Raw genomic sequence first — 72,089 nt, 5'->3', positions numbered from 1 at the left:
TTGTACTGACACATCTTCCTTGTATGGACTTGCCCCCATTATCTATCTTAGGGGTGTGTGGGTGCGTGTCGGGGGGGGGACAGAATAACCACACTGCGCCTGTCAAACAAGCGCACTGCCGCGTTAGCGCGAGGCCGAGCCAGGGGGAGGGGGTCGGGACACCCCCTCCCCCATCCCAGCGAGGCCGGGCCAGGAACGAGCCGTAGCAGGCGACGACGCGGCGCGCCGCGGCGTCGCATGCGGAGGCGAGTCTGTAACATGACTTGCCCCCGCACCGCCACGCACCGCACCACACCGAGGGGCATAGTTGTATTGACACATCTTCCATGTATGGACTTGCCCCTATTATCTATCTTAGGGGTGTGTGGGTGCGTGTGGGGGGGGGACAGAATAACCGCACTGCACCTGTCAAACGAGCGCACTGCCGCGTTAGCGCGAGGCCGACCGGGGGGGAGGGGTCGGGACCCCCCTCCCCCATCCCGGTGAGGCCGAGCCAGGAACGAGCCGTAGCAGGCGACGACGCGACGCGCCACGGCGTTGCATGCGGAGGCGAGTCCGTCACATGACTTGCCCCGCATTGCACCGCACAGCACCGAGGGGCATAGTTGTACTGACACATCTTCCTTGTATGGACTTGCCCCCATTATCTATCTTAGGGGTGTGTGGGTGCGTGTGGGGGGAATAGAATAACCGCACTGTGCCTGTCAAACGAGCGCAATGCCGCGTTAGCGCGAGGCTGAGCCAGGGGGAAGGGGGGTCGGGACACCCCCTCCCCCATCCCGGCGAGGCCGGGCCAGGAACGAGCCATAGCAGGCGACAACGCGGCACGCCGCGGCGTCGCATGCGGAGGCGAGTCCGTAACATTACTTGCCCCCGCACCGCACCGAGGGGCATAATTGTACTGACACATCTTCCTTGTATGGACTTGCCCCCATTATCTATCTTAGGGGTGTGTGGGTGCGTGTGGGGGGGACAGAATAACCGCATTGCGCCTGTCAAACGAGCGCATTGCCGCGTTAGCGCGAGGCCGAGCCGGGGGGAGGGGGGTTGGGACCCCCCTCCCCCATCCCGGCGAGGCTGAGCAAGGAACGAGCCGTAGCAGGTGACGACGCAGCGTGCCGCGGTGTCGCATTCGGAGGCGAGTCCGTAACATGACTTGCCCCCGCACCGCACCGCACCGAGGGGCATAGTTGTACTGACACATCTTCCTTGTATGGACTTGCCCCCATTATCTATCTTAGGGGTGGGCGGGTGCGTGTGGGGGGGGGGACAGAATAACCGCACTGCGCCTGTCAAAAGACCGCACTGCCGCGTTAGCGCGAGGCCGAGCCGGGGGGAGAGGGGTCGGGACCCCCCTCCCCCATCCTGGCGAGAACGTGCCAGGAACGAGCCATAGCAGGCGACGACGCGGCGTGCCGCGGCATCGGATGCGGAGGCGAGTCCGTAACATGACTTGCCCCCGCACCGCACCGCACCGCACCGAAGGGCAAAGTTGTACTGACACATCTTCCTTGTATGGACTTGCCCGCATTATCTATCTTAGGGGTGTGTGGGTGCGTGTGTGGGGGGGGAACAGAATAACCGCATTGCGCCTGTCAAACGAGCACACTGCCGCGTTAGCGCGAGGCCGAGCGGGGGGGAGGGGGTTCGGGACCCCCCTCCCCCATCCCGGCGAGGCCGAGCCAGGAACGAGCCGTAGGAGGCGACAATGCGGCGTGCCGCGGCGTCGCATGCGGATGCGAGTCCGGAACATGACTTGCCCCCGCACCGCACCGCACCGCAGCGAGGGGCATAGTTGTACTCACACATCTTCCTTGTATGGACTTGCCCCCATTATCTATCTTAGCGGTGTGTGGGTGCGTGTGGAGGGAGGAACAGAATAACCGCACTGCACCTGTCAAACGAGCGCATTGCCGCGTTAGCGCGAGGCCGAGCCGGGGGGGGAGGGGGTCGGGACCGCCCCTCCCCCATCCCGGCGAGGCCGAGCCAGGAATGAGCCGTAGCAGGCGACGACACGGTGTGCCGCGGCGTCGCATGCGGAGGCGAGTCCATAACATGACTTGCCCCCGCACCGCACCAAAGGGCATAGTTGTACTGACACATCTTCCTTGTATGGACTTGCCCCCATTATCTATCTTACGGGTGTGTGGGTGCGTGTGGGGGGAACAGAATAACCGCACTGCGCCTGTCAAACGAGCGCACTGCCGCATTAGCGCGAGGCCGAGCCGGGTGAGGGGGGAGGGACCCCCTCCCCCATCCCGGCGAGGCCGAGCCAAGAACGAGCCGTAGCAGGCGACGACGCGGCGTGCCGCGGCGTCGCATGCGGAGGCGAGTCCGTAACATGACTTGCCCCCATTATCTTATCTTTTTGGGATAATTAGATTTATGCCCCTAGTTGTGTCCCACTCGTCTGTTTTACCCCTAATTCCCAGAAGTCACTGGTTCTGTCCAAGTCACTTTGCTCCTATTATGCTTTTGCCCTTTGACCGTTTGACCATCAGTTTGAAAACTTCATAACTAATTCATACTAAATCAGAAAAATGCAAATAAGATACCAAAATGTTTAGAAAAACATCACCTATATGTCAGTGTCATTTGCATTCATGAAAAAAGTGTTGGAAAGTGCCCATCCGAGTTTTAGCTCTTATGCTACCACCATGAATAGTAAAATCTTAAAAAGTTCAAAAAATTGAAAAAAAATTGGTGGCAAAGAATGACAAATGTTTTAAGTGCCTGCCAAGTTTCATCAGGGAATAACATTCGTGGGTGCCGTGGCAAAAAAACAATCAGCACTCCAAAATAGATTATTTTTTTGCCATGACTTCCACGAATGTCGTTCCCTGATGAAACTTGGCAAGCACTTAGAACATTTGTTGTTCTTCGCCCACCATATTTTTTTGAATTTTTTTTGAGTTCACTATTCATGGTGGTATCAAAAGGGCTAAAACTCGGATGTGCACTTTCCAACACTTTTTTCATGAATGCAAATGACACTGACATATAGGTGATGTTTTTCTGAACATTTTGGTATCTTATTTGCATTTTTCTGATTCAGTATGAATTAGTTATGAAGTTTTCAAACTGACGGTCAAACGGTCAAAGGGCAAAAGCATAAGAGCAGCAAAGTGACTCGGACAGAACCGGTGACTTTTGGGAATTAGGGGTAAAATAGACGAGTGGGACACAACTAGGGGCATAAATCTAATTATCCCTATCTTTTAGGGGAAAACTAGCACCGCTATGAATTATTATTCCATTTTTACTTTTTTGATAATTTTTACTGTACTGTTGTGAGTTATTATTTGTACTTTAGCCGTTTATTTTCTCCCTCTATATTAATTTTTTTATTGTATTTAATTTTTGCTATCATCTTTGGTAACTGCCCAGAGATAGTGGGCTTTGCCACGATTGTGGGCTTTAGCCGTCGGTTTTCTCCCACTCACCTTTTAACCTCCTCTCTCCTCCATTCCGCTCTGCTCCCCTCCCCAAATCGATTCCTTCTTCGTTCCCCTCTTCTTCTCTTCTTGCAGAGAAGTTGCTTCTCCTGTTTCGCCGCGGGAGCGTCGGCCGGCGGGTTGAACCCCAGGGGTGGAGGTCTGGGTGCTCTGTTTGCTCCTTTTGCTCTGCCATCGACTGCCCTTGCGTCCCCTTATGTACAGATTTTCCCTCTATTTCTAAGCTATTGCTCTCTTGTTGTCTCAGGCTGGATTCGCTAGGGTTCCTTTGCTCTTGAACGAGCGGTTCGCGACAGTGATACTGGTTTTCGTGGCGGATTTTGTGTTTTCTGGTAAGAGTTTTGCTTTGAATGGCGTGTTTCGTTTCTGAAATAGGTTAGAGCCCTAACTTTTGTTCATGTGTCTTGCAGATCTGGTTCGGCAGATTTTAGGTCTGTAGATCTCAATGGGTACATCGTCCAGTCCGAACAAGTTGAATGCAGGTGATTTTCCCTGTAATTTGGATGATGTTTTAACAGATCTGGTTTTTAGGTTGTATAGGTGTTGTCGTATTGTCTTTATAAGTTGTATGTATTTTGATAGCTGTTAATCTTGCCCTGGAATGTGTGGTGTGTATAGTTTTGGCGGTTGATGTGACCTGCAGACAGGTTGTAGTACTGATCACCATCTGTAGTTTGAACTGCTGTCCTGGCATTTGAATAGGTTGTAGTAGTCAGTGAAGAACTACTATGATGTTGAAAGAGTTGTCATTCTGAAGTTTGTTGTGCCAGTGGTGGGTTGATATTGTTTTATTAGGTGCACTTGTAGTGTTCATATAGTTGAACTGCTTGCTTGTTTATGTACTTTTTTGCTAATTATGATGTTATTGCAGATGTTGGAGTGCCGGTGCCTCCTGATTCTGAAAAATCAGAACGCTTCCAAGATCTTGTGAATGTTATTTTTGAGACACCAAATCCTCTAGAAGAACTTGCGAATGTTGCTGGTGTTTCCCTTATATTTGCTCTTTTTTATCAGCCTTGAATACATAAATATGCTTAGCTACATCAGTTGTTCCTTTTCTTTGTGTCTGATGCTATGCGCTTTATTTATCTTGTCTCTCCAATGTTAATTGTGTTTTAATTTTATATGTGCGTGCTTATGTTATTTGTTTATGTAGTTAATGACAGCCATGGTGCTCCTAAGGACATTTCTGATGTTGTCAAAGATATTAATGATGGAATGTATTCTCTTAACATTGATGATGGTGATGGCAGCTTGCAGTTGTCTATTACTCAGTCACAGAGTGTTGATGGCACTGAGCCTGTTACTCAGGCTGAGGATGTTCCTATGCAGTTACAGATCAAGGATGAAAGGATAAGAAAGATGAAGTGTGATTTCCAGAGGAGAAAGGAGTTGGAACGGCGTCAAAAGGTTGTCTGTGTGCAACGAAGTGATGGGGATGTTGCTCAAGCTCCTGAAGGTGTAGGTGCTGAAGGTGGTGACACCGCCTTTTCAACTGTTGATGGTGGATCTCATGGAAGTGACATGCCGGTGAAGACAAACCTGATGCAAATTCGTTTGATGCAAGCGTTTACTCGTGACGCAGTTAAGGAGAAGAAAGCTGTTTTGAAGAGGAAGATGCCAGATCGAAATGCTGATGGCACACAGAGGCGTAGCCCACGTGTGAAAGCTGGTTCCCAACCTGGTAATAGCAAAGCTGATGGGGATAGTGTTGCTGTGAAGATTGGTCCAAGCACACTTGGTGGCTCCCCTGTTCGTCGGAGTCCACGAGTTTGACAAATAAGAAGCCTTCCTCGTCTCCTCTTCCAAAGCGCTCTTTGTTGAAAGAAAATAAGAAGCGTAAAGTTGCTCCTGCGAAGGTGAACAAAGGTGTGAAGAAGCGTGCTCGTGTCAAAGCTGAAGATGATGTATCTGAAGAAGATGATATCGAAGTTGATTCAGAAGATGAATTTTTAGTGATACATGTTTTGTACTGTATGTGACTAACTAGTTGTACTTGGAATGATTTAATTGTGTCTGGGCTGGTATGCTGGCCAGGCGAGGCTGGTCATTGTCTGCATCAATTGAGGGTTGTACTGATGTTGTTTTAAGAGTTGAACTTGTGCAATCTTTTCTTTTTTCTCCTTGCCTTCATATGCTTGTTTTGTTTTCTATATTCATTTATTTAAGCTGTGGCTTCTTTATTTTCATTTACAGCCTGTTAGCGTTATGAGTCCGGTCAAGCCGGTGGGAGGCAATGCCGAAAAATTTGCTTTGGATGAAGGTGACAACGACAATTGAACTTAACTGTGCGATGTTCGTTGGGAGAGGTTGAAGCTTGTGCTAAATTGCTTGAGAGTCGCCATGTGGCTAGGGTTCATGCAGCTGGTTTTGGTTCTATCTTCAAGTGGAAGGTGAAGTCTAACATTTCCCGCCCTTTGATGGGAGCTTTGTACCTGAGGATAGATCCTGATATGATGACTCTTGACATGGGTGAGGCTAATAAGAAGCTTCGCATCACTAGCGATGGTATACAGCAATTATTTGGGTTCCCTCGTGATGGTCGTTCTGCACCAAGGCCGTCAGAGGATGGATATGACAACGCTCTGATGAAGTTAAGATCGGGGCTTGACATTAGCAGGAACAAAGATATCAAGACAAAGGATTTGAGGGATAGGCTCAAGGTGCTTGTCAAGGATCCTAGCAAAGATGACCTTGCTCTGAAAGTGTTCTTCATTATTGTGTTTATGAAGGTTGTGTTGCCTGGTGCCGCCCCGCGTGTTTCCAGAGAGGCAGCAATGTTTGAGAATATTGTCATTGAGGACATGGCTAATATGGATTATTGCCAGCTGATGGTTGATGAGCTTAGAAGGGCTGTTGTCAGGTACCAAGATGGTGTTACCCTTGGGAAGGCAATCACAGGCTGTGCTATAGGGCCTGTACTAATGTACCTTGACGACCTTATCCGTGGCAAGACTGCGGAGCCTGACATGTGAGTCCCCTGCATATGTTTCATGGATCCTGTCAAGCTTTCCGATCTGGTTGATGCAGATTTGATAAAAAAGGCAACGCAGATCCAAAGACTTGGGTGTTTGGGAAGCTTCCGGTGATTTTTATTTCTTTCGTGTCTTGCAGACCTTTATTTATTTAGGTATAGCTATTTTTGCTAGAGTCAACATGTGTCCCGCAGAGTTACCTATTTAGATTTTGTCATTTCTTAAGCTTTGTGAGGTTTAGTACGATTTTTAGTACTGTTGTTTCATGTGTGGTTGAACTGAATATCTTTGTTCAACTGGCCTGTTGGTAAATACTAAAAAATTGGCACGAAAGTTAAAGATTGATAGTGCTGTTGATTTAAATCTGTTAATATCATGTTTTATTTTTCCCTATGTGTTGCATTGATTAATTAACTCTTTTTCCCCTTGTTTGTAGTGGAAAACTCAAGAGGAGGTTGTTTTTTCGAGTGAATAAACGGCCAGTCCTGGAGATGCCGTCGTCTCAGGTTCCCAAGATTTCATCTCTGCACGATGAGTTGAGAGATGGCCGTGGTGTTGAGGGTGCTGGTTATGTTCCCCCTGGCCCTAGTAATGCTAGTACTTCACAGAGGCAGGGGTTTGGTATTGATGTTGTTGTTTCTGCGTTGGAGCACGCTGAGCATATTTTTAGTAATGTGTGTTCTGAGCTGCAAAAGATCCCAACGACAGTTGAGCGTCTGAGCTGTATCAATGGTATCCTTCCTGAAGGTCATCAATTTAACGCTGAGGAAGCAGCAGACTATATTGAGATGGAGATAATTTTAATTGGTGATATGCGTGACGGTGCTGCTGATCTAGTTCAGAGCTCGGTTCGTCTGTTGACCAACATGAAGCGTTTCAAAACTATGCAAGACTCTCGCTGCAAGCCATATGAAGAAAGTGCAAATGTTGTTATCAGGCCGATTGAGCAGGATGAGGCTGTTGCCACCGACAACAGGGCTGGTGATGGTACCGAGGCTAATGTTTCTGATCACAATACGAATGATGTTGGCTGGGAGTGCCATGTTGGTGATGTGAGTCAGTCCTCGGTGTTTGCAATTTTTACTATGTTGTTCTGCTATCAGTATTGTAGTTGAACTTCCTCATCTTCATCTGTTTATTAATTTTTCTTTCATGCAGATTGAGCAGGATGAGGCTGCTGCCACCAACAGCAGGGCTGATGATGGTACTGAGGCTAATGTTTATGATCACCATACGAATGATGTTGGCTTGGAGCGCCCTGTTGTTGATGTGAGTCAGTCCACGGTGTTTGTATGTTTTTACTATGTTGTTCTGCTGTCAGTATTGTAGTTGAACTTCCTCATCTTCATCTTTTTATTAATTTTTCTTTTCATGCAGGAGACCAGTCATAATGTTGAGGCTGCTGTTGACCGTGGAGTTAATGGTCCATCTACTGATAAGTGCAAGGTTACTTTTATTTTTATTGTGTTTATAGATATTTCTTGAATTTTCATGCGCACCAATGTGCCTTGCTTGTTCATTTTTCTGTCCCACACCGTTACGAATTTGCAGGTGATACCTACCTTTTTGTTACTGTGGTTTAATTCCTTGTGTTTATTGTTGCTAATAATAGCATTGTTTTTTTTTTTGCTTCATTACATATGAATCAGGGTCCTGTTGTTGGCGACGAGAATTGTTCGACCGTTGGTGATGTTCCTTTGAATGTTAGCATCAGCAAGATCGATGATGTTGTTGTGAATGCTGCTAAGGTTTTCTATGCACCTCTTGCTAGCTTATTTTGATTGTTAGTTTTGCTCATATTATTCACTTTTTCTGAATTCTTATTTCTTCAGATGACTGATGTTGAGCGTGAGGCTGTCGTTAGTGGTGGAGATGATGCTCGTGGTGTTCCATTGAGTAGTGGGCGCGATGTTGGTACCAAAGTTGCTGACGAGGATGTTGGTGCTGCGAGCATACTTGATGCCAAATCGTCTGGTGTTGGTATTGCTGGGAATGAAAGTGTTTCTGATTGTGAAGATTTGCCGCCGGAGAATTTCCCGCCTGGAGGTCTTGATTACGGTGATGCATTGGAAGATGCATCTAGCATGGAGGAGGTGCCATCCGAGGATGATGATTTACTTCTGTGAATTTCTTCTGGCCCCTTGACGCAGGAGGCGCTTGTGTCGTCCCAGGATTTTCTTTCTTCAGACCCTGAAAGTGCAGCGATATTGGTGTCCTCACAAGATCTCCCATCGTCAAACCCTGAAACTGGAGGCATATTGGTGTCATCATAGGAACTCCCGTCGTCAAACGCTGATAGTGTAGGTAAGGACTTGTAAATGAGGCGTACTTCTCATTTATGGCATTTTGGACATGTTCACTTGTAGTGCCTGAACTTATTATTTTTCTTCTTTTTCTGCAAGCAGAAGGTGCTAATGTTGTTAAGGTTGATTTGTTTTATTTCGCTGTTACGAGGTTGCGCACGAACCGTTCAAAATGGTTAGTTTGGGATTTTGCCCGTATCATTTTCATCTCTTTTTCTTTCTCTCATATGACTATTGTTGTTATTGCAGTAGTTTTAATTCATGTAATATTTTGTGTTTTCTTAGTGACAAGCCGATGTTTCAAAATAAAGAATGTGATGCCAGTGTTGGTTCTATTGCTAAAGCGTTTGTCCCGACTGGCATGCTCAACTCAGACAGTGCTGACGTTGTTTTATATTCTCTACGTCAGAAGTACCGAGACACTGACAAGTTGATAGTTCCCAGATGGGTGACGGTCAGTATTTTGCTTTGTAGATAGGATGATAAGTTATTTTTGCAATTTTCTAACTGTTGTTGTTCTTTTTGTACAACAAACCAAGATCCGTGATGAAAATATTGATTCCAATGTGCTAAATTGGTTCACGAGATCAGGGGCTGATGGTTTTGACCAAGTAGGTGAACTTGATCTTTTTGTACTCATGAACTAGAACTGTCATGTTTTCTTGCAAGTTTGAGAGGTGGGAGAATGAACTTGAGTAGCCTGCTTTTACCCCTGTACTTATGAATGATGTGTGCTTCATTTTTTAAAGCTGCACTTATTGTCGCAAGGAAATTGAACTGATATGTTTGTTGCAAGTTTGGGCAGTGGATATAAACTTGAGTAGCATTTATTTTTTGTAGTGGGTTGCTTACTCAATTAGAACTTATGATTATCTGATTTTTGTTTGTACTTCTGAATTTCAATTTCCCTCTTTTATTTAATTGTTTGGAGGCTGAATTTTTTGTTTCATTATGATTTGTTAAATTCATTTTTCCTTTGTGATTTTTTTGTCAGCTTCTTTTCCCTACTTTTGATCCGCCGTCATTTGTGGCTACCATGAAGCCTAGCGAAGAATCTGGGCATTGGTGCTTGATTGTTCTGAATTTGAGGTTCCATCGTTTCAAGTGTCATGATTCACTCCGTGATGAAACCTGGGGTGATGCAGTTAGATTCTGAAGGAATATGACAGATAACATAAAGAAGCTTTGGAGGGAGTCTAGCGTAGACAAGGCCAAACCGTTCTTTCCGGTGCATATTGATGGTTTCTCTTGCGAGTTTGTGCGGGTGCCGCAGCAGGAAAGCACGTGAGTATCCTTTTTTAATGATTTTTGTTAGTTGTTTTTGTTGCTGGGGGGGATGGTGTTCCTGTTTTTCTGGATTTGTGATGTGCCCTTTTGTATTTTCTTTTGTTAATAGGCATGATTGTGGCTTCTTTATGCTACAAAACTGCAAGACTTATCATTGTCGGGAGGATGGTGTGATTGAAATGTTGGATTACAGCCACGAAGACATTCTTGACATTAGGAAGACTTTGCTGTATACCTGCGCAACTAGCGATGTGTTTGATGTTGAATTCCGGGGTTTGTTTGGCATCGAACCCTGTACGTATGCATGGCCTTTTGTAATTTTTTGCAGCTTGTACTTCTTGATTAGTACTGTCATGAATTATGTATTTCAACTTACCCTTGGTGCGGTCTTTTCTTTTCTTTTTTGTTTTTGCAGGTGACTGGCTGGATCTTGGTGAGCACGACTACAGGATCTTTGGTAGCCAGTTCTCGGAGCTCAAGCGCGTAGCTATTGATCTTAGCCAGGGCCGTTCTCCCGAAAAGACAAGATCTGGTGTTATGAAGGGGTGGTTGGGAGCTCTGAAAGGTTCTACGGCTGCTTGTGCAGAGAGCCCCACTACACCCAAGAATCCCATTGTGGAATTGATAGACAGCGATCATGATGCGTTTGACAAGATTGCTGGCATGGGAAGAGTCACCAGGAGCGCTGCTGCCAAAGGTTTATCTCCCCTTGTTGGAATAGTGGCTCGTAGAGCTAGTGGTGCTAGGAAGGATCCTGCTTTGGATTCTGGCAATGTTGTAAGCAGGAAGCGTGCGCCCAGAGCTCCTATAAAGTTTTGCTCCCCTGTGCAGCAGCTTCAGCCTCATAATTTCCCTCATATGGACAAGGCTCGCAAGTTGTATAATATGTTGCTTAGTGATGAACCATGTGAGACGTATGCTGAGTGAGTATCTCTCATTATCTTTCCTCTTCTTTTCTTCTATTGTTTGTAACTGCTAGATAAATATGACCTGAACTGTTCCTTTTTGTACAACTTGAACTGCTATGAATGCCTTATCTTTCTTCCCCTGCTTTTTTGTTCTTGTGTGTGTTGCAGGAATACATTCTCAATGATACCTCAGCCTGATGATAGTGTAACTAGCTTCACTGGGAAACGCATCTAGGAAGTTTTTACACCTGGGCAAATGATGGAGGGTGATGTAGTGGACTTCCTCATTGATGATTGGAAGAAAGATCCCGAGAGAAATGCTGATTTTGCGTCTGGAAAAAGGGTAGTGCTGAGTCCATATTTCATCACGGTAATCAATCAGATCCTTTGTTTCTGTTAAACAAGACTACCTATTGTTTTACGAGTTTTAATAATACTTTGCTTGTTGATCCTTTTCCCCAGTCTATTTCTTTTTTGGCTTTTTTGCAGGTTGTGCTTGACTGCATGTTTTACGGTGATGAAAATAAAAAAGTTTAATGTGGAGAGTGCATCGAGAGATTTCAAGAGCTATGTTAAAGAAAAGGAAGACTTGCTCAGTGCTGACCTTGTGAGATCTACTAGCTGATTGTTGGTTTTATTTGTTTGTTGTCATGATGGTTTTTATTTTGAATATTTAACATCTCTTTTTTGGTCATTTGTTTTCAGATCATGATGCCTCTATTCAAGCCTATGGTTTTACCAAAGGATAAGAAAGTGAACCACTTTTCCTTATATGTCATGAATCGGTACCCAAGTAGCGTTGACATCCTTGACTCTTTACCTTATCCGAAGAACCATCGTCCTTGAAAGAACACCTATCATAAAGACTGCGAGAAGATTGTGAGTGACATTTATTATCTGTACTGGATTAATTTTGCCGCATCTTTGTTTCTGCTTTTCTAAGACCTAAAAATGTGTGATTTCTTTTCTTTTTTTACAGATCTCCAGGTTGGTCCAAGTAATGAAGGATGTGTATGGTGATGCTCAGTACAATGCGAGCAAGCAGCCCAAATGGGAGCTTTTTGCAAAGAAACCAATGTTTGTGAAGGTTCCACTTCAAGGGGCGAATGAATGTGGCCATTATACTCTGAAGTATGCGGGATCCTATGATGGTGAAAAGATCGTTGAGAACATTCGAGATAATGACGTGGGTTCTAGTTGAGCTTTTCACTTTTTTGTGTTTGGCTGATTGTGTATTCTTCTTTTTAATGTGTCATGATTTTTGATAATTTGTTTTATTGTTTTTGCAGCCTCGTATTGTTGATTGGAATGCTGAGGATCTGTATAGAGTTGTGTTCAACCGGAATAACCAGCTTCTGGTGACGGAGTTTCCCAAGGAGGTTCAGGCTTTGGCTCGTGGTGCATAGAAGAAATGGTCATCATTTGCGTAGTGAAATGGATAGTTGTGTGATATATCTCTTGAAAGCATTGTAGGCTTTGTTTGTAGTGTTTGGATGTCTTGTTAAGTACTATGTAATAACTGGTATATTTTGTGTTGTGTTTAAGTGTGGCACAATTTTTAACAATCTTTTTTCCATGATGATAGTGTGGTTGAATAGCTGTTTTCACTTGTGTATATTTCATTGGGAATTCGTTTTGGTTAAGTTCTATTTTTTGTACTGAAGTCTTGTAAACTAGTTGAACTGAAACACCTTCTTACATGTTCATTACGAGTTGTTGCTGGAAAGGTGAGATTTATTTTATTTTCATCTGTCCCAGCCTAGGTTGGACCTTTATAGTTTATGTACCCTCTTTTCTTGTACTTGTAGTATAGTTCTGTTAGTACTGAATTGTAATGTCATTCAGCGTAAGGCTTTTAAAATTTGGTGTTACGATAGCACTCGTGGATCTAGCGTGAGTGGAGTGACGCTTCTTTTGTTATGTAGAACTGATTTCATATAATGTATTAGAATTGAAGTTTTTTTGGTATTGAAATTATTTACGACCAAGTTGCTACATGATCTCTAGCCAGATTTTATTTAAGTATAAGAAATTTAGCAAAATTTTGAGGGCCAAATTTTGGTTTGAACTTCTTGAATTTTAGTAGTTGAACTTCATAGTAAAAGTTAAAGCACTGGTTTAAATTAGCTACATTTAACGAATAGGCGTATTAAGTTCATAATTAGTTCACTAGTCAATGTGGGCCGATGCTTCTGTTGTTTGTTTTTTGTTAACTTTTGTCCTTGGTTGAACTATAATCTATTTGGTTGAGTCTTGGCCTTCTTTCTCAAGGCATTAATTGGTATCATCATAGCACTTAGCGAATAAACTAAGTTGTACTGAGATTTCAATTGTGCTAGTACTTTTATCATTTTATTTTATTTTTGTTGTTTGAAACTAGTGCCTCACTGGACAATGTGGGCTGATGCTTCTGTTTTCTTTCTTGTGATTTTTCTCCTTGGTCGAACTGATATCTTTTTGATTCAGTTTTGGCCTTCTTTTTTCTAGGCTGTGGTTCTTCTCAAGGCAATGTTTGGTATGATCATGGTACTTGCCGTATAGACTAAGTTGTACTGAGATTTAAGTTGTACTATTACTGTTATTCTTAGTGTGTCACTGTTTTATGGAATGCGAACTGAAACTTCCCGTTCCTTTTTATATTTTTGTAGAATGAATGTACCGCTTGTTCAAGTGTACCAGAACTCTCAGTCCTAGCATGCTAGTGACTAGGAAATACATACTGATGGTTCTTTGCTTTTCCTGTTGTAGTACTTAGTAAATTTCTAACTACTATTAGCACAATGTTGTTAGTACTGAATGTTGTCCTCGGCTGCAACTTAGTCTTTTTAGTGTTCTTCTGAAACTAAAAACTGATTTTTCGTGTGATAGTACTACCATACATGTATAAGTTGTACTGAGCGTCCAAGTCTTCTATTTGTTGTTGTCCTTAGTTAGTCCGCCACTGTTTTTTTGTGAAAATATCCATGTGTGATTTTGTTGCTCCATGCCTAGTGCTGTGTGGCAGCCATCAAGTTTCAACTTCAACCTACTTCAACTTCAAATGATGGATCAACAACATGGGAAGCTAGCAAACTTGTTGAACGACATAAGCAAACGATGTACTTGATAGACATAGGCAAACTTGTTCAAACCCTAACACACATAACATAAGGTAGCTGGTTCAACATAACGAAAGCAAACTACAAATCTGAAACAACAAGATTAAGGACAAGCAGAAGCGCGAGCAACACGAAGGCAGACTTTCATGCATCTTCATCCCGCGAAGTTGCAGTGGTAGTAGGGGTCAGCCTCCTGCTCTTTTGAAATATCCCAACCTGTCACGATGTTGTCGATTGTCTTCCATGACTTGTACGTGGCGTACGCATCTATTCCTGCGTATGTGATGAGGTTGTCTGGCAGTGGGCTGGTCCCCCACAGTTTGTGGTCTGCCTTGTCCATCTTCTTCTTCATGTCTTTGTAGAATGGGTGGATGACGCTGCCTGCAAGAACGGCCAAGGAGTCGTAGTATTTGCTGGTGTTTGGATCTTTCCACTTGCGTTGCATGTCGATGAAGTTGTTGGGGTTGATCTCCAAACCAGACTTGTCCAGCATCTTCTTGTCACCTCCAATGTGAAACCGACAAATGTGTACAATTTCTCGCCCTGCAGGAACTGTTTGAGGCGCTTGGGCCTGCAAGGGGGGAGACACATATTGAAGATTAGTGTTCTTTTTTGCAGATTTAATTCTTTTGCTTTTTTGGTTTTACAAGTGATAATCCATGCGGTAGATGCTTATATAGTATAAGTCATGGATGAATGTAGTTCAGAAACTAGTACACTAAATCCTGAAATTAAATTCAACTACACCATGTTATTTTTCTTTTTTGCTATCTTCGGTGCTTGATACATCTTTGTGCATCAATTCTATATCAAGTTCAGAAATTAATTTGAGAAACATGTGCATCAAGATATGGACCTATAGCACTTCACCAAACATCTTTTAATACATCGATTCTATAAACTATACTAATGCATCAAGATCAGAATCTATGCTAGTACATCAAGTTCAGAAATTAATTGGGTGCATCAAGTTCAGAATTCTATAAACATTTTTCATATGCTAATCCAGTGCATCAGTTTCAGATGCTAATCTGGTGAAACAATCCACTTCACAGTTTCAGAAATGCATGTAACTTGAGAAACATGTACTCGTGCATCCACTTCACAAACTATAGTAGTTCATCTAGTTGGGAAACAAGTTTAATGAAGTTTTTAGGGAGTGGTACTAGTACAACAGATGAATGAATAGTAGTATGTGTTACCATTTTGTGGCCGCTGCGATACGGTACACCAAGCAGAGTTCCTCGATGCACAACTGCAGGACTGCTGCCGTCTGTGGAGGTTCGTCTTCGCTGGTGTACTCCACATCAACTCCGATGAAGCTCGGATACAAGCCTCCGCCCATCATCCTGAGCCTGCTCATCACCTCGTCGGCCTTGTCTGGTTCCCTGGTGCAGACGATCTCCAGCGTCTCTTTGCCGGGGAGCTCAACCCCTGTGAGGATTCTTATGTACTTGCGCTTCTCGCCGGGGACGTGAACGTCGACGAGGTTGCTGCTCTTGTCCGACGTATCGCCATGATGACGCTTGGCGGACGGTTCCTCCGCCATCGCCTTCCTCCGGCAACTGTGGGCTTGGGAGAGAGAAGTTTGTGGTTTGTGTGCAGTGGAGATGGAAGCGGCAATGGTGGTTCTGTGAATGAGGCAGAGATGGAAGACAATGGGGTATTTTTGCAGTCCGTCGACGGGGATGTGTGGGAGGCGGTTCGTCGGGGGCGTGGGTGTATTGGTCGTGGGGGTCCCCGTTTGCAGTCCCTTGTGGCAACCGCCCAGTGGGTGGCGCGGGTGGTGGCCTGGAAGAACTAACCGTCCAAGACAAAGGGTTTTTACTGTTGCACTGAGTAGTCTTGTCAAGTTGTACTTATGATCTGCTAAATCCCACTTGCACGTCTCAGGGGTGGTGATGATGTCATTTTGCACTGTTTAGGTGACGTATGCTTTGTGATGTTTTTCCGTGTGGATGTTAAGTATTCTTTTTCCACTAAAGTCTTATACACTAGTTTATCTCAAAACATTTTTCAGTGCCCTGGGAGTTGTTGCTCAAAACTGGTACTTATTTTATTTTCTTCTGTACCAACCTAAGTTAGGCCTTTATAGTTTTTGTATTCTCATTTTAGTGCACTTATGGTTTAATGTTGTGTGAACTGAATTATAATTTCATACAGCGTACGGATTTGAAATTTGGTGTCACAGTGGTGTGAGTGGCCTGACTGATCCTTCTTTTTTAGTACTGATGTCATATGTATGTTTGAACTGAGTTTATTTTAGGGGGGGGGGGAGGGGGGAATTGAGATGATTTACGACCAAATCGTTCATTGAGGTGTGGACAGATTTTATACAAATAATAAATTTAGCATAATTGACAAAGAAAATCTATTTGAACTTGTTGCATTTTAGTAGTTGAACTTGTCAAATTTTATATAAATAAGAAATTTAGCATAATTGACAAACATTGTCTATTTTGAACTTGCTGCCTTTTAGTAGTTGAACTTGTCAGATTTTATATAAATAAGAAACTTAGCATAATTGACAAACATTGTCTATTTGAACTTGTTGCATTTAGTAGTTGAACTTGTCAGATTTTATATAAATAAGAAATTTAGCATAATTTAGAAAGAAAATCTATTTGAACTTGTTGCATTTTAGTAGTTGAACTTGTCAGATTTTATATAAATAAGAAATTTAGCATAATTGAGAAACATTGTCTATTTGAACTTGTTGCATTTTAGTAGTTGAACTTGTCAGATTTTATATAAATAAGAAATTTAGCATAATTGACAAACATTGTCTATTTGAACTTGTTGCATTTTAGTAGTTGAACTTGAAAGTAATATTTAATTCGGTTTTTTTTCAATTATGCACATTTAACAGATAGGCTATTAAGGTCTCTTCTTTTTAGAGGTTCATTGTTTTTGTATCATATTTTTTCCTTTTTTTTATCATCCGTAGTGTAGAGCTAAAATTATTTTTATTTATATTTTTCGTATTTAAAATTGTTGCCTGCGAACTAGTATTTGAATATATATATTTTCAGTTTCGAATATTTTTCTTGTAGTTTATATTTCTTTGCCCCGCCCTCTAGTTTGTTTTACTGGGCTTATTGGTGGGGTGTTTGCAGACGATTTAGGCTATTGTGCCGTTTTCCGGCCCAAATGGCCCGCGCGGCTGTGCAGTGTGGCGTGCGCGTGCGCTCTGGGTTTAGTCCCACCTCGCTAGTCGAGGGGGCTCTATACCTGTTTATAAGCGCGACCGAGGCTCACCGGTCGAACTCCTCTGAATACTTACCTGAGCGCTTATACACGGCGCTCGCTCTCTATCATGACCTGTGGGCCCTAGTCGGTTTGCCCTGTGTTGTGCGGATTACTAGGGATACGCCCACAGGCTCGAGTTCAAGTATGTAGCAGCATCAGGGCCTGCGCCTATCCTTGGGCGGTCATTTTTTTCTTTTTTGTTTGTTTGAATCTAGTACTTGACTCCACCAGTAACTTGGACTGATCATTTTTGTTCTAGTTCTTGTGAGTTTTGTGTAAGTGTAATCTTTTTCATTTGAGTTTTTTACCTTCTTTTTTGTGTTTGTTTTTGTGATTGTTCGCAAGGGTCTTCTGGTGTCATTTTCAGTACTATGGTACTTTCGTGTAGACTAAGTTGTACCGATAGTCCATTCATAGTAGCACTTATGTTGTTAGTCTGACATTCTTTGGGGGGTGTTAAGGATTGATGCTTCTTTGTACTTTTTATTGTAGTAAGTATGTACTGTCCGATCAAGTGTACTAGTACTGTCATTCTTAATCTGCAAGTGACCAACAGAAGTGTGTGCTGATGCTTCTTAACTTTTTCTGTTTGTAGTACTTGTTAATTTTCTAGCAGCTACATATGAATGAGAACACTACATGGACTACTAAGAATTTCTGCATCAACTTCTGAAGCATTGTTAAGGAACTCAAATTGTGCTGATTGTTTTCAACGTTATGTTTTCTATACAATACTGAATCGAAACTACACATGGAACAACGTTGTGTGATTAGTTGCTTCATAACTAGTGCTATAGAGCAGCCACAAAGTTCCATTCAGAAGCTACTTTGTATTTGAAATGATGGATTAACAACATACGAAGCTACCAAACTTATATAATGAGATAAGCAAAACATTGTACTTGATGACATAAGTAAACTTGTTCAACCATGACAAGCACGACATAATCATACTGGTTCAACCCAACAAGAGCAAACTACTAATTTGAAACAACAAGATAAAAGGCAAGCACAAGCGGAAGGAAAACTGTTGGGGGTATAACTATTGAGTATAAACCGCCCAGGGGGGCAGGTTATGCTCATAGTGATTTACTCATATTGAAGCCCACGAAGACAAGGAGTATGGCGCTTTACGGAGGAGATTTAACAAGAAGGCCCAAAGGCGGATTAGGGCCCGTAGATGTAAACCGTCATAAGATGTATGACTTGTGTTGTAAGATAGGAAAGAGTAGAAACCGAGCCGGACACGTTTATGAGCCGGCCGGGATTCTGTGAACCGTCGGGTGTGAACCTGTGTATATAAAGGAACGACCCGGCGGCGGTTTAGGGACAAGAAACAGCAGATCGAGAGCCAGGCTTAGCGTATTCGCTCCCTGGTCATCGAAACCGTAGCAATACCACCTCAAACTGGATTAGGCCTTTACCTTCACCGCAAGGGGCCGAACCAGTATAAACTCCTCATGTCCTTTGTCCTGCCTAACCCCTTTAAGCTAACTTCGTTGCGATGGCTCCACGACTAAGTCCTCACACTAGGACATCTGACGTGACAATTCCATGACAGTTGGCGCCCACCGTGGGGCTATCGCACAATGGTTTCAAGTTCTTAGAGGGCAATTTCGAAGGGCTCAAGGGATACGCTGTGGGCCGGATGACCAAGAGTCGTCGCGGCAAGCTCTACATCGACGACGCAGGCTGGGGCCCCGAGGCCGGCTCGATCGAGTACGGGTACCGGGTCCCTTTCGACGGAATTCATGTTTTCATTGGCAAGATTGGCGAACCGGGCCCTGAGCCGGACATCTGCACCGACATCATCGAGACGGCTCAGCGTGCAAGACCCGCCCGAGTTCAGCCCACCATGAAGCGTGCCTTCGTGGGATTCATTAACGGTGCAGAATCGGAATCGTATCTAACGGTGAGACGGTTGTCTATTCAGATGGCGAGTCATCCACCGGTGAGACCGAGTCATTGTACCAGTTGCAAGATGGCCGGCTTGGGGGCTGTTCCGATGGCGACAATATTCCGGACCCCATTGAACCACCGAACCGGGTTGCAATCTTCATGGCCGGTACACAGCCCGCACAACACTCATCAACTGCAGCAGAATTGATTTCCGGGTCAGCAGCGGCGACGGCAATCGGGGCAGGAGGCCCTGTGCGCCCGCCGGCCCAGGTCTTAACTGACTTGGTGGACAAACTGATAGCATTGATAACAACAGTGGTTAATCTGGCGGATCAGGATTAGCATAATGCGGCGGTCGCAAAATTGCGTGACGAGATAGCATAGGCCAAGGAGGAGCTGAACGCGGAAAACACCAGGATGGCTGAAGAGCGGGCCGCTTTGGATGCTCAGGCACAGCGTATTCAGGCGGAGTCTTACCGGCTCATGCTAGACCAGAATGCTTCGAACAATGTGATGAGAAGGAGGCATCAGACTCGTCTTCCCCCGGTTTGTGAAGCAAGAAATCTCTTTAACACGCCAGGAGCAAGAACCAGTAACCCGGCAGTGCTAAACCGGGTCGAAGTGCCTGGGACGGGAACGTCGGTTCAGCCACGCACGGCGGACCTGCCTCGTCAGAACAATAACCCGCCTCAGCATGTGCCGACACCGCCGGGTCATTACTCTAACCCTTTGGATAACATGATCGCTGCGGCGTCGCGATTGGTGGCTCTTCCAATTGAAGGCGAGTCTCCGACGGCGGTCGAAACACGGAGGGCTAGAGAGTTTCTTCAGACGGCTTTGGTTCAGCAGCAGGCTTATTCTTACAGTCGTGGCATGATTCATTCCACCCTCGCCCGAGCCAGAGTTATAGCAGGCATATCGATGAACCGGCTGTGTCAAGCAGTGGGCGGAACCATAACCCACCCCGTGGCCATAACCCGGCGGGTGGGGGAGCTGATACTCAGAATGTAGTGGATCAAGGCAGAGCGCGTCGAGACGCCGAGTTAGCGGCACAATATGCGGCCCGTCAACCTACTCCGGTTCGTTCAACAACTTCGGTGGAGCCAGAGGTAACCTTTAAGAATCTGGGCGTGCCATGTTTAGTGCCAGCGTTGCGTAATGAACGTCTGCCCAAGGATTTCAAGGGTCCTCTCAAAGTGCCTAATTACACAGCCGACTTAGCTCCTGAGGCATGAATTGAGAGTTATGAGATGGCCATGGAATTACTGGATGTTAGCGAAGCTGCGTGTGCTAAGTATTTCCCCCTGATGCTGGAAGGGACGGCCCGTACTTGGTTAAAGGGGCTCCCTGCTAACTCCATTGGGTCGTGGGCCAAGTTAAAAGCCCGGTTTATCTAGAATTTTAAAGACACATGCAAGCAGCCCATGTCAATTGTGGATTTAGCCGCCTGTGTTCAAGAAGAAGGTGAATCGACAACTCATTGGGTGCGCCGGGTCTCAACAATTCTGCACTCGTCAGATCGCATCAATGCCGACTCAGCAGTCTTGATGTTGGAAGGCAATTGTCATTTCACACCCCTGAAGCAGAAATTGGGGCGGCTTAAACGCCATTGTAATGACATGGGGACACTCATGGCGGCTCTGGTTAAGTATGCTGACTCTGATAGTACCAAGGACCCCGAGTCTGATGATGATAAACCGGGAAAGGGAAAGAAGAGCAGCAACACCAAGGGGCAGCAGCATAACCAAGGGGCGAGCCAAGGAGGCAACGGTAAGCGCAAGGCTGATAATAGTTTTGACTTTGTGGCTAACACCAATGCACAGAACAATGGCCAGAATCGCAAGGGTAGACCGCCCCCGCAGACTGGAGGATCAGGCATTAATCTTGAGCAGCTGTTGAATTAGCCCTGTCCAAGGCATGGTACGCAACAAAGACCGTCCAGTCACCTCTGGAAGGATTGTTTTATCATGAAGGAGTTCAAAAACTCAAAACTTTTTCAAGACAACCATGGACCGGGTGGCGGTCCAGGATCCGGTTCACAGGGTCTGGGTTATGGTGGTGGCGGTTCAAGCTCCGGGTTCCAAGGTCATCAAGGTAATCAAGGCAATCCAGGCAATCAGGGTGGTTAACCATCAACAGTCAGGTCAGGGGAATCAGCAGCAGTAGTCTGGGTATCAGAGTAACCCGAAACAGTTGAATAGTGGGCAGTACCACGTCTTCACCACGAGTTTGTGCAAGCGGGATCAGAAGCTTCATAAAAGGGCAGTAAACTCCGTTGAACAGGTAGTACCCCGTTACTTGCGCTGGTTTGAGCAACCCATTGTGTGGAGTCGAGAGGATCATCCGCCCCGGGTTGATAATCAGGGTCATCTGGCATTGGTGGTTGCGCCTCAGATTGGAGGGTATAAGTTCACCAAGGTGCTCATGGACGGCGGGAGCAGCATCAATATCCTTTATTATGAAACCTTCCGTCACATGGGGTTGACAGATAAAAATCTTAAACTGTCGAACACTATTTTCCATGGTGTGGTGCTTGGTAAGTCGGCGTATCCAGTTGGTAAGATAGCTCTGGAAGTTGCTTTTGGAGATGATCATGACTCTAAATCAGAGACATTGACCTTTGAGGTGGTGAAAATCAAGAGCCCTTATCATGCCCTGTTTGGACGGCCGGCTTATGCTAAGTTCATGGCGAGGCCCTGTTATGTTTATCTGCAGCTCAAGATGCCGGGTCATAAGGGGACCATCATGGTACATGGGAGCCGGAAGATAGCTTTGGAATGTGAAGAGGGTGATGCGGCTTATGCTGAATCGGTTTGTGCAACAGAGGAGTTGAAGTTTTATAAGGACAATGTTGATCTAGCGGGTATGACTTCTTTGAAAAAGCCAACTACAGAGCATGATCTGGCCTTGAAGTTTAAATCGGCTGATGAGACTAAGCTGGTTGGTTTTGTTCCTGGCGATTCATCCAAGCAATTCAGCATCAGTGCTAATCTGGATCCGAAATAGGAAAGCGCGCTCATCGAGTTCATCCGTGAGAACCGGGACATCTTTGCATGGAAGCCTTCTGACATGCTAGGTGTACCGAGGGAACTCGCTGAGCACACTCTTAACATTGATCCTAAGTTTAAACCGGTCAAGCAGTTTCTTCGCCGCTTCAATGAAGAAAGGCGTAAAGCTATTGGTGAGGAGGTAGCCCGGATCTTGGCGGCTGGGTTTGTCGTGGAAGTGTTTCATCCTGAGTGGTTGGCTAACCCGGTGTTGGTACTTAAGAAGAATGGCACTTGGCGCATGTGTGTGGACTAAACGGACTTAAACAAGGCTTGTCCGGCTGATCCTTTCGCTCTCCCTCGTATTGATCAGATTATTGATGCTACGGCGGGTTGTGAGCGTTTGAGTTTTCTGGATGCTTATTATGCTTATCATCATATCAAGATGGTAGTTAAGGACCAGGAGAAGACAGCTTTCATAACTCCCTTTGGAGCCTTCTGCTATGTGTCTATGCCTTTTGGGCTTAAGAGTGGCCAGACGACTTATCAGCGATGTGTGCAGAATTTTCTTCATACTCAGATTGGGCGCAATGTTCATGCTTATGTGGATGATACTGTGGTGAAGTCCAGGGAGAAGGAGACGTTGATAGATGATTTGAAGGAAACATTTGATAATCTCAGGGTTTATAAGATGATGCTTAACCCGGCCAAGTGTGTCTTTGGTGTACCCACAGGTAAGCTCTTAGGTTTTCTGGTGTCTAACAGGGGCATTGAGGCTAACCCGGATAAGATCAAGGTCGTTACTTCTCTGGCTAAACCGGCGTGTATCAATGAAGTTCAACGTCTGGCGGGTCGTATTGCGGCGCTAAGCCAGTTCATAAGCATGTTGGGAGAGAAAGCTATCCCTCTATACCAGATGATGAGAAAGATAGATAATTTTGTCTGGAGTGATGCTGCTGATGCTGCGTTTGAGGATTTGAAGAAGCAGTTAGCCGAGCCACCTGTTCTTGCTGCCCCTGTTGATAAGGAGCCATTGCCGTTATATGTGGCTGCTAATGCCCGGGCTGCCAGCGTAGCTATTGTGGTGGAGCGAAAGGAGGCAGGCAAGGAATATCCGGTTCAACGGTCGGTTTATTATATCATTGAGGTGCTTATTGAGTCCAAGCAGAGATACCCACATTGGCAGAAGCTGGTGTACGGAGTTTTCATGGCAAGCCGGAAGCTTAAGCAGTATTTTCAGGGTCATGCCATCACTGTGGTCAGTTCTGCTCCTTTCGGAGATATAATCCAAAACAGGGAAGCAACTGAGTTGCCAAGTGGGCCATTGAGCTTGGGCCTCACGGGTTAAAGTATATGCCTCGTACGGCGATCAAGTCCCAAGTACTTGTGGATTCCATCAATGACTGGACAGAGTTGCAGGCGCCGGAGGAAAAGCCGGATAACACATATTGGACTATTCACTTTGATGGGTCCAGGCAATTGGAGGGCTCGGGGACTGGAGTTGTGCTTACTTCCCCTCGAGGTGATAAATTTTGTTATGTTCTTCGTTTAATGTTCCCTTGCGCTAACAATGCAGCTGAATATGAGGCCTTGCTCCACGGTCTTTGGATGGCTAAGGAGATGAACTTGAGCCGGGTAAGGTGCTTTGGGGACTCAGACTTGGTAGCTCAACAAGTCTCTGGTACTTGGGTTCCAAGGATCCATTCATAGCGGCTTATCGACGGGAGGTGGATGTTATTGTGGGTCACTTCAAAGGTTATCAGGTTGAGCATGTTGATCGGCGCAAAAATGAAGCGGCGGACGCTTTAAGCCGGTTGGGTTCTCAACATAAAACGGTGCCGCCCAATGTTTTTCTTGACGTTTTGCATAACCCGTCGGTCAAGTTACCTACAGAGGAGGATTTGGCTGTTCCTGACCCGGAGGCACAGTTGGTGGCGGCTCTTCATATTATCCCTGATTGGACGGTACCATATTTGGCATATATGACCCGAGGCGAGTTACTTGAGGACGAAACTTTGGCCAGGCAGATAACCCGGCGGTCCAAATCAATGACTATTGTCAATGGGGAGTTGCATCATTGCAGTGTCACAGGGGCGTTTCAGCGTTGCGTCTCTCCTGAAGAAGGCTGTGAGATTCTGCGTGAGATCCAAGAAGGAGATTGTGGTCATCATGCCGGTTCAAAATCTCTAGTAGCCAAAGCTTTTCGTCACGGTTTCTATTGGCTGACGGCTCATGCTGATGCTGAGGACTTGGTCAAAAAATGTGACGGTTGTCAGAAGTTTTCACGTCGAGCTCATATTCCGGCTCAGGAGTTGAGGATGATTCCAATCACTTGGCCATTTGCAACTTGGGAGCTTGATATGGTTGGACCTTTTAAGAGGTCCAAGGATAAGAAAACCCATCTTCTGGTGGCGGTTGATAAGTTCACTAAGTGGTTAGAGGCAGAGCCAGTCAGTAAGTGTGATGCAGCCACGGCGGTTCAATTCATGAAGAAGGTTATCTTCCGTTTTGGTTTTCCACACAGCATTATAACAGACAATGGCACTAACCTCTCCAAAGGTGCTATGAAATAATTTTGCCAACGTGAGCATATCCGGCTTGATGTGTCATCAGTGGCTCACCCCCAGTCTAATGGTCAAGCTGAGAGAGCCAACCAAGAGATCCTGAGAGGCATCAAGCCCCGGCTTATGGTTCCCTTGCAAAGGACGCCGGGTTGCTGGGTGGAGGAGTTACCTTCCGTGTTGTGGAGCATTAATACCACCCCCAACAGGTCTACGGGTTACACGCCTTTCTTCATGGTTTACGGAGCAGAAGCAGTTATCCCTAGTGACATCCGTCATGACTCGCTTCGGGTGGCGGCTTATGTTGAAGCGGACAATGAAAAAGCACGTCAAGAAGCACAGGACCTGTTAGATGAGAAGCGAGACATAGCAGCGGCTCGTTCGGCGATTTACCAGCAAGATCTGCATCGTTACCACAGCCGCCGGGTTAAAACCAGAACCTTTCAAGAAGGCGATCTAGTGCTCCGGCTTATCCAAGATCAGACTAATATGCACAAGTTATCCCCACCTCGGGAAGGACCCTTTGTGGTCAGCAAGAATCTGAACAACGTGTCATACTACCTTATCGATGTTCGAGAGCACAAAGACTCACGTAAGTCAGAGGAGGAGACCCACCGGCCATGGAATATTGCTCATATTCGGCCTTATTACACCCGAGCCACATGCTCTTCTGATGTACATATTTTCGACAATGTATATATTATGATCAATAAAATAAACCGGCATCCCTGCTAAAGCGGGGCCTCTGTCGTTTTTTCTTTAATGAGTTTTTGGTTACATAGGGGCTTCCGGCTTATGCATGGAGTTATGATTACCCTTCGAACCGGCTTATAAGCGGATTAAAAAACTTGGAGGTTTACTACCCAGGTTAAACGGGCCAAAGAGAGTCTTTTGTAAAAACACAGCTCAAACATAGGTACCCCTTGGGCACAGCTCACGACGTCATTTGGGGGCTCTGGTCGTATCCGAACCATAGCTTATACCCTCTTCATTGGCATAAGGCCACCAGGATAATCATTTGGGGGCTCTGGTCGTATCCGAACCATAGCTTATACCCTCTTGATTGGCATAAGGCCACCAGGATGATCATTTGGGGGCTCTGGTCGTATCCGAACCAAAGCTTATACCCGCTTGATCGGCGTAAGGCCAATAGGATGATCACTTGGGGGCTCTAGTCGTATCCGAACCATAGCTTCAACCCTCTTGATCGGTGCAATGCCACAATTATGATTACTTAGGGGTTCTGGTTGTATCCGAACCATAGCTTAAACCCTATTGATTTTTTTATGTTTATTTAACAAGGCTTATTATGCTTTATGATTATAATGCACCCATGTATTTTAACCCGGCCCAGCTTTGTTCATAAACCGGCCACATCTGATAATTATCAGTGTTCAAGTTGTGGGTTATCACCCTTACTACACTTGTTTGGTAAACCAACAGTGTGATCCAATATCACAGGTATGGTATATTTCATATTTGATTATTCTTACATTCAGCCTTGGTTATAAACTATGTTAGTTTCCATGGTTGTGTATTGGGCATTATGACCGTCCAGCGGTAAACCGCCAGGACACTTTAAAATATGTTGTATGCAGGAACAGATTCAATAAGCTGGTAATCTCATGAGCATACGCAGCATATCTCACTCTGGCGGATTAACAGTGTCATGCAAAGTAAATATGCACGATGGCATACCAGATCAAGAGTTTAAACTAGCCTATTACAAGGCGGTTGATGCCCAAAAGAACAATTGTTTTCAACAAGTCTTGCACAAGGCAGAAGGTAAACCGGTTTATGAATCTTGACCGGGCTGGCTTGAAGCTTGCGGATCATCCTGTGCCGGTTCATCCTCCTCCTCTCTACCCAATGGCTGGAAGTCAATGGTTGCCCAATCGATCCCAGTTAGGGGAATACAGCTTCATCACTTATAAGGGTGGAGGGGTCAATGTCAGGGGCATAAGTATGCTTACGGATTGGAGGAATAAGAGTTGGAGCATCATAGGTTGGCGTGTTAACTCTCTTGTTGGCAGCATCATAAACCGACTGATAATGTGACAGATCAGTCTCTTTAGCCAATTTGCTAGCCAATGGACGCATTTCCCTCGTTATGGCTCTCAGGTCGTCATTATCAAAATCTGACCCGTCCTCCTTTATGCTGGGATAGCCGTTTCCAATATCGATCGGATCAAGGTCAGATATCCATGCTTTGGCCCGAGTTAATGCAGTAAGAGCACCTGCCCTGGCAGCCGATTTCTTGAATTCTTCAAACCGGGCAGGCATCATAGAGAGACTTTCCAACGTTTCCTTGATCAAAGTTGGGGGCGGTTTATTATGTGAGGCTGTGCAGGTAACCCGTTGAGCGCCGGTATATAACTGCTCTATAAGTGTATAGGCAGCTTTCAGTTTTTGACGCATATCTGAGCCAAGATGAGCAACGCGACATCCTGCATTGTCAAAAACATTGGTAAACCGGCAATTTCATAGAAACTACTAATTTAAAAGCTTATGAAAAGGATATTTACCAAACACAGCAGTGGTCACGGCATTTATTTGCCGTTTCAAGCCAGTCAGCTCTTCTGCTACCGGATTAAGGGCCGCTTCAGCGTCCTCAGCCCTCTTTAGCAGCGTTGCTTTCTATGTGTCCCAGTCTGCCCGCTCGCTCTTGAAGCTTTCCTTCAGTTTATCCATGGCCGTTAAAGCGCTGGTCAACTCCTCTTTGTCCTTGGAAGTTTCTGCTTGCTGAGACTTAATATTTTCCTGAAGGTCGGTGATTTGGGATTCTTTCTTGCTAAGATCCTCCTGCAAGAAACATTCAATTTATGAGTTGGCAGTACATATTTGAAGTCCCAAGCACATAACAAGTTATACACTTGGCACTTGGGGGCTAATGCCAATTGCTTCTTATCAAAATATTGTTATAAGTCCCAAGCTCAATACAAGTATTATTCTTGGCACTTGGGGGCTAATGCATATTTGTTCAAGTTAAGGCTATGGATTTTTCTTCCATCAATCAGCTTGATCCAGCGGTTTACAAAGGTATTCAACAAGAATTTTTAGACTAACAGCATGAAGTCCTAGTTCATCCTCGAAAGGATAAACCGGCCCTTGGGGGCTACTGGAGTTGATAGTCTAAACCGGTCATAAGGAAAGAATACTTATGCAGAGTTAGTGACATTTACCTCATACCGCTCCTTCATCATGTTCACTAAACCGGCTTCATAATCACGGCTTGTGTACAAACGGTTTCAAAACCCAGAATGGATATCTTGGGCATTGAGGTGGGCATAGCTTTCCAAATCCGTTTTCCACTTGCCCTTGTCCATAGCAGCAAATTCTTCCTTGGCACTATGCTTTGATAAAGCAATAGGGTTGCCAGGGGTGGTGTAGCCAAAGCTAGTAACTACAACATCATCCATTTTGTCATCAGCAGCTTTGAATGGGCTTGGCGGTTTATCAGCAGATTTGACTGGGCTTGTTGGTTTATCAGCATGGCCCGTCGGATCAATTTCCACTTGTTCAACAAAAAAGTCATGATCTTGCGGTGGCGGATCATCAAGAATAGCGTCAGCATTTGGTTCCAATGGTTTCGGAGATTTCTTCGGTTCAGTGGCCGTGTTGTCGTCAGCCGGTTTATTCAACTTGGCCTTTTTGCTGGGTCTGGCTTTAGCCCTGAAAGGGACGAACATAAAGGTTAGTATAAGTGAGTAAACGTAAGGTATAAAGGGTTAGTTTGATATGCTCACCCAGGAACAGTTTTGAGGGGCGGAAGTTGTGTCCCTGTGGACTCGCCTGAGGAAGAATGAGAAGTTCCCTGATAGTTTGAATCGGACGGATTAAGAGGTTGTCGGAAATAACCCGCCTTGGGATAAGATGTGTCAGAAATATGAGAGACCTCTGGGCGGCGTTTACGAACCGGCGTGCTCGGTAAACCGGACGAAGTAACCACCTGGCCACTATGCCGGGTTGTGTGGCGAGCTTTGTGTTGTTGTTTCTTCAAAAGAAAGTTTGGATCCAAATAAGCTAGAGGGTGTGAAAATCTTACTTTCCGGGTTGCTTGACGGGTTTTCTGTGTTGGCAGAGGATCTGAACCGGAGGAAAGAATAATTACCTCTACATCATCAGCATGGCTAGCCTCAGCATCATCCTGATAATGGTCATTGTCAATGAGGTGTATGAAAAAGGAGCCAAGAGAATCAAGTTCTACCTCTGATTCCGGGTTACCAAGATCATCATCGATGTTCAACTCAGTGGACTCGGTGGTTTTCTTCTTGGCAGGTTTCTTGGTGACCTTGGTCTTGGGGCGAGGCGTCTTGGCCGGTTTATCCTGTGGTTTTCCAGAATGGGTCATCACCCTGTTAAAAATTGACAAAGGTTATAAGGAAGTGTTAAAAGGATCGGATTAAAACAGGAGTCATGCAATTCTTACAGCTAGCGGTTTATTTGAAACACAGAAGGGACTAAGCCATGTTTTACTGCAGACAACCACCGGTTCATCCAATATCTTCTTGACAGCTTTAGTAATTTCAGCGTTAGTTAGCTGAATGTCAATGTGCCGTTGAGGGTCTTTCAAGTCCCCTGTGTACTCGCACATTAAATCGGGGCGACGGCCTAAAGGCAAAACGCCCCAAGTGATCCAGCAACGAACGAAATCAATGCCTGTCAAACCGTTGGCCACAAAGGCTCTGAGCTTTGAAAGCTGTGGTGCATATTTGGCCCGTTCCTTTGCAGTCAGCCTTTGGGGGAGTGGATGTGTGCCAGCAAGCCGGTGAGCACGGTAACTGGGCAGAGGGTTTTCGCCGGTTGGAGATGTATCTTGGCAATAAAACCATGTTTGATTCCAATCTTTGGGGTGGCTGTGATGCTTGGCGTGAGGGAAGCTGACATCTTTCCTTTTCTGAATTGACACACCGCCAAGTTCAATATTGGGACCATCAGTAAACTCAGTACATCGATTTAAGTAGTAGAAATCTCTGACCAGTTCAACTGTGGTCTCTTCTTGTAAGTAAGCTTCGCAAAAGACTTGGAAGTTGCAAATATTGGACACAGAGTTAGGTCCAAATATCCTGAGGGTGGAGTTGGAAGAAATGGAGCACTTCACGGAAAATTATTGATCCGGGAGGGCTGAACCCTCGACCCAGATGATCAACAAAAACGACCACTTCCCCATCCTTGGGCTCAGGTGGATTTTCTGGACCAGGAGCTCTCCAATGGATGTTATCCTTCTTTGCTAAAGCGCCAGTCGCAACACATCTGTTCAGTTCTTCTTTTGTAACCCGGGACGGAACCCAGTTGCAGGCATAAAAGGATTTGGCCATCCTGTTCAACAACCTGGAGGAAGATTTGTGCCGGTTTAAGATTCATGATTAATCCGTTAAAGGTTAAAAGGCAGAAAGTGTTGAAGCATATTAAGGTGTTAAACCAGAGGTTGGTGTTATCACAGTTACAAAGACGAGCAATTGGCGGTTTAAGAGGGGACTAATGGTACCTGACGGGTTATCATTTTCTAAAAGTTAAACCGCCTATACTGGTATTGAAGGTACAAATCTGAAGTTGGAAAATGACCAAGTGATGAAAAAACAGGTTTCACAAGTTGGCATTATAATTTTGGATCTACCGCGTGCCAGAAAATGAAAATATATTCAGACCTAAATATTGGTATCGAAGGAGTTGATAAAGGTTCAGATTGGAGTTTCTACTTAAACGAGATGCACTGATTAAAAAAAGAAGGACTATGGCCATCGCTATACAGGATAAATATCGAGGTTTGAATCAAAGAACCACTACGCAATGACGAACACCGACAAACACCGATTAACGCTCAAACCCTAATGACAGATCTATGACGGAAGAAAGGGAGGCTTACTGATGCTGATGGAACAGCGGAGAGGCGCCGTGATTTTTTGGTGTGTTCAGGGTGATGCAGCGGCCGGAGTTGAGGTCGAAGATGAGGCTTGATGGCGGCGGCTGAGCTCGAGTACTAGGTCGACGCAAGGAAGAAGACAAAGCGAAGAGGCACGGGGGGAAAGTGAAAGAGACCCTCGGCCCTATTTATAAGGCGAATGGATAAGAGGCAAGCGCGGGAATCAAGGAGGTTAAAAAACGGATCTGTAGGCGTGCGGACGCCTCGATCTTCAAAGATTCATTAAAGAAAAGGAGATGCATTAAAAAGATTTTTATTTATAAAGTTAATGACAGATGACATCACGGTGGATTATCAGGATCTTGGAAGATGACGTCACGACGAGTTACAAGGTTTTCGTGAAGGTGTTGAAGAAGGAATTTTTCCAAGTACTGAAGATTGACATGAACAAGTTCAAATCAACCTGGGGCCTAATGTTGGGGATATAACTATTGAGTATAACCTGCCTAGGAGGGGACGGGTTATGCTCATAGTGATTTACTCATATTGAAGCCCATGAAGACAAGGAGTATGGCGCTTTACGGAGGAGATTTAACAAGAAGGCCCAAGGCCCAAAGGCGGATTAGGGCCCGTAGATGTAAACAGACATAAGATGTATGACTTGTGTTGTAAGATAGGAAAGAGTAGAAACCAAGCCGGACACGTTCATGAGCTGGCCGGGATTCTGTGAACCACCGGGCGTCAACCTGTGTATATAAAGGAACGACCAGGCGGCGGTTTAGGGACAAGAAACAGCAGATCGAGAGCCAGGCTTAGCGTATTCGCTCCCTGGTCATCGAAACCCTAGCAATACCGCCTCAAACTGGATTAGGCCTTTACCTTCACCGCAAGGGGCCGAACCAGTATAAACTCCTCGTGTCCTTTGTCCTGCCTAAACCCTTTAAGCTAACTTCGTTGCGATGGCTCCACGACTAAGTCCTCGCACTAGGACATCTGACGTGACAATTCCACGACAAAAATGAAGGCAGGCTCTGATGTATCTTCATCCCTAAAAGGGCAATAGGGGTGGTCGTAGTAGTTGTCAGCCTCCCGCTCTTTTGCAAATTCCCAACCATCTGTGATGTAGTCGATCATGTTCCATGACTTGTACGTGGCGTACGCGTCTACTCCTGCGTACTCGATGAGGTTGTTTGGCAGCGGGCTAATCCCCCACAGTTTGTGGTCTTCCTGCGGGTCGATGTTCTTCTTCATGCCTTTGTAGAATGGGTGGATAACGTTGGCTGCAACATCAGTCAAGGAGTCGTACTCTTTTTTCCGGTGTATGGAACTCTCCAGAGGCGCTGAATGTCGATGAACTTGTTGGGGTTTATCTCCAAACCAGACATCTTCAGCTTCTCTTTGTCGCTTTCAATGCTGAAATCGGCAAATGTGAACAACCTCTCATGCTGCAGCATATCGTTCAGGCGCTTGGGCCTGCAAGGGGAGAGACATTTTGAAAATTAGCATTAGTTTGATGTTTGAATTATTCATTTTTGTTTTGTTTTACAAGCGATGAATCCATGAAGTAGATGCTTATATAGCATAATTAATGGATGAATGTACTTCAGAAACTAGTAAACAAAGTTCTGAAATGAAATTCAAGTACATCATGTTATTTTTATTTTTGGATTATACATAGTTGCAGTCATTGTTGTATGTGCTACTTTACTACTAGTTTAGTTTACTTTTGTTGAATAGATAACACATAACCAGTGCTTCACCAAGTCCTTAGTTTTTTTTTTGCTTATGAAAATAACATTAGATCAAATTCAGAAAATACTTCACTACATCAAGTTCAGAAACATCTTTTTAATACATTGAGTACATAAACTACACTATTGGATCAAGTTCAGAAACTACACTAGTCGATCAACTTCAGAAATTAATCTTCCGCAAGATTTTCCAAATAGTAATCTAGTGCATCAGGTTCAAAAATACATTTATAGTGTATCTACTTGAAAAAATGCAGTATTGCATCCACTTTTCACAAACCACACTAGTACATCTAGTTAGGATACAACTCTCATGAAATTTTCAGGATACAGTACTAATAAAACAGATGAACCAAAATAGGGAAAATGAGTAGGATGGGTCACCATTTTGTGGCCGCTGCAATGTGGTACACCAAGCAGAGCTCATCAACGCACAACTGCAGGACTGCTGCCATCTAGGGAGGTTCATCTTCGCTGGTGTAGTGCACACCAACGCCGACGATCTTACGAAGCTTGCCGCCAGCCTTCCTCCAGAGCCTGGAGATCATCTTGTTGGCCTTGTCTGGTTCGCTGATGCAGACGATCTCCAGCGTCTCCTTGCCGTGGAGCTCAACCCCTGTGAGTGTTGTGGTGTACTCGCGCTTCTCGCTGGGGACGTGAACGTCGACGAGGTTGCTGGTCTTGTCCGACGTCTCGCCATGATGACACTTGGCGGACGGTTCCTCTGCCATCACCCTCCTCCGACGACTGTGGGCTTGGGAGAGAGAGAAGTTTGTGGTTTGTGAGCAGTGGAGATGGAAGCGGCAATGGTGGTTTCTGGGAATGAGGGAGAGATGGAAGAGAATGGGGTTTTTTGCAGTGCATCGACGGGGATGTGTGGGAGGCGGTTCGTCGGGGGCGTTGGTGTAGTGGGTGTAGTGGCGTGGGGTCGCCGTTTGGAGTCCCTTGTGGCAACCGCCCAGTGGATGGTGCGGGCGGTGTACTGATGGTCTTTCTGAACTAGGACTGGCAGAAGCAGACATAGCTTGTTTTTGAAATGATGTTTTTTGAGGTGTTCACGGGTGTGTTTGGTTACTATGCATCTGTACTAACGAGTGTGAATTATCAGTACTGATGTACTATAAGAGTTTAATTTTTCCTTAACATATTTTTGCTGAGCTACTGGTCGACAGTAGTGTTGGCGTTACATAAATCTAGATAAGTTTTTAAAAATGTTTTTGTGACTGCATTCAAAAGGATTATCAAACGGTTTACATAATAATGTCACTTGTCCAGCTGGCACAAATCACAAATTATATCTTAACTATAGTACTGATCGAGAAATCGATGATAAAGCTAAATAAGTTTTGGTAACGACAGTATTTCTGATATGTTTCCTCATTGTGTATGGAGGCAACTGAGAGTACAAGCTTATTTTTTCAGTTGACGCAGCAGCATAACCACTATGGATTTTTCATTCTTGAGCTCCTCCTAACTCGCCCCGAATGTGGTCCCTTGCCGGCGCCCTTTCCTGCTTGAGCCTTGGCAGCTTCATCGTTAGTTTTAGTTTCCTCGTCCCCAACACTGTCATCTTGATTGTCTTCGTCTGATTGGTCGTCATTCTTGTCAAACTCTTCTTCTTCATCCTCTTCTTTTGATTTTTTGGAACTCTGGACTTTGCCCTGTTTTTGTTCAGCGCCACTGACCTCCTTGCCCACTTTGCACGTGCGGGCATTATGTCCGTCAGTTCCCCCACACTTGCGGCAAGTGTAGCTGCTACGTGTGTCGTCTCCATTGGTTGAAACCTGGGCGGCTCCAATCTGCTTCTGCAGCATTTACTTGTTGACAGTGGCATCTGTGCGGAGTGGGCATGTGCGGTAATTATGGTTGGTCACGACGTTGCAGAATTCGCATGCCCTTATCCCGAGAGGTTTGTCGTCCGGGCCAAATTCCACACGCCTGATGGGGCGTGGCGGCTTTTTGGCTACTGCTTTTGCTGCTTTCGTTGCCTGCGTCTTACTCTTCCTCCCCTTTGTGTTTGAGAATATGGGTGGTTTAATCACCGTTTCCTGCTGCTGCTGGTAGTATGTCCTATTGTCATGTCATTCGCCTACAGCACCATCAAGCTCATGATCTTGCACGTGATTATGTTGCTGCTCTTGAGTGTGCACATGGGCAAGCTCTGGTTGCTGTTGCTCATCTTCCTCATTGTCGAATGGGTCAATAGCTCCCAGATGGTTCATCTCGGATAAGATTGTAGCAATATCCTGCTCAATGGCTCCATTGTCCGCGACACCTCCGTTTTCAGCAGAATGCATGGCGTCGAGTTCTTGTTCAAGTTTGTCCATGACGATCCGTGACCTCGCCATTTGCTCTTGGCTTCTCAAGCTTTTTCTGTGCACCCTCATGTTCTGCTGCAGCAGTGTGCTTTCAATGCAGTATTGGGAGGCCTTGTTTGACGCTACTTCCCTCAAGTCATTTCTGTTGAATGTTGGCTGGATGTTCGGGCGTTTGGTGTATCTCCTGAGGATGTATTTCTCTGGAACGCTGTCAGCCTTGATTGTCTGCATCATGCACAGGACATGCACACAGAAAATACCTGTAGTTTTTGGAAGAGGTGCATGTTTTTTGTCATTTCATTCAAACAAAAACTTTGCAAAAATAAGTAGTACAACATGTAACATCTTTTTTTTAGTGCTCACCTGTGTGGTCCCATAGCTTGCACTCGCAGTCATATATTTCTCCCACGGGGTCTGCAACCACCTGGAACGCGTGCTGAGCCCACGCAGACAGTTTTTGTGGCTTGTTGTAGCGCACGGGGTACTTTGTGGGCTCTTCCGTCTCTGTCGCCGTGAAGAGTGTGCTCAGTTTTAGCCTTTTTCTGATCTCGTTGTACACAGCTCGTGAGTAAAGCTTTGCCATCTGGGTGTCAAACCCATAGAAGGTCAGCGTGTTTTGTTCCTTCTGCCCAAGTAAGAGTGATGACCAAATTATTAGTTTTCTTGCAGCAAAAACTTGTCTAACTAATAAAGTTTTACTTCAGCAAGCATGTTATTTTGTCTCAAGACAGGTGATAGATAGAGCTATACCCGGTTACCCATTGTCTCCTGGTTCTCTGCCTGCGTCCTAGTTTTGACGCAGGAGTTTACCTGGCTGACAAACCGGTGGAGGTTTTGTCTCTCACTTACGAAGTTCCTCTTGAGCACATAGTTCATGCTCTCACTTTGTTGTTTCGATGTCATTTTGGTGCAGAAAATTTCTTTGTAGTAGGCTGATATCCATCTCTCACACTCTTTCCACATGGCCACCATCGTGGCATCATCATGGAGGTTGTACTTATCCATGAGTCTTTTCCAGGCAGCCTCAAACTCAGTTGGCATGAGGGGCCAGTTGAGGATTGATGTGAATTCATCCTTAAAGTCTTCGTGCAGGTTGTACAGGTATGCGAGGTGTTCCCTGTACTTCTTCATAATGTGCCAGCGGCACAGCTTGTGTACTGTGTTCTTGAAAGCATATGGGATCGCCAAAGCCATTGCCGGACACTGGTCTAGTAATGAGAAAAGAGACGTGGAGTGGTCAGCAGATGGTAGTGCATATATATATAATAGAACTGACACAACATTTTTACATGTAGTTTTGGCGGTTGTACCTGTGAGGATGCATGTAGGAGCCTTCCCTCTCATGCACCTTAAAAATGTCTTGAACAACCATTTGAATGAATCTGCATCCTCATCTCTTATCAGGGCGAAACCAAAGACTGTAGTTTGTAAGTGGTTGTTAGTACCCACAAACACCCCAAGTGGCATATTGTACTTGTTGGTCTTATATGTGGTGTCAAACGTTACGCAGTCACCGAAGTCATGATATGCCCCTCGGCAGATTGCGTTCGCCCAGAATATGTTCTTAACTCTGTCGGACTCATCAAGTTGCATGTCACAAAAAGAATTCCCTGTTTATAGCTTTCATCTCCCTAAAGAAGTTGACAGTCTTTAGGACATCGTCCACATCATCCATCCTTGAATTCTTTGCTTTGCTGCATATTAAAAGTGAACTGTCATTCAAAAATGCATGTTGAACTGGCGTCAGGTCATGCGTTGCATAATATGTTTGTACTGACAGAGGAAAATAGACGGAGGGGTTTTATGGGAGAAGAACAAGTTTATACTTACAGGTTAATCAGGTCTTTGGCATCCATTTCGAGGAAGTAGCTACCAGGGTCATCGCCGCCCAGTATGCTCTTGATTTTCGCGTGTTCAATGCCATGGAATTGCAGGTACTTGACGTACTCAAAGATTGTTTTGTCAAAGTTTTTGTGGGAGTGCAAGAAGACAAGCATTTGGGGGGGTGAGCTATAGCATGTGGTTGTGTTCCGAGACTATCTCTTTTACAACAAGTGTTCCATCCTTTTCCCTCTTCAGCCTCATTTTAGCCCCGCAGTTAGTCATGGTTGTCGTATTGTTCCGCTATCTATTTGCTTCTGACACCTTCAATCCATACACTCCATGGCACGTGCAATAAAGGTAGACTCTGGTCTCAACCTTGGAGCCTTCCCTGACAGCAAAACCCGCGTGCTTTGCATAGACGTTGTAGAAGTCCTTTGCTTCTTTGAAAGTTTCAAAGCGCATCTCTAGCCTTGGCAGAACGTCAGCTTCAATGTTAGGTGGCTGCACGCAACAGTGAGCAAACAAAAACGCAGTTATGAAATGTTAGATGGTGTGGTCACAGTACCATGGTATGGACTGTGCTTGTATGTTTTTTCGAATGGATACTTACATGTGTATAGCTCTGTGCTGCCTCCGGTGTTTGCTGTTCACCCTGGTGTATGGGCGCGGGTGGTGTCACCCTTGGCACATGCAGCAATGCATCTCTTAGAGGGAGCAATGTTGACGAAGCTCTCCTTCTCTCATTGTACGGTCGTCTTCCCTCAGATTCGTTGTGAGGTTGCTCGTGTCTATATGGCTCATATCTTGTACTTTGGACCCTGCTAGAGTGGCCAAAATTTCTGTCTCTTTGGCCTGGTCTTTCCGTCCCAACCGCTTTTGCAGCACGGATGATTGATGTTGATGGAGCGACTGGTGGAAGCATGTGTGTCCTTGCCTTTCTGCATGCGCTAGGGAAGGAAAACATTTGTTGTTGGGGAAATTGTTGGCCTTGATGCAACCCAGCAGTGGCAAAGCTTGTATTCCTAGATATCAGTGTTTGCTGCATAGAAGAACCTGTCCGTGCTTCTGATGATTCCGGTGTATCTTCAAATCTGCTTATATTGTTGAAGTATCCAATTGCTATTTCTGGTGTTACCCAACCAGGCGGTGCCCCATATCTGCTTGGCTCATCAAACTCTCGCAGCGTTTGCCGCCTTGCATGCTTCTGCAATGACATTCAACAGTTTTGGGATTAATCTTTTCTGCATTTTTCTCGTATACATGCTATGGGTAACATGTCATGCACTGAAGGCAATGTACAAGTTGAACTTGCATCGCCGGCTATTATTTAAACTTTGTTCTCTGTTTTGTATCTGGTTTAGTTTTCAGTCGAACTGATGAACGTACATGTTCAACACTGATGTACTGATGTACTGTTTTTTAGCACTGCTTGCAAATTGAACATTGAACTTCAGAGATGTATGGATATGCATATATATAAAACTGATGCATGTCTTCTCTTTTGTTCATCTATAACTTATGCAACTACACTAGAAGTACTCCTAGTTTATGTATCATTGAACTTACAGTGTAACAAGTGTATATTTTTTTCAACAACATTCTTTCACTAGTTCGAACTGACGCAACTACACGGCATGTACTATTAGAAATAACATCATGCAACTTGCAGTGGTAGCTGAACCTTATATAAAGCCTAGTAGCTACTTGGACTAATGCATAAGTTTATGTTTTTTGGCTTGAACTGAAGCTAGCATATTAGAGGTACTGACAGTAACCTCGACATCCAAATTGTGCATCAAGTGGCAGGGGTGTAATGAACTGATGCAAGCATTTGCAATGTACTATCAGGTTCTGCATCGTAGGAACAAGCTCCACTGATGCAGCACACATGTAGTACTGATGAATCTGATAGTGTAACATGTAGGCAAAGCATAGTGTGTGCATTTTTTAAACTGAATCTTCTTCATAGCTGGACTGATGAACTGATTCAATTTTTGAGGAAAATTAGGGTGGGAAGCAGACATCACCTCCATTGGCATGTTTTTGGATCTGACTTCTTCTTCTTCCTCTCGTGGGCGGCGTACTGGCATGTTTTTGGGAGGCGGCGCCATTGATGAAGGCAAGGAGCTTGGGGAGATGACGGCGCTGCTGCTTGTGGTGGACGTCCGGCGACGAGGTTCGGGGAGGCAGCGGCTGGCCGGGAGCACGAGCCCGGCGAAGGAGTCCCGGCGACGGAGGGAGGCAGGAGGCTGGGACCACGGGCCCGGCGAAGGAGCCCTGGCGACGGAGGGAGGCAGGAGGCGGGGACCACGGGCCCGGCGACGGAGGGAGGCAGGAGGCGGGGACCACGGGCCGGTGAAGGAGACCCGGCGACGGAGGGAGGGAGGAGGCGGGGATCACGGCCCCGTCGTTGGATCCGTCAAAGAGGAAGGGGATGGCGGCAGCGGATCCGTCACCGGCCAGTCACGGCGCCGTGGGCTCCCTCGCTCCAGCTGCCGCCGTCGCTCGCTCCCCCACGACGGCTGCCTTCGGCGGAAGAAGGCGGGTTGGGTTCGGGCTAGGTCGGGGGGATTCTACGGTGGTTTGCGCGTCGCGCCTATATAGGGTCGAGGGGTAACAGAATAATATTCTGTTATGGGTAATAGAATATATATATATATATATATATATATATATATATAGACACACACACACATATATGTGTGTGTGTTCTGTCCTCTACAACATTCACTTATAGCTATGTCTTCAAACTTGCCATTTTCTGAACTAAGTGAATGTGATCGGACCCTAACCCCTTCTGTGCTTCTTCCTCAAATTCTTTCTGTCTATTCATATGCATTCTGATTGACACATGTCGAATGTCTTCACTGTGTCCTTGTCAGCTAAAGATACAGAGACACACATTTAAAACTGCTATTAATGCCTTATCTCTTTTGCCTGAAAACCGGAGAAGCCGGAATGACCACTCGACAATCCAGGCGCGCGTGGGAACATGGCTCAACTCTCAATAAGTTGCATGCACGCCACGTGTCCACCAGATGTGAACCACCAGGGGCACCTGCATAAATGCGTTGCGTAGTCCTTCACCTTATAAATACTCACCCGCACGGTCATTATCTCCTCTTCCACCTCGCTATCTCGCTCAAACCCTAGCGCCACCGCTAGCTCCAGCCGATGCCGGAGACGAAGCGCTTAGCTGCCGCAACCTCTTCGACGTCGTCTTCACGCCGGCCGCGGACCTCGTCTTCTCCGCCGCCATCGTAGGTGTCTTCTGCCACCAAGTTAGGGCGCGGGAGATCAGACTGTTCGGCGTCCGTTCTTCCCTGTCTAGCAATTCTTCGTGCGGTAAATAAACTTGCTTTTTACCGCTTTTTCGAACTGTTAAATCCGTCCACTTCACCCAAAAGTGGTTTCTAAACTTCCAAATCTGGATCTTTCTATTTTTGCATCTCATAACTTGCAAGTATATTCACTTATGCCTCACATCTAGTTAGATTCTTCACTTGTACTTATTCATGGATTCGTACAAATCTGGAACCAACTCACTTCAAATAAGTGAATGTCTTCGCACGATGAGGTCAATGTCTTCAAACTGATTTATCTTCAAAATCTTCTGAGAATGCATATGACCTCTTCCCCATCCCTCGCATCTCTAATGCTGTCACAGGTACATGTCCGTGGGAGAATCCCTTGGTTCTCATAGTCTGCATTCATTTGCAGAATACTTACAGCATCACATTCAAGCTCCTGAAGCTAGTTCTTGTCTGACCAGTAATCGGAAGCCATTCGCTGTATTGAAGCCCTTCAGTCTGAATATAATGGCAACTAACAAATCTACAAGAAAGGGCGTCAGGCAGCGCCGTGGAAATACTGCTTTGGATCTGCCTCCAGATCTCTACAAACAATACAAGTCTGATCCAGAGGAGACCTATGGAGAACGCAAGACTCGATTCCAATGGATTCGAAGATATTGGGCTAAGCAATGGTTTATGTATAACTTCGTCACAGATGAATATGCCAAGAAGAATGCATTAAGGCCACCCTGGGCCGATATTGTCTACAGGAAATTGCACCCCAAGACAAAGGCTGAAGCCATAGCTCAGGGATTCTATCCATGCATGGTCAGAGGACCTCAGCCTGCAGATGCCGACCCCTCCAGTCTCAGATGGTGTCGTGAAGATGACTTGTCGAGCAAAATGTTCAGTTTGCTAGGGCTTCAGCTTTGCAGAACAAGAAGGAACTGGGTGCCAACTTGAATCCTGGCCCAGCAGCTCCAAGGCCGGATGGCAGCCGTGAAGCCAATCAAAATATAATTGGCCCCTTTGATAACTTTGATGGTCTTCTCTCTCATATCGCCGCACAAAGGGCCAATGTTGAAGTAGTTGCTGCCGAAGAGGAGCATGAGGATGAACCTGAAGCTCCGAAGCCAAAGAAGAAGTCTAAGGCTTCACGATCTTCCACTGCTCCAAAAGCTTCAAGAGTGAAGCCATTGAAATCTGCACCTCCTGAATCCAGTGTGCAGTCTGAAGATCTATCTCGCGTCTCCAAGAAGACCAAGAAGCCCAAGAAGATTTCTGGGCATGACCTCACTCCTGCTGCCATTCTACGTAATGAGGACAACACTATTGATCTGTTAAGTGATGAAGATCTCCCAGATGATGCTCTGGAGATGTTGATCAAGAGCAAACAAGAGGCCGAGATCTTCCGAGATCTGCCTCTTTTTATGCTGATATACTCAATAAGTTCATTGATGAATGGTTTGAAGACCAAAGCATCAACATTGATGATCTACAGCTGCCCGTGGACATCAGCGTCACATTTCAAGGAGCAATAGCCAATGAGCTTGCTATTGCTCAGAAAATAGTTGAGCTAAAGAACAAGATAGACTATGAGAAGGCTCAGTTCAAGAAGCACATGGCCAAGCTCAGTGTTGCAGATGTGCAAAACTTCAAGAAAATGATGAATGACCTCAAGGCCTAGTTCAACAAGAAGCGTGAAGAAGCCAAAGGCTCACGTGAGTGCATGAAGTATTATGCGCAGAAGTGTGTGCAAGCACACAATGAGTCTGAGAAGAGAAAGGCACTTGGGCGTCCTGGCATCGACTCCGAGCTTGTTGCCAAGAAGAGCAAGAAGTCTACTAAAGCTGTACCAGAAGCTTCAAGACAGGACCAACCAAGCATAGTCTTCCCTACCAGCATGACTGGCTCGAAGCCAAAGGTCTCGTCAGCAGCTTCAGAGTAGAAAAACACCAGGCAAGCTAAGGCTGAAGCCCGAAAGAGGAAGCTCCATGACGCCTCTGACGCTGCTCCCTCCAAAAAGAAGTTGAAGACAAAGGCTTCAAAGTCTTCAAGAAAAGAGCGTGGTGCTGCCCAAGAGCCCCTGAATGTTGAATCCATCTCAATTGCACTTCCTGCCTCCACCAACCGCGAATGTTGTCTTGTTGTCCATGAGCCTGCTCCCACAGAGGCTCTAGAAACTGAAGAGATTCCAGCTGCTGACTCCAACATAGCTGAAGGCATTGGTCATGAGGACCGTGTTGAAGATGATGTAGTCCTTCCTCAGCTTGAACCCAATCCGGTATCATCGCCTGCTCCCACGAGCAGTGAACTCATAAGCATTGGCGGTCCCACGACGTCAATTGCTCAAGATGATTTTTGGGAAGAGCAACACCCAAACACCCCCTTGCATGAAGTTATTCCCCGTACTCCACCAGCTCAAGTCACCACTCCGGTGCTTGATGATGATTACATGGAACAGACCACTCCCTCACCGAAGGCGTCGCCTGCATTTTGCAGGCTTCGCAAAGGCCTTAGGCCCCAGGTCTCCATGTCGAGCATTCCAAAAGAGGATGTGCATCAAACCAGCTTAGTAGCACATCAAGTGTTCCCTGAAGCCATCCCTTCTGCATCTGCTCATGAGTCTGAAGCCAAAGCTACTGAAGACATTCCGGCTGCATCAGCCGATGAGGAGAAAGAAGAAGAAAGAGAAGTTGTTCCCCCTGCCAGTGATCCAGTAGTACAAGAAGAGAATGTGATCTTGCCAGACCCTCCAGTCGTTGAAGCCATGGAGGTTGAAACCAATGTGGCTGCCACCACCATCGCCACTGAAGCCAATGACGCTGTCATGGCTGAAGACAATGTGGAGCGTGAAGTCAATGCTGCCAACAGTGCCGTTCCTCCACCAGTGCTGCACATTATGGAACGTGCTTACAATCGTGATGAGTTGCTGACTGTCAAATGGCCCATTATGGTACCACCCACTGTTCCAGGCCCTCAATATGATTATCATGTGGAGCAAAGGACTCAAACTCAGAAGCCGAAGCCAAGATTGCCAAGGCTTCCAAGTGCTGCAACTACCCAAGGCTCCTTCAGTGTGCTCATCTTCAGAGAGCACAACACATTCTTCGACAGCGCCAAAAACCCCTACAAGAAGCCCAGGATCTCCTCTGACAGGTTTTGGAGCCATCAACAACGAAGCTACTACTCATGCATTCTATACAACCAAGACTGGATTTTTCCTCATAAGTGTTTGGATCGTGATGCTATTGCCGGGTTGCCATGCCTTGAAGAGGCTCTTGACTGCTTCAGAGACGTTGGGTTGCTTCCATTTGTGACTGATAAGGAGCACTGGAATGAAGAGCTTTTGCTGCAGTTCTATGCCACACTTCACATTCGAGGCTACAACAGGAATCCAAAGACTTGGATCCTTGAGTGGATAACAGGCGATGTACATCACGAAGCCAAAGCTCAAGACATATCGAGCTTACTTCCCTGCCCACTCCTGGTGAGTTGTTTGGACCAGGTTGTCAGCTTCATCGAAATGAACTGCAGAGCATCTTTCAGAAACCAGAGCCCAATTTGAGCCAGATGTTGAGTATGATGAAGCATTTGCCCCATGACGCTGAATATCCAAAGGAGTTCTTTGTCAAGGACCTCGAGTACATGCCCCGCACAGTCTATCACATTCTACGGCGTACTCTGTGGCCAGTCAAAGGCAACTCACCTGATGCCAAACTTGAAGGCGCCATGAAGACATTGGTCTTCTATATCATCAATGGCATCATGTTCAATAGACAAGATTTCTTCATTCGTCAACTTGCTGCTTCTGGAATTGATCTCTTTGGTCTGAAGTTCTATGCACCATGGGTCATGCATCTGATCAAGCTTCCTTCAACAATCAACTATCAACCTTCAGCACGCAACCATGTTGTATTTTTGCCTGATGTTGATATGTCCTTTGAAGCCACCTACCCTGAGCCTGCCAAGAAGCCACTCCACTTGCAAAATGCAGAACATCAAAGCTCCACTCAGCCAATTGAAGGCATTCATGTGCCAAATTCTGCTGCTCCTGCTTATCCTCTGGCCGGCAACTTGCATCTGCCACATCGTGCCAACACTGAAGCCACCGCCAGTACAATTACTCAAAGGCCTCAGAAGCATCCCTGTGTCCTCAACGACCGAGAGCTTCTTGTATCCCTACATCAGAAATAGGATAGGCATCATGACTGGCTAAAGCGCCAAATGCAGAGTCTTCTGGTGGATGTCAATCACATTCGTAATTTGGCTAACAAGAATTAATTTGTTGCGCATGAAGCCTATCAGCGGTCCTGGAAGAGCCTTACACTGCTCTGGTCTGAAGATGATCTTCGCGAAGATGGCTTCACAGAGAAATTCAAGTTTGACTCTAGGCCTCCACAATCTGCAATTTGGTATCCAACACCTTCCATTGAAGATTTTGAGTACTCATCTTTGGCTGCAACTATTGTTGCGAGAGTCATCGATGAAGAAGACGATGCCACTTCACCAGCTATGGTTTCACTGCACCACGACTCTGCATCAGGCCCGTCTGCACCGCCCAACTCCAACGTCGACCCTGCTGCTCCAACACCTTCTCCAACTGGGAATGAGTAGATCTCTATGTCTTCAAACCTTTTTGGTCCTTACTGACAAAAGGGGGAGAAGCATATGAGGTTGATAGTCTTCAAGCGGGTCCATATGGGGTGGTCGCCTATTTTTTGCTAAGTTCTTACAACTCTCGTTTTTGAAACAATTTGGCTCTTGAGTTGTAACACTTAAACTTGATGGTCCTCTGCTAGTTTTGCTACTACTCTGTGATGCGATGATAAATTCCGCATGAAGTCATTCTGCAGACGCCCATTTCTCATTATGCATTTCATTATCTTCATTATACTTGTGTATGCATGATGAATTGTCTTCATGTGTTGAAGAGGATCTCCACAAAGTAAAACCTGCCATGTGCATTTGCATTCAAAGGCAAACTACTTATATGCACATCTTCAGGGGGAGCCTTCTACAAGTTATGAAGACAATGTCTATCACTACTGCAATCGGGATCTTTGCCGTCAGCTTGATCTTTGCCGTCAACCAGCTGACAACAAAGAAGGTCTTTGCCATCAGCTTACACAAAACAGACGGCAAAGAAAGAGCTCACGGCAAAGATCATGTTTACCGTCAGCCTAGTCTTTGCCGTCCGCTAGCAGACGGCAAAGAAAGAGGGTGGCCCACTCACGAGAGCCACCTAACGGCCACTTTCTTTGCCGTCTGCTAGCAAGCGGCAAAGCATCTTTGCCGCCAACTCGTAGAAGGCAAAGAAAGTGACCAAACTAACGTCCGTTAGCTAGGCTCTTTGTCGTCTGCTAGTAGACGGCAAAGAACCGTGCCCTAACTAAAATGCCAACGACGCCCGCGCCCCATCTCTCTGTTCCCTCTCTCTCTCTCTCTCTCTACGCCCCGTGCCCGAGCCACCGCCGCCCCATGCCACCCCGCCCTCATGCCGCCGCTGCCCCGCGCCACCTCCATCGCCGCGCCGCCACCGCCGCCCCGGCGACCCCCTCCTCCGCCCCGCGCCACCTCCGTCAACGCCGCACCCGCCTACGCCACTGTCGACGCCGCACCCGACCCCGACGCCATCACCGTCGACCCCAAGGCCCGGCCCCTCCCCCGAGAAGGACGCCCAACCCCCTCTGCCTCTGACCCCGACCCCGGCCGTCCGCAACACCAAGGTGTCCACCCCTCCCTCTTCTCTCTCTCTCTCTCTCTCTGTTTAGGTTTAGGTTTACTTTATGTTTGTTTTGGTTTAGCCGACAGGAGGAAGAAGAAGAAGATGAAAAATTCACATTTAGTTTAGGTTTACTTTCTGTTTGTTTGTTTTTTTGTTTTTCATTTTCATGTAACCGACAGGAGATTGTGTGAAATTGCCATGTTGTAGGTAAACACTGCCACACTTAGAATAAAAATGAGGATAACACACTTGATTTAGAACAGTTCATGTAGAAAACTACCATGGAGCACAACGTCAAATCTGCTTTGTTCCTGAAAAATTTGCCATGTCACCTAGTAAATTTCCGTGTAGTGCAATGAGAGTAGTTATACGGGGGTTTATGGCTGATTTACAAATTGAACCATATAGGCATGGTGACGATATATATTCTCTTTCATTTGATGATCAAGAATATATTGAATAACATGCTACTAATAAATCTTGTGCTCAGCTCTAGTATGTCAACCTAGCGCCACCTAAAATATGCTCTGTTTTTTAGATTACTATGCTCTCTTCTTCAACATTTTCAGTTTTCTTTCATGTCTAAAAAATCCCTAGTTTTGAAGGGGGCCAATTGCCATTGCCAACTAACCTACGAAATTAATTAAGTGTTGTTGATGTTGTTGAGCACAAGTGCATTGCTTTTTTTTGTCAGTTTTCTTTCATGTCTAAAAACTTGGCACTGTTCCAACTATTGCCAACTAACCTACCAAATTAATTAATTGTAGTTGATTATCTTCTGCTGCTGTAATGTTATATGATAATGTTGTAAGGGTAGTAATTGGTCTCTTCTGTTGCTTATCAGAGATGGGGGGGAGGCCGCCACCGCAGGCTGCGCTCTGCCACACCGGAGTACGACTTGGAAGGTTTCGAGTTCTTCACGATCATACTTGAGAATTCCCCCAAGAGGCGGGTATATAAAAGGAGAGATCTCCCCTTCACCCATCTCTTTATCATAACTCTGTTGTTTGCTACATCACTCCTTGACCCACGTTGCAGAGGCTGCCTGACACTTTTATGGAGATGCTGGACGGCCATCGACCAAAGAATGTGAAGCAGCGACAGGCCGACAGCGGGCTTCGCAGGATTTGGGACGTGGAGGTGGTGATCAGGAACGACCACATGTACCTGTGTCGTGGCTGGGAGCAGTTCGTCCGTGCCTACGACCTGCGGCATGATACGTCTCCAACGTATCTATAATTTTTTATTGTTCCATGCTATTATATTATCTGTTTTGGATGTTTAATGGGCTTTATTATGCACTTTTATATTATTTTTGGGACTAACCTATTAACCGAAGGCCCAGTGCAAATTTCTGTTTTTTGCCTATTTCAGTGTTTCACAGAAAAGGAATATCAAACAGAATCCAAATAGAATGAAACCTTCGTGAGGATCGTTTTTGGAACAAACGCAATCCAAGAAACTTTGAGTGGACATCAAGGAAGCAATGAGGCGGACACGGGGTAGGCGCACCCCCCACCCTCATGGGCCCCTCGTGGCTCCACCGACCTACTTCTTTCGCATATATATACTCATATACCCTGAAAACATCCAGGAGCACCACGAAACCCTATTTCCACCGCCGCAACCTTCTGTACCCGTGAGATCCCATCTTGGGGCCTTTTTCCGGTGCTCCGCCGGAGGGGGAATCGATCACGGAGGGCTTCTACATCAACACCATAGCCTCTCCGATGATGTGTGAGTAGTTTATCACAGACCTTTGGGTCCATAGTTATTAGCTAGATGGCTTCTTCTCTCTCTTTGGATCTCAATACAAAGTTCTCCTCGATTCTATTGGAGATCTATTCAATGTAATACTTTTTGCGGTGTGTTTGTCGAGATCCGATGAATTGTGGGTTTATGATCAAGATTATCTATGAACAATATTTGATTCTTGTCTGAATTCTTATATGCATGATTTAATATCTTTGCAAGTCTCTTCGAATTATCAGTTTGGTTTGGCCTACTAGATTGATCTTTCTTGCAATGGGAGAAGTGCTTAGCTTTGGGTTCAATCTTGCGGTGTCCTTTCCCAGTGACAGCAGGGGCAGCAAGGCACGTATTGTATTGTTGCCATCGAGGATAAAAAGATGGGGTTTATATCATATTGCTTGAGTTTATCCCTCTACATCATGTCATCTTGCCTAATGCGTTACTCTGTTGTTATGAACTTAATACTCTAGATGCATGCTGGATAGCGGTCGATGTGTGGAGTAATAGTAGTAGATGCAGAATCGTTTCGGTCTACTTGTCATAGACGTGATGCCTATATACATGATCATGCCTAGATATTCTCATAATTATGCGCTAGTGAAACCTATGGCCCACCGTAATACTTATGCTATCTTGAGAGAAGCCACTAGTGAAACCTATGGCCCCGGGGTCTATCTTCCATCATATTAATCTCCCGCCAACCTGCTATTTCTGTCGTCGTTTATTTTGCAATCTTTACTTTTCAATCTATACAACAAAAAATACCAAAAATATTTATCTTATTATCTTTATCAGATCTCACTTTTGCAAGTGTCTGTGAAGGGACTGACAACCCCTTTATCGCGTTGGTTGCAAGGTTCTTGATTATTTGTGCATGTACGAGGGATTTGCGTGTAGTCTCCTACTGGATTGATACCTTGGTTCTCAAAACTGAGGGAAATACTTACGCTACTTTGCTGCATCACCCTTTCCTCTTCAAGGGAAAACCAACGCATGCTCAAGAGGTAGCACGGCACGGGTACTTCCTTGTCTTCAGGTACGACGGCGATGCCATGCTCACCGTGAAGGTGTTCAATGAAACTATGTGCCGCATGCGCTACCAGGACAACGACGATGCTAGTACGCTCCGCCTCTTCTTCCTCTCCATTTGGCTTTGTCTCACACTCATTGTTAAAAAAAACTTTGTTACATTTGGTCAGGCAATCGGAGCAGCGGCAACGACTCTGGCTACAGCAAAAGCAGCAACGAGTCTAGCTACAGCGAAAGCAGCAGCGAGGATGATCCGGAATGGAGTGGGGAAGAAGAGGAGTAGAGTGCGGATGAGGAGGTGCAGCCTATTCTGTCTGACGATGACCTCGCGATGGTGGTGGCCAAGCTATGGTGGTGGCTGACGATGGGCAAGAGATGGTGGTCGCTGAGGATGACCTAGCGATGGTGCTGCCTGAAGATGGCCTCGCGATGGTGGTGGTGCCTGACAATGACCTCGCGATGGTGGTGGCACCGGCGATCCCACAGCCGGCGACATGACATGCCAATTGTGGTAGAAGAGTACATCCCACTGCCTCGCCGCTCTAAGTGCATCTGGATGATGAAGGAGAAGGAGAAGAAGGAGGAGTGAAGTATGTTAGGTATGTCAGATCTCCAAAATGATCTATACTTAGCTTTGTTTCCCCCGAAATGACCTAAGTTAGCTCTAATATGCTAAGTTATCTCTAATATGCTTAGTTACCTAGTTTGCTCAATAATGACATACACTTGGCTTACTTATGTAAAAAATGGCATAATTAGCTTACTTAGGTTCGAAACGGCATAACAATCTTGGTAACCTCATATATGTCATATAGTTAGTTTATTTTCCTCGACAATGACATAATAAACCTAATTAGCTCCAAAATGATCAATTTTACCTAAGTTAGGTCCAAAATGACATAAGTTAGCCCTAAGTTAGCTCTAAAATGCTAAATTAGCTCTAATATGCTTAGTTACCTGGGTTAGCTCAAGAAAGACCTATACTTAGCTTACTTATGTCAAAAATGGCATAATATGCTTAGTTAACTAAAAATGGCATAAGTTTTACCTAGGTTAGCTCCCAAATGACCAAGTTTACCTAGGTTCGCTCCAATATGATCCATTTTACCTAGGTTAGCTCCAAAATGACATGTTTACCTAGGTTAGCTCCAATATGATCCATTTTACTAGGTTAACTCCAAAATGACCTATTTACCTAGCTTAGCTCTAAAATGACCTACACACTTAGCATTTTTACCTAGCTTAGTTAGAAGAAGAATAAGATAAAGAAGATGAGAGGAGAAAAAGAAAGAGAAGACAAATTCTTCTTCTTCTTTTTCTTCTTCTTTTTCTTCTTCCTTTTCTTCTTTTTATTCTAACTAGTCTTCTTCTTCTTCTTCTTCTAACTTTCATCTTGCCCAAATTTCAGATTTGCTTTAGATGAGGAAGCTTGCATTGATGGAGTGTACTCTTCTCCTTGTGCTTCCTTTTTGTTTATGGAAACTTGTTGGAAACTTCTTTTAGATATGTATGTATATCTGGATATGTTGTTGGAAACTTCTTGTTGGAAATCATCGTATGTTGGATATGTTGTTGGAAACTTGTATGTTTCTTATGTTGTTGGAAACTTATTGTTGGTATGCTTGTTGAAATTATTTTGAAATGTGTATATATATATCTGTGAAATTCTGTCAAATTGAATGAATTTAAGAAAAAACAGGGGCTATACAGGCACTTTGTCGTCTGCTGGCAGACAGCAAAGCTGCCACATGGCAACTACCTACAACCTGGGGGGGCACTAGGCTAGCATATATGGTTTCTTTGCCGTCCGCTGGCAGAAGACAAAGAACTTTGCATCTTTGTCATCTACCAGCAGATGGCAAAGCATGCCGTTAACCCCTTAACGGCCCTAAGCTGCCACGTGTGCCATCCAGGTCCTTTGCCGTTTGCTGGCAGTCGACAAAGAACATTTCATCTTTGTCGTCTGCTAGCAGACGGCAAAGAGCCCTTCGTCGTAGCCTATTCAGCCGGACCTGTTGCCGTCTGCTGGCTGACGGCAAAGGCCTTTGCCATCCGCCAGGCATGCCTTTGTCGTTAGCCATGGCAGACGGCAAAGTGCCTGATTCCTGTAGTGTATGATCCTTAACTTTCACATACTTTTTATCCCTGTTGAAAACCACAACCAGTTTGTCATCAATCACCAAAAAGGGGGAGATTGTAAGTGCATCTAGTGCCACCCCTAGTTGGTTTTGGAGTATTGACGACAAACTTGGTTGAGGGACTAATGTTTTTGTGAGAATTGCACGATAACACAGGTAGTAGTCCCTCATTGATTGGGTTCACCTACCAGAGATGACCCCTAAAAATGTATGAAGACATTGAAGGCAATGGTGGTTCGTGAAGACATTCACGATGAAGATAATGACATGTGAAGACATTCACTTGAAGACGATGGAGTGCGAAGACATAGTTGTTTTGTAGTTTCCTTTTCTTCTTTATTGAGTCATAGCAACAACAGTACTGTTAAGTGGGGTCCAAGTGAACAAAGTCATATGACTGATGTGATGCTCAACCAAAATCCTATGTCTTTGAGCGAAGACAATGAGAGCAAATCTTATCCAGAGTTGGATGAGTCAGCCTTGCTTGTAGCCCAAGCCAAGATGTCGCGTGTGTTTGAAATCTGACCGTTGGACACGTGTCGGTTCCTTAGTGACCCAGGGTCATTTCGGAGATATCATGTCGGGTTGCCTCCAGGCTATATATAGCCCACCCCCTACACCATAAATTGGTGGCTGCTCAGAGTTAGTGCACGGCTTTTGTCGTTTGAGAGCAACCCACCTCCGAAGCCTTTGAGAGAGAGATCCTTGAGAGGACAAAGCCCAAAACACCCAGAGCCAAAGAGTGTTAGGCATCACTGAAGTCTTTATGTCCACGTGACCTGAAGACTTATTACACTTGAGGACTGTGAATCCTCCAGCGGGTTAGGCGTCGCGTTCTGAGCATCCCAGAGTCGTTGTGGATCGCCGGTGAATGAAGTCTGTGAAGGTTTGGAAGTCTACCTTGAAGACTTACCAAAGTGATTGGGCGAGGACTGGGTGTCCTTAGCTCAGGGGGAATAATGTGAAGACGCAGTCTTCTGAGTTCAATCTTAGCCTCCCTAACTAGATGTACAATTGTCACAGCAATTGGAACTGGTCTACCAAATCCTTGTCTTCACCAAGCAACTGGTTCTACCTACTTCCTTTACTTTTCAGTTTGTCTTCGTGAAGTCATTGCTTGCTTGTCTGATCTGATTGACTTCACTGTGTGAAGACTATTACCTTTTTGGCTTCATACTGTCTTCCTTTCTGATCCACACTACCTAGCTGCTGATAGTCTTCGTGATTTCACAATACTGCCCATTTGACTATGGCTTGTCTAGTGTAGTCTATCTTCCGCTGCATATCAATAGGCTCACTTCATCTGTTTGTCTTCAAAGACCTCGTGTTTTGAAGACTTTCATAAAAATCGCCTATTCACCCCCCCTCTAGTCGATCACTAGCACTTTCACTACTCCCCCTTTGTTCGGCGCCCCAAGGGGGACTTTCCCTCTTTGGTGGCTGCCCTCTCCTCCTCCTCCAACCTATATATTAGGTTTTTTTGCTCTATTATTAATATACAAGTTTTGGAGCTTCCTCTAGTTCTTCTAGTTCTAGTTCTAGTTGGTCCTAGTTGACTAATTAGAGCTAGGCTAATCCTCTTGTCCTCATAATTAGAAGCCCAGTGTGGTTCTAATCTCCTCCCTCTAATTCTCCGGCGATGATTAGCTTTGGACGGCGAGGAGCTACTGGATCATATGCACGCTCGCAACAATGTAGAGGAGCCGTGCTTTCGGTCTTTTGTTCGAGAGACCGTTCGTGGGCGGTACGAGGGATCTTTCATCGATGGTTCGAGGGACTCCAAGTATGATCTAGACTGACACATTCTTCTTCTGCTGCAACTCGATGATGGTAACGATCTTGATCCCAACCCATTGTGTGATAACCCACATGTATAGGGGATAGCAACAGTTTTTGAGGGTAGTATTTCACCCAAATTTATTGATTCAACAGAAGGGGAGCCCAAGAATATTTGTAAGTATTAACAGTTGAGTTGTCAATTCAACCACACCTGGTGAACTAAATATCTACAGCAAAGTGATCAGTAGCACAGTAGTATGATAGTTTGATAGCAGTGATAACTGTACCAATAGTAATGGTAACAGTAGAAGTAGCAGTTTTGTAGTGATTGTAACAGTGGCAACAACGAAAGTAACTTAGCAGAGATCAATATGCGAAGAGCATAGGCATTGGATCAATGAATGATATTTGTGTTGGATGTATATTCATCAGGTAACATTCACAACCTATAGCGATACACAATGGCTCCAATTCATCAATGTAATGCGGGCATGTGTTACGTATATAGTCATACGTGCTTATTGTTGGGAATATAACTACTGGGTATGAACCGCCAAGGAGGGGCCGGGTCATACTACTAGCGGCTTATCAATGAAGATGGCGGATCATACAAGCCCGTTGACAGCCCAAGACCCAGAGGCGACTTGAGGCCCAAGAGGGTGAACCACCATATGTGTATGACTTGTTTTGTAAGGAAAGCGTAGTTAGTCACCGAGCCGGACACATTGTGTATGAGCCGCCGGGCATCAACCTGTGTATATAAAGGGACGACTCGGCGGTAGTTTAGGGCAAGAAAACAAAAGATCGAGAACTAGGTCAAGTGCATTCGCTCCCTGGTAATCGAGACCCAGGAAATAGAATCCCAAATTGGAGTAGGCCTTTACCTTCACCGCAAGGGGCCAAACCAGTATAAACCCTCTGTGTCCTATGTTGTGTTTAACCCCTTTAAGCTAACCTTGTGATGGCTCCACGACTAAGTCCTTCCGCTAGGACATCTGCCGTGTCAATTCCACGATAGTTGGCACCCACCGTGGGGCTAGCGCATGGTGGTTTCGAGTTCTTAAAGGGCAGCTTCGAAGGGATCAAGGGATACGTTGTCGGCCGGATGACCAAGAGTCGTCGCAGAAAGCTCTACATCGACGATGCAGGCTGGGGCCCCAAGGCCGGCTCAATTGAGTACGGGTACCGGGTCCCCTTCGGCGGAATCCACGTCTTCATCGGCAAGATTGGCGAACCGGGCCCTGAGCCAGACACCTGCGCCGACATCATCGAGACGGCTCAGCATGCACGACCCGCCCAAGTTCAACCCGCTGTGAAGCGTGCCTTTGTTGGTTTCATCCATGGGGCGAAAGTTGAAGAAGGATCTGTGTCTGGTGGTGAGACGGCCATCTACTCTGATGGTGAATCATCCATAGGCGAGAATAATTCAATGTATCAGGTGCAAGACGACTGGCTTGGGGGCTGTTCCGATGGCGACATTATTCCGGACCCCTCTGAGCCGCCGAACAGGGTTGCGATCTTCATGGCCGGTACACAGTCGGCGCTCGGTTCAACAACCGCCGTGGCTATGACCTCTAGTTCAAATGTTGTGGCGATGGCTGGGGCTAGTGGCACTGCGTGCCCGCCGGTTCAAGCTTTGACAGAGTTATTGGAGGCTTTGGTGACTCTGATGGGGGTGGAGGTAACCCCGGACAACCAGGAACAGCACAAGATAGATGTGGCGAAGCTACGAGATGAGATAGCTCAAGCCAAGGAAGAGCTGGTGGCTGAGAACGCTAGGATGGCCACGGAGCGAGCTGCTTTGGATGCCCAGGCACAACGGATCTAGGCAGAATCTTTCCAGCTCACCTTGGATCAGAATGCCTCAAACGAGATCATGAGGAGGAGGCACCAGAGTCGTTTACCCCCGGTTTATGACGCAAGGAACCTCTTCAACACGCCTGGAGCAGGGAACAGTGACCCGCCGGTGGTGAACCGGGCGGTCGAGGCGCCCGTGGCTGGAGCACTGGTTCAGCCGCGTGCGATGGATCCGCCTCGTTTGAATAATACTCCGCCTCAGCACATTCTGACACCGCCGGGTAATTATTCTAACCCTTTGGATAATATGATTGCTACGGCAACGCGATTGGAAGCTCTACCAGTTGAAGGCGAGTCTCTAGCTGCAATTGAGACACGAGGGGCTAGAGAGCTTCTTCAGACGGCGTTGGATCAGCCGGCGGCTTATTCATACGGCCGTGAAAGGATTCACTCAACCCCTCGTCCAAGTCGGAGTTATAGCAGGCACATTGACTCACCAGCAGTTTCGAGTAGTGAACAGTGTCGTAACCAGCCGCGTGGGCATGACCCGGCGCATGGTGGTGCTGATGCTCAGACCCTGATGAATCAGGGCAGGGCGCACCGGGAGGCTGAGTTGGCGGCTCCGCTAGCGGCTCAACAACAATCTCTGGTTTATCCATCAGCTTCGGTGAAGGCAGGTGTGACCTCTAGAACCTTGGGCGTGTCGTGTTTAGTGCCAGCTCTGTGTAACGAGCATTTACGTATGGATTTTAAGGGTCCTCGTAAAGTGCCTAATTACACAGCAGATCGGCCCCCTAAGGCTTGGATTGAGAGTTATGAGATGGCCATGGAGATGTTGGATGTTAGTGATGCTGCATGTGCTAAGTAATTCACCATGATGTTGGATGGGCCGGCTCGTATTTGGTTGAAAGGGCTACCCGCTAACTCCATTAGGTCATGGGCAGAGTTAAAAGCTCATTTTATCTAGAATTTTAAAGACACATGCAAGTAGCCCATGTCAACCCTGGATTTGGATTCCTATGTTCAAGGTGAGGGCGAGTCAACAACCCATTGGGTGCGCCGAATCTCAGCTATTATACATTCTTCGGATAGTATCAATGCCGGCTCAGCAGTCCTGATGTTGGAGAAGAATTGTCGTTTCCTCCCGTTGAAGCAGAAGCTGGGGCGGCTTAAACGCCACTGCAACGACATAGGGGAGCTAAGGGAGGCTCTCGTCAAATATGCCGACTCTGATAGTACCAAGGACCCCTAGTCTGATGATGAGAAGTCGGGTAAGGGAAAGAAGAGCAACAATACGAAAGGGCATCAGCATAACCCGGCGAGTCAAGGTGGCAATGGTAAGCACAAGGCTGATGGTAATTTAGACTTTGTGGCTAACACCAATAGACAGAATAATAATCAGTGTCGCAAGGGAAAAGCGGCCCGATTTGGAGGACCAAAATTTAACCTTGAGGCAATGATGAATCAGCCTTATCCAAAGCATGGTACGGACGAGAAGCCAGCCACTCATCTATGGAAGGATTGCTTCATCATGAAGGAATATCGGAATTCCAATTTTTTCTAGAATAATCATGGACCGAACTGCAGTTCGGGATCCGGCTCTCACGGTCCTGGTTTTGGTGGTGGCGGTTCAAATTCCAGCTTCCAGGGCCAAAGGCAATCAAGGTAGTTTTAATCAATAGTCTGGTCAAGGGAATCAGCAGCAGCAGTCTGGTTATCACAGTAACCTGAAGCAGTTAAATAGTGGACAGTACCACATCTTCACCACGAGTTTTTGTAAGCAGGATCAGAAGCTCCATAAAAGGGCAGTGAACGTAGTTGAGCCGGCGATTCCCCGTTACTTGCGATGGTCTGAACACCCTATTCTCTGGAGCCATGAGGACCACCCGCCCCGGGTTGATAATCCGGGCCACTTAGCTCTAGTGGTGGCACCTCAGGTTGGAGGGTACAGATTTACTAAGGTACTCATGGACGGGGGCAGCAGCATCAACATTCTGTATTATGAAACTTTTCATCGTATGAGCTTGACTGACAAAGATCTTAAGCCATCAAACAATGTTTTTCACGGTGTGGTGCCTGGTAAGTCAGCGTATCCAGTGGGTGAAATATATTTGGAAGTGGCTTTTGGTGATGATCATGATTCCAGGTATGAGAAATTGACTTTTGAGGTGGTTAAAATCAAGAGTCCTTATCATGCTCTATTTGGGCGGCCGGCTTATGCTAAGTTCATGGCAAGGCCTTGTTATGTTTATTTGCAGCCTAAGATGCCGGGTCACAAGGGTACCATCACAGTACATGCGAGCCAGAAGATAGCCTTGCAGTGTGAAGAAGGCGATGCTGCTTATATTGAGTATGTTTGTGCAACAGAACAGTTAAAACTTTACAAGGATAATGTTGATCCGGTAGATATGACATCTTTGAAGAAGCCAACTACGGAGCATGACCCGCTGTTGAAGTTTAAGTCGGCGGACGAGACTAAATTGGTTGATTTCGTTCCTGGCGATTCATCCAAGCAGTTCAGTATCAGTGCTAATCTGGATCCGAAATAGGAAAGCACGCTCATCGAGTTCATCCGTGAGAACCGGGACATCTTTGCATGGAAACCTTCAGACATGCCAGGTGTACCGAGGGAACTCGCTAAGCACACTCTCAATATTGATCCCAAATTTAAACCGGTCAAGCAATTCTTTCGTCGCTTTAATGAAGGAAGACGTAAGGCCATTGGTGAAGAAGTGGCCCGGCTCTTGGCAGCTTGGTTTATTGTTGAAGTTTTCCATCCTGAATGGTTGGCTAACCCGGTGCTGGTACTTAAGAAGAATGGCACTTGGCGCATGTGTGTGGATTATACAGACCTTAATAAGGCATGTCCGGCTGATCCTTTTTCTCTCCCTTGTATTGATCAAATTATTGATGCTACGGCGGGTTGTGAGTGTTTGAGTTTTTTGGATGCTTATTCTGGATATCATCAGATCAAGATGGTAGTTAAGTACCAGGAGAAGATAGCCTTTATCACTCCTTTTGGAGCCTTCTGTTATGTGTCCATGCCTTTGGGGCTCAAGAGTGCTCAGGCGACTTACCAGCAGTGTGTGCAAAATTGTTTTCATAATCAGATTGGGCGCAATGTTCATGCTTATGTGGATGATATTGTGGTGAAATCCAGGAAGAAGGAAACCCTGATAGATGATCTGAAAGAGACCTTTGACAATCTCCGGGTCTACAAGATGATGCTTAACCCGGCCAAATGTGTCTTCGGTGTGCGAGCAGGCAATCTCTTGGTTTTCTGGTTTCTGAAAGAGGCATTGAAGCTAACCCGAAAAAGATCAAGGATATTACTTCCTTGGCTAAACTGGCGTGTATCAATGATGTTCAGCGTCTGGCAGGTCATATTGCGGCCTTGAGCCGGTTCATAAGCCGGTTGGGAGAAAAAGCTATCCCTCTATACCAGATGATGAAGAAAACATATCACTTTGTCTGGAGTGATGCTGCTGATCAGGCGTTTGAAGCCTTGAAGAAATAGTTAGCTGAACCGCCAGTTCTTGCTGCTCCCATTGATAAAGAGCCTTTGTTGTTATATGTGGCTGCCAATAGTCGAGTTGTCAGCGTGGCAATTGTAGTGGAAAGGAAGGAGTCAGGCAAGGAATATCCGGTTCAGCGGTCGGTTTACTACATCAGTGAGGTGCTCATTGAGTCCAAGCAGAGGTATCCACATTGGCAGAAGCTGGTATATGGGGTGTTCATGGCTAGTCAACTACTCAAGCAATATTTTTTGGGTCATCCCATCACTGTGGTTAGTTCTACTCCTTTAGGGGGCATTATTCAAAACAGAGAAGCCATAGGTCGGGTAGCCAAGTGGGCTATTGAGCTTGGACCCCATGGTTTGAAGTATATGCCTCGCACAGTCATGAAATCTCAAGCACTTGTGGATTTCATCAATGATTGGACAGAGCTGCAGATGCCTGAGGAGAAGCCGGATAGCACGTATTGGACTATTCACTTTGATGGGTCCAGGCAGTTGGAAGGCTCGGGGGCTAGAGTTATTTTGACTTCCCCACGAGGTGATAAATTTTGTTATGTTTTAAGGTTGATGTTCCCTTGTACTAACAATGCAGCTTAGTATGAAGCCTTACTCCATGGTATTCGGATGGCTAAAGAGATGAATCTAAGCCGGGTGAGGTGTTTTGGTGACTCGGATTTGGTGGCTCAGCAAGTTTTAGGCACTTGGGATTCTAAGGACCCACTCATGGTGGCTTATCACCGAGAGGTTGATGCTATTGTTGGTCACTTCAAGGGCTATCAAGTAGAGCATGTTGATCGAAGGAAAAACGAGGCAGCTGATGCTTTAAGCCGGTTGGGGTCCCAGCGTAAGCCGGTGCCACCGAATGTTTTCCTTGATATTCTGCATAATCCTTCAGTCAAATTGCCTACAAAGGAAGATCGTGCTATTCCTGACCCGGGGGCACAATTGGTGGCCGCTCTTCATGCTATTCCTGATTGGACAGTTCCATATTTGGCTTATATGACTTGGGGCGAGTTACCTGACAATGAAACTTTGGCCAGGCAGATAACCCGGCGGTCTAAGTCAATGACTATTGTCAATGGAGAGTTGCATCGTTGGAGTGTCACAGGGGTATTTCTACATTGTGTTTCTCCTGATGAGGGCCGTGAGATTCTATGAGAGATTTATGAAGGGGATTGTGGTCATCATGCCGGCTCTATGTCTCTCGTGGCCAAGGCTTTTCGTCATGGATTTTATTGGCTGACGGCTCATGTTGATGCAGAGGATTTGGTCAGTAAATGTGATGGTTGTCAGAAATTCTCGAGACGAGCTCACGTGCCGGCTCAAGAATTGAGGATGACTCCAATTGCTTGCCAATTTGCAGTCTGGGGGCTTGATATGATTGGACCTTTCAAAAGGTCCAAAGATAAAAAGACCCACCTTTTGGTGGCGGTTGACAAATTTACAAATTGGGTTGAAGCAGAGCCAGTTAGTAAGTGTGACGCGGCGACGGCGGTTCAATTCATCAAAAAAGGTGATTTTCCATTTTGGTTTTCCCCACAGTATTATAACTGATAATGGCACCAATCTGTCCAAGGGTGCTATGAAAGAGTTTGTCAACGAGAGCATATTCGACTTGATATATCATCAGTGGCTCACCCCCAGTCCAATGGTCAAGCTGAGAGAGCCAATCAAGAAATTCTGAGAGGCATCAAGCCCCGGCTTATGGTCCCTTTGCAGAGGATGCCGGGTTGTTGGGTGGAGGAATTACCCTTAGTGTTATGGAGCATCAATACCACCCCAACAGATCTACGGGTTACACGCCTTTCTTCATGGTTTACGGAGCAGAGGCGGTTCTCCCTAGTGACATCTGTCACGGTTCACCTCGTGTGGCGGCTTATGTTGAAGCTGATAATGAAAAAGCACGTCAGGATGCTATTGACCTGTTGGATGAGGAGCGTGACCTGGTGCCGGCTCGTTCGGCGATTTACCAGCAAGATTTGCGCCGTTATCATAGTCGTCGGGTTAAAACTAGGACCTTTCAAGAAGGCGATTTGTTGCTCCGGCTTATCCAGGATCAAACTGATATGCACAAGCTATCCCCACCTTGGGAAGGACCCTTTGTGGTCAGCAAAAATCTGAATAATGGGTCATACTACCTTATCGATGTTCGAGACCACAAGGACTCATGCACGTCGGAGGAGGAGACCCGCCGGCCATGGATTATTTCTCATCTTCGGCCTTATTACACCTGAGCCACCGGCTCTTGTGATGTACATATTTTGACAATGTATATATTATGATGAATATAATCAAGCCGGCATCCCTGATAATTTAGGGCCTTTGTCGTTTCATTTCTGAGAATAATGAGTCTTTATTGTCACTTCATATGATCACTTGGGGGCTCCCTGCTCATTGAGCATAGCAATGACTACCCTCTTGATCCGGCTTGTACGCCATGATTACCAAATACTTGGGGGCTTCCTGCTCATTGAGCATAGCTATGACTACCCTGCTGATCCGGCTTGTACGCCTGGAATGAAATATTACTTGGGGGCTCTTTGTTAATGGACAGAGCTTTGTTGACCCTTGTAATAGGATTGGACGCCAGGTGTATTCACCAAAAAAATTGGGTTATCCTGCCTTTTGTAAGTCTCCCACTCCGCCCAGGTAATCTTGGAATGACTCACCGTACTCTTGACAGTCAATCTTATAAAGACCCTGAACTTGTCAAAGTTAAAACGGCGATTGGTCAGGTGAGGCCCGGCTTACAAGGTTTGAATGAAGGTTTAACTCAGTGGATGTGCAGCCCTTGAACATCACTTGACTTTAAGGCTTGGCAGCCTATTAAAGTCTTGTTTTTTGATTTATATTTGATTTGAACATTTTTTTAGGTTCATCTCTTGTGACATGTTAATACATGCTTGAAAACCGATGAGGGCTATATTGCCTTATGGTTCATGTATGAATTTATCCGGAGTTTATTAACCCGGCCTCGCTTTGGACTTTACGTCGCTAGTGTGTGATGACTATATACTTGGAGTACTAGCTCAAAGCTTTGGAATGTTACCCCTTGCTGCATGCGGCGTTGTAAGCCGGCGGTATGAATTAATTGAACAGGGCGTTGTGCTTCTGTCTTTGGGATGTTACCCTTACTACACGACGTATGATCAGTCGGCCGTATGAACAAATATCACAGGTATGATATTTATTTTATTATGATTATATAAGGTTTTGACAAACCGACCCTGGTTTTGGACTATTTAGTCACCAGTGGTTTTTATGTGGGGTATTGTGACCCGCCCTGGGGTAAACCGCCGGGGCACTTGTTATATGTTTATGTACAGGGAAAAAATGACAAGTCTGGTCGAATGTCACAAGCATAAGTGGCAGATCTTCAAGTGACGGATCAGCAGTGTTATGCAAATAAAACATGCACGATGGTGTGACAGAGCAGAATTGTTTAAACTAGCCTATTACAAGGCATCTGAAGGCCCAAAAGGACAAGTGTTTTTCATATATAACGTCAAGACGCTATGACTGGCACCGGCTCAGGAATTTAGATTTCTATTCTTGATGGGTTGAAGCCTCTGGGTCATCATGCATTTCTTCTTCTCCAGCTCCTTGATTATCCATTGGCTGGAAGTCAGGCATAGACCAGTTGACACCGGACAAACCTCTAAACACAACTTCATCATCAATAAGGTTGGATGGATCAGTGTCAGGAGCGAAGGTATGCTTACGCGTCGGTGGGATTAGATCCACCTCTGGATGAACCGGTGCCTTCATCTTCTTGTTATCAGCGTCATAAGCCGCCTGGTATTGGGATAGATTGGTCTCTTCAGCCAGTCGGGTCGCTAATGGACGCATTGCTCTTGCTATTTCTTCAAAGTCATCAGCGCTGCAAGGCAGCCCATCTTCTTTCACACTTGGGCAACCATTGGCCAAGTCTTCCGGATCAAGATCTGCTTGCCACACCTTTGCTCGGCTTAAAGCGGTTAAAGCACCGCCTCTGGTAGAGGCTCGCTTCAACTCTTCAATCCTTTCGGGTAACACTGACAACTTTTCCAATGTTTCCTTGATAAGGGTGGGCGGCTGTTTCTTATGAATAGTAGCAGCAATGGTCCACTGAGCGCCAGTATATAGTTGTTCTAGTGTAGACAACTTTAAGCTTGATGCGCATGTTTGAGCCCAACTTGGTGCTCCGGGAGCCTACATCAGTAAAGTTATTGATAACCCGGCAGATGATTATGATATGCTTGTTGGGTATGAAAAGTCATGTTTACTACTTACCGAAGATGGTTGATGTCATGTTATCGATCTGATGCCTTAAGCTGGACAACTCATCAGTCACCGGTTTAAGTGCGGCTTCAGCATCCTCTACTCTCTTTAATAGAGCCGCCTTCTCGGTCTCCCAGCCGGCTTTGTCAGCATTCAAGCTTTGTTTCAACTGTTCAATGTTTTCCAGTGCACTCTTCAGTTCTGACTTGGCTTTGGATGTCTCAGATTGCTGAGTTTTAATGTTGGCCTTCACATCGTTGATTTGAGAGTCCTTCTCTGTTAGTTCAGCCCGTGACATGAACAAACATGGAAGGTATTATGATCATAATTATTTTTGAAGTCCCATGCACAATACAAGTATTTTCCTTGGCACTTGGGGGCTAATGCATATTGCTCTTTTCAAGACAAATCTGTTTGCTGACCCGGATAAAATGATATGATCCGATTTATAAAGACTACAGGTTGGGATATTGGTTTCAGTCATGGTGGTAAGTCCCGGTTTATTCATACTGATTAAGCCGGCCCTTGGGGGCTACAGATGCAACATTGATTACTGCTAATTGAATTCCCAGCTTAACTTAACATTTTAAGCCGGCCCTTGGGGGCTACTAGTGATGATGTTCTTCTATTTACGACTATTTAAAAGTCTACAGCGTATTCAATTCTATCATATCCTATAGACTTGGCGGCTGATAGAAATATATTTATGAGGAGGATTTGATTGAATTACCTCATAGCGATCCTTCATCATGTTGACCAAGCTGGCTTCAAAATCACGACTGATATATAAACAGTTCAAACAACCGGAATGGATTTCTTGAGCACCAAACTGGGCGTAGCTCTCTAAGTCGACCTTCCACTTGCCTTTATCAGCAGTAGAAATTTCTTCTTTGGTGCTATGCTTGGATAAGACAGTGGGGTTACCCGGTGTTGTATAACCAAATCCGGTGACGATGACATTGTCAGCCTTCTCTTCAGTGGGCTTGCTTGGGCTTCGCGGCTTAGAGATGGCCGGTTCAACATCCATATGATCTATGGTGACGTCATGTTCTTCTGGTGGTGGGTGATCAATAGTGGCCCCAGCAGTTGGATGAGAGGCCTCTGGCAATTGTTTTTCCTGCTCAAAAGGGTTGGAGTGTTCAACCGGCTTGTGATAACCCACAAGTATAGGGGATCGCAATAGTTTTCGAGGGTAGAGTATTCAACCCAAATTTATAGATTCGACAAGAGGGGAGCTAAAGAATATTTGAAGGTATTAGCAGCTGAGTTGTCAATTCAACCACACCTGGAGATTAATTATCTGTAGCAAAGTGATCAGTAGCAAAGAAGTTTGATAGTTTTGATAATAGTGACAGCATCAACGGTAACGGTAACAGTGATAGCAGTAATTTGTAGCAAGTGTAACAGTGATGATAGCAATAGTAACATAGCAAGATCAATAAGGATAAATTCATAGGCATTGGATCGGTGACTTGTTGGATGATATTCATCATATGACAGTTATAACCTAGGGCGATACGACACTAGCTCTAGTTCATCGATATAATGTAGGCATGTATTCCGTAAATAGTCATACGTGCTTTATTAAAAGAACTTGCATGACATCTTTTGTCCTACCCTCCCGTGGCAGCGGGGTCCATATTGGAAACTAAGGGATAATAAGGCCTCCTTTTAATAGAGAAACGGTACAAAGCATAAACACATAGTGAATACATGAACTCCTCAAACTACGGTCATCACCGGGAGAGGGCCCGGTTGTTGTCACTCCGGGGTTGCCGGATCATAACCGTAGTAGGTGACTATAACTTGCAAGATCGGATCTAAAACATGGATATAATGATGAATTCATAAACGGTTCAGATCTGAGTTCATGGCACCCGGGCCCAAAGTGACAAGCATTAAGCATAGCTAAGTCATAGCAACATCAATCTAAGAAAATAGTGGATACTAGGGATCAGGCCCTAACAAAACTACTCGATTACATGATGAATCTCATCCAACTCCTCACCGACCAGCGAGCCTACGAAGGAATTACTCACTCCCTGTGGGGAGCATCAAGGAATTGGCGATGGAGAAGGGTTGGTGATGACGAAGAACGAAGATCCCCCTCTCCGGAGCCCCAAACGGACTCCAGATTTGCCCTCCTGAGGAAGAACAGGGCTTGGCGGCGACTCCATCTCGTGGATCACGATAATTCTTTCTCCCTGATTTTTTCTAGAAAAATGTGATTTTATAGTATCAGGGGGGTCGTCAGCGGGGCCACCAAGTAGGTACAACCCACCTGGGCGCGCCAGGAGAGGGGGCGCCCTGGTGGGTTGTGCCCACCAAGGGGCCCCTCTCTGGTGGGTCTTGGCTCCCAAAATTCTTATTATTGATATAAAAAATCCTCGCAAAGTTTCGTTCCATTCTGAGAACTTTCATTTCTGCACAAAAACAACACCATGGTAGTTATGCTGAAAACAGCGTCAGTCCGGGGTTAGTTTCATCCAAATCATGCAAATTAGAGTCCAAAACAAGAGGAAAAGCGTGAGAAAAAGTAGATACATTGAAGACGTATCAACTCCCCCAAGCTTAAACCTTTGCTTGTCCTCAAGCAATTCAGTTGATAAACTGAAAGTGAGAAACAAAAACTTTTACGAACTCTTTTGCTCTTGTTTGCATAAACAAGCTTAAACAACACCCAGGTTTTCAGCCATCATTATAACTAACCATGTCAACAATAACTCTTAAAGATTATAATGATTCATATCAATGACATAATCAGCTAGCGAGCAATAATAAGATATCTCAAACAGCAACATGTTTTCAAAACAACCATGATATAATATGACAATAGTGGTATCTCGCTAGCCCTTTCTGAGACCGCAAAACATAAATGCAGAGCACCTCCGAAGTTCAAGCAGCGACTAAATATTGTAATTCATGGTAGAAAAGATCCAGTCATGATGCACCCAACATTAGCTACACACAATGCATAAATCATGACAGTTGTGCTCTACTCAGTTTTTGGAGCTTGTATTTAGAAGGTGGTGGTGCAACATAAAAGTAAATAGAAAGTCCCTTCGCAGAGGGAAGCAGAGATTTGCATAGGTGCCAGAGCTCAATTTTTAAAACAGAGATAAATGCTATTTTGAGACATGCACCCTTCTCATTCACTTCACGACCATCAGTTATCAACATCTTCCATGCTAAGCACGCTAGTGGCGGTTCCCAAGCGATAAAAGTAAAGGTTTACTCCCCCTCCACCAACAATCACATTCCACTGCTTGTCCGAAACAACGGGTGCCGTCCAAACCAACAACAATCCCGGGGAAGTTTTGTTTAATTATTTGCATTTTTTAGTTTGGGACTGAGAATCCCTATTACCGCCCATTTCCTCCTTCGATGGCGAGTGAATAAACACTCGACCTGAGGATAACCCGCTTAGCACGGAAGATATCGACCACCTCCTATCATTCCATGAACGATCCAGGCACATAAAAAGGATAATTTTTTACAAGTTTTTAGAGATGGCACATGCAAATTTACTTAGGACGGCAGGGTAATACCGCATATAGGTAGGTATGGTGGACTCATCTGGAATAACTTTGGGTTCAAGGTTTTTGATGTACAAGCAGAATTCCCACTTAGTACAGGCGAAGGCTAGCAATTAAGATTGAGAAGCGGCCAGCTAGAGAGTAACAACGATCATAACCATGCATTATGCATAAGTAACATTGGACACTAGCATGAGTAGGATATGAACACCATGAACATAAATATTATAGAGGATATGTTGGTTTTGATTCAACTACATGCATGAACATGTACCAAGTCAAGCCACTCAAACATTCAGAGGAGGATACCATATCAATACTACATCACAATCATTTTAACGCTATGTTGATATCCAAGATAAATCATTATTAACTCCCAGCTACTTATGCAAGGCATGAGAAACTATAATCTCTAATTGTCATTGCAAACATGTTTGATCATAATGGGCTGAAGCCTGGATACGAGGTTAAACATATTTACACAAACATAACAAGTCGAGTTCATACCAGTTTCTCTTTGCCACGGCCAATTCATCGAATGTCGTCATTGTAGCCTTTCACTTGCATGACCGAATGATATGAAAATAATAATAGTGCAAGAGTGCCGTTGACTAAGCTGGAATCTGCAAACATTTTATTCAACAGGAGAAGACAAGGTAAAATGGGCTCTTTATTAGTTCAACAGTTATTCATATGAGAGCCACTCAACATTTTCATCGCGGTCTTCTCCTCGGTAAGACTCGAATAAAAGAAAAGAAATTCAGAGAAACACACTGAAATATTTTTGGAGTTTTTGGTTTTCTTCAACAAGCAAATAGAAAACAAAAACAAGAAAAACTATTTACACGGGAAAGCTCCCAACAAACAAAAGAAGAACAAGGAAATCTTTTTGGGTTTTCTTTTTAATATTACTACTAAGCATGCATAGAAAGTAAATTACTACAACTAATGTTTTTGGTTTTTCTAAAGATTTTCAAACATGCAAGAAGAAAGCAAGAAAATAAATCTAAGCATGGATGATACAATGAAAAAGTGTGAGCACCGACAGATAGAATAATATGTGAACATGAATATAATGTCGGTGAGAACACGTACACCCCCAAGCTTAGGCTTTTGGCCTAAGTTGGTAATCGATCAGTAGCCTGGAGGGTAGTAGGGATCCTGAGGAGCGGGCATCCACTCATCCCACTACGGAGGTGCCTGTGCAGCCTCTGCAGCAGCATGAGCATTCTAGTAGGCGATGATGTCTGCACGCATAATCCGGTATCCACCCCTGGCAACAGAATCAAACAAAGCGGGTGCAGGCAAGGGGATAACATCACGAGTTCTAACGCTATAGACCAAGTTATAAGGACTGGCAATATTAGGACGATCATGTGCAAGAAAGTGATGGTGATCCATGGCTGCACGTTCTAGGTAAACTGTGGTAAGAGGGAAATGATGGGTGTGTATCTCAACCTGGAAGTGAGCCGCCAAACGAGTAGCAAAAATCCCACCATGTATTTTACCCTAGGTTTTATTAAGATGCAGGCGACGAGCCACGATAGCTCCCAAGCTATACGTGTTGTCGCCCTCAAGTGCACGAGTAAAACAGCAAGGTCCGGTGAACTAAGTGCACCCACCTTCTCCCTAGCAAGCAAGCATTTGGTAATAAAAAGTGCAAAGTAACGAACAGCAGGAAAATGTAAACCAGCAGCAGTGATGGCCGACACTCTGCTCTCATCACCCACTATCAAAGTGCGACAAAAATCCTCAAACTCGGTCGGCCTAGGCTCAGCCAAGCTCCCATCAGACGGGATCATGCATATGTCACAAAATTCAGTAAGTGGTATCTGATGGTTTTCAGCATATAAATCAAAGCTCACTTCACGAGGATTATTTCTAGGCAAGAAAGTAAAGCTTTGAACAAAGATATTTGTGAGGATTTGGTGTTGGTCATACTCATCTGCCATGAAGTCGGTGCGACCGACATTGGCAATGAATTGCATGAACTCCTCATGAATTCCGGCTTCTTGCAGGAGCGGGATGTGCGGCCATTCGCACGGCCGTACCTCCACCAACCTCCGAGGGTGGAGATCATTGTCAGAAGACTCCCCAATAACACCCTTGCAGTTCTTCTTTGAGCCAAACTTCGTGAAGATATTCATGTCCGCGTACAATTTTTCCTATGAACAAAAGTCTGAATTTTTAGTTAACAAAATTTTCTCAACCAAACTTCAAAAAATTGATAGCAACTACTCATAGGGATACATAAAGGCCATAGCAAGCATTCAAACTACTTAGAACACTAACAATTCAACATGCAAGCACATCTACAGTAGCACCAAGAGTAGCTAATTATTCAAAGTATAAACCACTAAAACAAAAACTAATTGGACAAATGGTGGAGTCACATACCAAGCAACAATCCCCGAAACAGTTTCGGAAACGGAGCTTCGAGCAAAGAGATGGAAATCCGTGGGTTTGAGCTCAAGAACACGGGAGAGAGAGCAATGGGTTTTTTTTTCTCGAGGTGAGTGATGATGTGGGCTAAAGGGATAAGTGAGGGGGCCCACGTGGGGACCACAACCCACCAGGGCGCGCCTGGGGGTCATGGCACGCCCAGGTGGGTTGTGCCCACCTGGTGCACCTCCCTTTGGTATCATTTGCACCAAAAATTATTAAATAGTCAGAAAAATCATATAAAATATTCAGGGCATTCTGAGAACTGTTATTTTTGGGTCATTTTTTTATTGCATAGGAAATTCAGAAAATAGACAAAACATGGCATTTTATTTGATTTAACTAATAAAAACAGATAACAAAAGGTAGGGACAGAAAGTAGTGCTTACTAAATTCATCAACTTCATACCGTTCAAAAATGATCCATTAATAAGGTTGATCAGGTCTTATTAACAACCACTTTCGATTAGCATGAAACCGAAGAACTTTCGCAGATCACTAAGTTACCTCAATGGGGATATGCATTCCCCCAATAATAAGCATTTCATAGTTCTTTTTAACAGTAGGTAGAGGTATTTGAAAACTTCCAAAGTGATTGTTGGAGATTTTTCAATAACATTAATACCATTCACTTGGAATTGTTTCTTCGGAAAGTGCACCGTATGCTCATTACCATTGATATGAAAAGTGACCTTGCTTTTATTGCAATCAATAACAGCCCCTGCAGTATTCAAGAAGGGTCTACCAAGGATAATCGACATGTTGTCGTCCTCGGGCATCTCAAGTATAACAAAGTCAGTCAAAATAGTAACATTAGCAACAACAATGGGCACATTCTCACAGATACCGATAGGTATGGTCGTTGATTTATCAGCCATTTGCAAAGATATTTTAGTAGGTGTGAGTTTATTCAAGTCAAGTCTTTTATATAAAGAGAAAGGCATAACACTAACACCAGCTCCTAAATCACACAAAGCAGTTTTCACATAATTCTTTTTGATAGAGCAAGGTATAGTTGGTATTCCCAGATCTCCAAGTTTTTTAGGTACTCCATCTTTGAAAGTGTGATTAGCAAGCATAGTGGAGATTTCAGCTTCCGGTATTTTTCTCTTATTTGTGATGATGTCTTTCATATACTTTGCATAAGCAGGCATTTTCCAGATACCAGTCAAGCGAGTACGCAAAAAGACTGGCCTCAGCATTTCAGCAAAGCGTTCAAATTCTTCATCATCTTCCTTTTTAGTTGACTTGGGTGGAAAAGGCATAGGCTTTTGAACCCACGGTTCTCTTTCTTTACCGTGTTTTCTAGCAACAAAGTCTCTTTTATCATATCTTTTATTCTTAGGTTGTGGGTTATCAAGATCAACAGGTGGTTCTATCTCAACATCATTATCTGGTTCTTTATCATTGGTTGGTTGAGAGTCTTCATGAACCTCATCATTATCTTTTTCATTATCACTAGGTGAGTGTCCATTACCAGATTGAGTTTCAGCATCAAGTTTCATTTTGATTATCTGGAGGTTTTTCTATTTCAGGTTCCCTTGAAGTGTGCAAAGTCCTATCATTTTTCTTTTTTGTTTTCTTTTTAGAAGGACTAGGTGCACTAGTGTTAGCTCTTCTGAATCTTGTTCAATTATTTTTGGGTGTCCCTCAGGATAAAGTGGTTCCTGGGTCATTTTACCTCCTCTAGTTGCAACTATAATAGCAAAGTCATGCATATTGTGATTCATTTCATCAAGTAGTTCTCTTTGTGATTTAGCAACTTGTCCTAACTGGGTTTGTACCATAGAAGCATGTTTTCCAACACCTCAAACATCATTTGATATTCTAAATAACAAGTCACTCAAGCGAGCAATCATATCAGAATTATATTTCAATTGTGTCATAACATTGGCATTGAAGTGATCTTGTTTTCTAATATAGTTTTCAAACTCATAAAGGCATTGGCTAGGATGCATGTTGTGAGGATTATCATTATCATTGAACTTCATAAGAGAATTTACCTCTACCACCTTAGGCAGTGGTGGTGTATTAAGCCCATGTATTTCTTCAATAGGAGGTAAATTTTTAACATCCTCATCTTTAATACCTTTTTCCTTCATAAATTTCTTTGCCTCTTGCATATCTTCAGGACTTAGGTATAATATACCCCTCTTCTTCGGAGTGGGTTAGGCTGTGGTTCAGGAATAGTCCAATCATCATAATTTTTTAATATGTTATTCAGTAATTCTTCAGCTTGTCCAACAGTTCGTTCCCTTAAAACACAACTAGCACAACTATCTAGGAAGTCCCTAGAAGCATCGGTTAGTCCATTATAGAAGATATCAAGTATTTCATTTTTCTTAAGAGGATGATCAGGCAAAGCATTAAGTAATTGGCAAAGCCTCCCCCAAGCTTGTGGGAGACTCTCTTCTTTAGTTTGCACAAAGTTAAATATTTCCTGTAAGGCAGCTTGTTTCTTATGAGCAGGAAATATTTTTTAGAGAAGTAATAAATCATATCCTAGGGAATACGCACACAACCAGGAGAAAGGGTATTGTACCAAGCTTTAGCATCACCCTTTAATGAGAAAGGAAATAATTTGAGAGTAAATTAGTAACGAGTTTTCTCATCATGAGTAAAAAGGGTGGCCATATCATTCAACTTAGTAAGATGTGCCACAACAGTTTCAGTTTCATAACCATGGAAAGGATCAGATTCAACCGAAGTAATTAACTCTAGGTCGACAAAGAATTCATAATCCTTATCATCAATAAAGATAGGTGAAGTAGCAAACTTAGGATCACATTTCATTCTAGCATTCAGAGATTTTTCTCTATACTCGCATAGTAATTTCTCTAGATCATCTCTATCATTGCAAGCAAGAATATCTCTAGTTGCTTCTTCACGCATAACATAACCTTCTGGTACCTTAGGCAATTCAAATCTAGGAAGGCTAGTTCTAGCAGGTGTCTCAGGAGTTTCAGTTTCAAGCTCATCATTAGATTCAACAACATCATGTTGTATAACTCTAGCAATTTGTTCATCAAGAAAATCACCAAGTGGCACATCATCATTATCAAGCAAGGTACTAGCATCATCATAAGCATCATTAACTTGCGACATATTGGAATTCATAGCATGTGGTGGTGTTGCAAGTTTACTCATAACAGAAGGTGAATCTAAAGCATAACTGGATGGCAGTTTCTTACCTCCCCTCGTACTTGAGGGAAATATCTTAGTCTTTGGATCCTTCTGATTCTTCATAGTGATAATATGATAATAATCCCAAGTGACTCAACAAATATAGCTATGCTCCCCGGCAACGGCACCAAAAAAAGGTCTTGATAACCCACAAGTATAGGGGATCGCAACAGTTTTTGAGGGTAGAGTATTCAACCCAAATTTATAGATTCGACACAAGGGGAGCCAAAGAATATATGAAGCTATTAGCAGCTGAGTTGTCAATTCAACCACACTTGGAGATTAATTATCTGCAGCAAAGTGATCAGTAGCAAAGTAGTTTGATAGTTTTGATAATAGTGACAGCAGCAACGGTAACAGTAATAGTGATAGCAGTAATTTGTAGCAAGTGTAACAGTGATGATAGCAATAGTAACGCAGCAAGATCAATAAGGATAAATTCATAGGCATTGGATCGGTGACTTGTTGGATGATATTCATCATGTGACAGTTATAACCTAGGGCGATACGGCACTAGCTCTAGTTCATCGATATAATGTAGGCATGTATTCCGTAAATAATCATACGTGCTTTATTAAAAGAACTTGCATGACATCTTTTTTCCTACCCTCCTGTGGCAGCGGGGTCCATATTGGAAACCAAGGGATATTAAGGCCTCCTTTTAATAGAGAACCGGAACAAAGCATTAACACATAGTGAATACATGAACTCCTCAAACTACGGTCATCACCGGGAGTGGGCCCGGTTGTTGTCACTCCGTGGTTGCTGGATCATAACTGTAGTAGGTGACTATAACTTGCAAGATCAGATCTAGAACATGGATATAATGATGAATTCATAAACGGTTCAGATCTGAGTTCATGGCACCCGTGCCCAATGTGACAAGCATTAAGCATAGCAAAGTCATAGCAACATCAATCTAAGAACATAGTGGATACTAGGGATCAGGCCCTAACAAAACTAACTCGATTACATGATGAATCTCATCCAACTCCTCACCGACCAGCGAGCCTATGAAGGAATTACTCACTCCCGGTGGGGAGCATCATGGAATTGGCGATGGAGAAGGGTTGGTGATGACGAAGAACGAAGATCCCCCTCTCCGGAGCCCCAAACAGACTCCAGATCTGCCCTCCCGAGGAAGAACAGGGCCTGGC

The 72,089-nt window shown here is 45.0% G+C and overlaps 2 protein-coding genes across 2 annotated transcripts; both read right to left on the bottom strand.

The window, feature by feature from the left end:
* Positions 1-14,180: 14,180 nt before the first annotated feature.
* Positions 14,181-15,575, bottom strand: LOC141022690 (uncharacterized). The gene is made up of 2 exons (XM_073498954.1): positions 15,258-15,575; positions 14,181-14,597 (listed from the first exon to the last, which is right to left on the bottom strand). The coding sequence occupies exons 1-2, from the start codon at positions 15,573-15,575 to the stop codon at positions 14,181-14,183; spliced, it is 735 nt and encodes a 244-aa protein (XP_073355055.1).
* Positions 15,576-34,417: 18,842 nt separating this feature from the next.
* LOC109752000 (protein FAR1-RELATED SEQUENCE 5-like) lies at positions 34,418-35,848 on the bottom strand. The gene is made up of 3 exons (XM_020310861.1): positions 35,405-35,848; positions 35,018-35,279; positions 34,418-34,914 (listed from the first exon to the last, which is right to left on the bottom strand). Exons 1-3 carry the CDS (start codon positions 35,846-35,848, stop codon positions 34,418-34,420), a joined length of 1,203 nt encoding a protein of 400 aa, XP_020166450.1.
* Between the last annotated feature and the right edge of the window lie 36,241 nt (positions 35,849-72,089).

Source organism: Aegilops tauschii, chromosome 5, assembly GCF_002575655.3.
Source record: "Aegilops tauschii subsp. strangulata cultivar AL8/78 chromosome 5, Aet v6.0, whole genome shotgun sequence".
Classification (NCBI taxonomy): Eukaryota; Viridiplantae; Streptophyta; class Magnoliopsida; order Poales; family Poaceae; genus Aegilops; species Aegilops tauschii.
Note: the sequence above shows the minus strand (reverse complement) of the source record. Positions and strands in the feature narration are given on the sequence as shown.

Bases quoted from the DNA above. Each gene is read 5' to 3' on its own strand.
- LOC141022690 (XM_073498954.1), bottom strand. From the start codon at position 15,575: ATGGCGGAGGAACCGTCCGCCAAGCGTCATCATGGCGATACGTCGGAC. The intron at 14,598-15,257 runs GTGTACCGTATC...CCCCCCTTGCAG, and splicing joins GCATCGAGGAACTCTGCTTG to GCCCAAGCGCCTCAAACAGT.
- LOC109752000 (XM_020310861.1), bottom strand. From the start codon at position 35,848: ATGGCTTTGGCGATCCCATATGCTTTCAAGAACACAGTACACAAGCTG. The intron at 35,280-35,404 runs GTATAGCTCTAT...TTACTTGGGCAG, and splicing joins AGGAGACAATGGGTAACCGG to AAGGAACAAAACACGCTGAC. The intron at 34,915-35,017 runs GTGAGCACTAAA...CAAAAACTACAG, and splicing joins CAAGCTATGGGACCACACAG to GTATTTTCTGTGTGCATGTC.